The following is a 72,089-nucleotide window of genomic DNA, read 5'->3' as shown; positions in this document are numbered from 1 at the left end:
AATAAACCTTATTCTGCCATAATAGGGAGGGGGGAATGAGTTCAGTTTTAGACAAATTAAATTTAAATGTCTACTGTATCCTGTTCATGTCTGAAAGGCAGAGACTGGAGAAGCAAGATTAGAGGTCAACAAAGAGATTGGGGCAGGGTAAGTAGATTTGAGAATTATCAGCATAGAAATGGTCATTAAATGAGATCACCAAATGAAGTCATAGAGAGGGAGAAAAGCTGAGGGTTGGGGCAGAACCTTGAGGGACACGTATGATTAGTTGGTGTGATCTGGAAGGAAATCTGGAAAATGAGACAGAGGAGGAGCAATCTGATAGGTAGAGGAAAACCAAAGGAGAATGGAGTCCCAAAAACCTAGAGAGAGAGAAGAGGTTCAGCAGAACGTGATCAACATTGTTGAAGGCTGAAGAGAGCTCAAGGATAATGAGGATTAGGAAAAGGCCAACCACAATTACTAAGGACCAGAGCTGGGAATCAAAACACAAAAACATTCATCTCCAATAAATAAGTGAATAATTAATAAGCATTTTTAACTGTTTGCTATTGGCCAGATATTGTGCTAAAAGCTGAGAAATATAAAAAGAGGGGAAAAAAAAACCACAGTTCTTGCCTTCAAAAGTTCACATTCTAATTGGAGAGATGATCTATAAATGACAGATAATGGGATATTATCAAAAGATCAAAGTAGAGGGAAAATGTGACTCTGTCTGGGTCATCTGGCACCCATTTCAGAAAAAAGTGAAGTCAAGTTAAAGGGTGATTTTAATTCATTTAGACAGTTGACAAAAAAAATTAAGTGGCCTGTTCTGGGGAGAAGGGTATGGTGCAATGGAAAGATAAATGAATCCAGAGGAATTGTTTACTAATTGTGTGACCTTGAAAAACTAGCTTTCCCTCTCTGTGCCTCAGTTTCCTCATCTGTAAAATGAGAAATTTAGATTAATTGGCTTTTATGGTCCTTTGTGGCTTTTACTTTTATTTTCTTATCACAACCATTTGTTTCATACCTTACTTGGAGATGAGCATGGCAGGAACATGCTGAATTAGGCTTTGAACAGACTCCTGAGGTATAATTGTTGAATTTTCCCTATGAGAATTTATATCTTGAAAATAGAAAGCCCTATTAGTCAGAGCTTGATTTATTATTTTGCCAGTTTTCTAAATGTAAGAAAATGATGAAGAAAATGTTAATAATGCAGATTAAATTTTTAAAAGTACATTTTTTTTTTTTTTGCCTAAACAATTGGGGTTAAGTGACTTGTCTAAGATCATACAGCTAGGTAGTAGTAAGTATCTGAGACCAGATTTGAACTTAGGTCCTTCTGATTTCAGACCAGTTCTCTATTCATTGTGCTATTTAGCTGCCCCTAAAAAAGTACGTTTTATACGTAAAATATATATTAAAAGTATATTCTTTGGAAGTGAGTTGGTTGTTAAATATTTTCAGTACATTAAGCCTTTTTTTTTTTCAAATAGCAGAAGCATATGAAGGATAAGTTGCACAGCCAATAGGAGAATAAAAGGGGTTGTGAAATTCATTTTCTTGGAAGGGGAAAAAGAAAAGAATTCCATTTTGCTTTTGCTTGTAGGACCTATGGGAGAACAGCTTCCTCAGTTCTTTCTTCATCCACCAAGGGGAGCAGGGGACCCGAGAAAGCCTCTGACTGAGCACAGCATGGGAGAATCAAACCCAGCTAATTCCCACTCTGCCTTTCCACTTTACAGCTCATGCACTTCTCATGCCTTTTCCTCCCTTTTCCTCCCATTGCATGGCTTAAGGCTATTTTATCCTACATGGAAGGAATAGGAGAGGATAAAAGGGAGAGAGGACTTAGGAGGAAGGGGAATAAAACTGAAATAAATCAACATCTTTTCTTTTTAGTAGAGTTAACTCTGATCTTTGATGAAGGATCCTAGATCTCAGGTTGGAAGGGCTATTAGGGGCCATCTGATATAACCCTGCCACTTTTCAAATAAGGAAACTGAGCACTTTGGATGTTAGGTGACAAAGCCTGCCTACTCCAGGTACTAGTCTACCTCTTATTGACTAACTGTGCAACTCAAGAGCAAATCCCTAAAAGTCTGTGAGCCTTAGTTTCCTCACCTGTAAAAATATTATAATACCTCTAGTATTGCTCTTGCACAGGAATGACAGGCCTTGATGGATTGAGATCTTCCTTGCTGGAGGAAACTCCTGAATCAATGAAATCACACATCCGTTTGAGTATTGGCTAATATTTATATATCTCCGTAAGGTTACAAATATTATTTTGATTCCAAAAACAACTCTGGGAGGCAGATACTATTATTATTCTTACTTGTAAGTTGTTCCTCATTCTGCTACCTGACTAGTTCTCATATTTAATCTAGGATTATGCTTGACATTCCTTATGAATTAATTAATCCATATAATTTCAACATTTCTCTCAAACATATAAGGTTATAGCTCCCAGACTATTTATCAAATATTGTTTATTTATTAAACTGGAAGAGTCTCCTTTTCCATGAGTAGTTACTCACTTCTTTATATAATAAAACTTCTAATTTCCTAGATAAAATAATAAAGTTACTTGAAATACACTTTAGAAAAAATGAAATCTCCTGCCAGTTCCAGTGATCTTGTGAGAGAGGACTGTGGGGACTGAGTGTGGATTACAACATAGGATTTTCACTCTTTTTGTTGTTTGCTTGCATTTTATTTTTTCTCATTTTTTTCCTTTTTGATATGATATTTCTTGTGCAGCATGATAATTGTGGAAATATGTAAAGAAGAATTGCACATGTTTAATATATATTGGGTTATTGTGGGAGGGGATGGAGGAAGGGAGGGCAAAAATTTGGAATACAAGGTTTTGACAAAGGTGTATGTTGAATATTATCTATGCATATGTTTTGAAAATAAAAAGCTATATGAAAAAAAGAAATCGAATAAAAAAGATAATTATTTGTTTTGATTGTGAGAAAGATAACAGATTCACCTTAAACTATTACTGAAACTATTGATAATTCCTCTTCTTCATGTCTAGAAACATAGCTCTTTATCATTTAGTTCACTCATGATATCATTAAAAATCATTTTGTAAGAAACTTTTTTTCTTATTCCTAAGATAAAGTTATGAAAGTTTCATAAATAAAGATCCCTCCAAATTCTTTGTCTTTTCCAGTCTATTTCTACCCATGCCAGAAAAATAACCTTTCCAGCTATTTACAAGACCTACTTATCAGTCTCTAGAATCATTCATGGCTTATAAAATTTTCTCTATAAGATTTCTTCATAAAATGATAATTAAGACAATTCTCTCAAGAAAGAAGTTTTTCATCATCCTTATTGTGTTTTCTCCAAAAACTTCAATAAATTCTCATGGATCAAAGGTAAACCCTAGACTCCACAGACATGTTTATCAAACACCTTTGATTCTTAAAGAGATAGTATCAGTTTCTGTAGCCTCTATAAAAGAGTTTTAGAACAGATCTTACATATTTTGCAAATGTAATATGAAATCAAATGCATAGTAGATTGGAAGAAATGTAACTAACTGCATTTGATTAGACAATTGTCATATTTAGAGGCAGTTAAATGATATCGTAGATGGAGTATTAAGCCTGAAGTAAGAAATTATTCAAATACAGCTTGTGAAAACTAGACAGTATACTAGTGCCATGCCAGGAAACTGAATCACTTCCATTTGAATTGTCTGAGGAAGATTCTGAAGATCACCTGGCAGGATAAGGTACCAGGCACTGAGGTCCTTTCTCGAACCAAACTGCCGAGCATTCCAACTCAACTTTGGAGAGCACAACTCCTTTGGGATGGCCACATTGTTCAATTCCAAATGAGCTAAGGATTACACTTAATGAATCTGTCCTTCTCCACCTTTTCCACCATTGAACATATTTAAAAAAAAAAAAACATCAAAAAATTCAGCTCTTGTCACATAGAAGCATAGTCGGGAAAATAATTGCCCACATTAAGCATGTCTGAAGATAAATTCCTCTTTCTGCATTTTAAGTTCATAATTTCTCAACAAGAAATGAATGATATGTTTTACTTCATTTTTTTGGAGTCATAATTTATCAGTGGACTGATACGAGTTCTAAAATTTTCAATTTTTTCCCCCTGTAATGTTATTCTTGTTTAAATTGTTCTATTTCTTCTTATTTCCCTCTGTATTGGTTTAAAGAGTTCTTCTTAGTTTCCTCTGAAATTATCCATTTCATAATTTCTTATGCACAATAATATTTCTTTACATTCATATACCACAATTTGTTTAGCCATGTCCTACTAAGATATCCATGTGATTTTAAATGTTTGACTACCATAGAGTATCCTTTTTTATGATAGTCCCTCACCTCTGTCATTTTCTTCATTTGCCATCCTTGACAATCTGATAGATATGAAGTAGAGCCTTAAAGCTGCTTTAATTTTTTAGTTTTTTTTTAATTTTTAGTTTTTAAAGGGAATTTTATATGATTTTTGATAGCTTGAATTTCTGTGATGATTTTTAATGGGTTAAACTACTTATCTTAAGGCTTTTCTTTTTTTCCTTTTTTTCTATTTCTCAATAGTATTTTCTTTTTCCAATTACATGTAAAGATAATTTTCAAAATTTATTTTTGTAAAACTTTATGTTCCAATTTTTTTCTCCTTCCCTCTCATATCACTCCTCCTCAAGATAGCAAGCAACTTAATAAAAGTTATATATGTACAATTCTTTTAAACATTTTTCCACATTTGTCATATTGTTCAAGAAAAATCAGGTCAAAATGGGGAAAAACCATGAAAAAGAAAAAACAAACAAACAAATAGACAACAATAAAAAAGTGAAAATTTTATGTGTCCACCCACATTAGTTCTCCAAAATTCTCTCTTTGGTTGAAGATGACATTTCCCATTCCAAGCTTTTTGGAACTGAGGCTTTTATTTTCTTAATAATTCTAATAACAATAATAAAATAAATAATTGATAATTACCAATTTGAATTTCTTTCTTTGTACTATCCTTGTACTATTTATCTGTTCTAAGTCAATAGTTCTTAGTCAAATTTGAATTGGAACTGAGACTATTAAAGACCCCATTCCAAAGATTTTTCCCCTTATAGATTCCTATTTCATTTCTAATTTTTACTATGTTAGATATGTTCATGCAAAATACCTTTAAATTTTTTATAATCAAAATTGTGCATTTTATCTTGTGTGATCCTCTATCATTTGCTTATTTATGAACACTTCCCCTTTGTATGGTTCAATTTCTTCATTTGTTTATTCTAATTTGTTTATTATGCATCCTTTAATACCTAGAACAAATAAACAAACAAACAAACAAACAACAACAACAAAAATACCTAGATCATATATCCATTTGGAATTTATCTTGCTGAATGGTATGAGGTGTTGGTCTAAATCTAATTTCTGCTAGATACTTGTCTTCTTTCCTAGCAGTTTTTTAAATGAGTTCTCCTAGAAAGTACAGTCTCTGGGTTTATCAAACATACTGTTTTTGTTTGCTTTTGTATGATGTATATCTGATCTCTTACACTGATCAACTTCTCCCTCCTTTTCTTTTAAACTAATGCCAAACTGTTTTTAATGATCACTGCTTTTAGTATAATTTGAGAAATGGTATTGATTGATTTGTCCCTTCCCAAATTTTTTTTATTATCATCATGTTTCTCCATGTAAGTTTTGTTATTATTTTTTCTAGAGCTATACAATTTTCTTTTGAGAGAATGAGGGACATAGTACTAAATAAGTAAATTCATTTAAGTGATATTGTAATTTTCATTATATTTACTCTACTTATCCAAGTGAAATTAATATTTCTTCTACTTTTAGGTCTTTATTTTATTTTATTTTTCTGCAAAGAATATTTTATAGGTCTGTATAGTCCCTGGTTAGCTCATGGTAGTCACACTCCCCAATATTGAATAACTTCTGTAGTTATTTTGAATGAAATTTTTCTTTCTTACTCTTATTGAGGGACTTTGTTGGAATAAAAATACTGTTATATAGGAATTTTGTTATACAAGAATGCTGATAATTTATGTGAATTTACCTTATACTATACAACTTTATGGTAGTTGTTACTTTAATTAATTTTAATTTTGTCTTTTGTTGTTGTTGTGAGGCAATTATGGCTAAATGACTTGCTTAGGGTCACATAGCCAGGAAGTGTTAAATGTCTGAGACCAGATTTGAACTCAGGTCCTCCTGACTCCAGAGCTGGTCCTTTATCCACTGTGCCATTTAGCTGTTCCTTCAATTAATTTTTAATTGATTTTCTATGATTCTTTAAGCACATTATATCATTTACAAAAATCAGGAATTTTGTTTTCTCTTTGTCTATGCTTATTCCCTCAATTTTTCTCCCTCTTTTCTTGTTCCTTCTTTTTACTATTGCTAGCATTGTTAGAACTATGTCAAATGGTAGGATAATAGGTAGCCTTCCTTTGCTTCTGATTTTGTCAGAAAGATCCCTAACTTTTTCCTATGACATATAATGTTTACTCTCGAATTTAGATAATTACTATTTATTACATTGAAGAAAGGTCCATTTATTTCTGTAATTTCTAAAGGATTTTTAAATGGACATGATTGTTGGACTTTGGCAAAAACCTCTTCAGTACTTATTGACATAACAATGTAGTTTTTGTTATTTACATATTATTCACATGGTTCATCATATTTATAGTTTTTCTTATGGTCAGCTAACTGCATTTCTGGCATAAACCCAATTTATTTTTTGCTGTCATCTAATTATTAACAGCTTATTTAAAAATTTTGCATCAATGTTATATATATTATATCTGTATTTTATATATATTAGTCTGTACTTTTCTTTTTCTGCTTCATCTCTTTCTAGTTTAGGTTTCAAAAGGTTGGAAGGGCACTTTTTTCTCTTTATTGTAAAAAAGTTTATATAGTATTAGAATTAATTGTACATTTAATGTTTTATAGTATTCACTTGTAAATCCATATGCAGAAAAGATTCCTCAAATGTCCACCAATTAATTAAGCAAGATTTTTTTTATTAAGCATCACAGATGTGTATATATACATACACATATATAATGCATGTATGTATAAATGTATATTATACCAAGTACTGTGAAAAGCACTGAAAGATATAATTACAAAGATTGAAAACAATTTCTGCTCTCAAGGATTTTACATTTTTTTAGATTTTGACTTAGAAATTCCACAATCATATACATCCTAGCCTCGTTTTTAGTTTTATATTTCCTCCTTTAATTTATATTCAGACTCTCTACCCTAGAAAGGGGGTTTCCACTCACCAATTTGTCTAATCATTGTAAACAAGCTTTGATTTGGACAAGACACTCAATCTTAAAATTCTTTGAATCTAATGGTATAATAATAATAACAACTACTGGCATTTGCACAGCATTTTAAGGTTTGCAAAATGCTTTACTTAAGTTATCTGATCCTCTGAACAACTCAACAAGATAAATATTATTACCCCATTTTAGAGGTGAAGAAGTTGAGGCAGAGCGAGATTAAATGACTTTTATAATAGCACACAGCTAGTACCTGAAGTAGAACTTAAGACCAGATTTTCCTTACTTGAAGTCTAGTTGTTTATTGACTGCAGCACTTACTTGCCTCCCTTTTAAATATTTATGAAGAACAAAAATGAAATCCAAATCTAAGATGTTTTGTTCAAACACATAATTGCACCAACTGAACACTGCTAATAGAGATAAGATGTTTTGTTCAAAGCCATGGTTGCTCTTCCTTGCGTCAATTAAAAAAAAATGCTGAAAGTATGACTGAGTCACATATGAAGTTCTCCTTAATGAGAACACTAGACAGTGAGCAGGAAGCAGCTGTTATCCTCCAGGATATGTTGATATTGATCCCCAGGTAGTTTCAGATGAGATATCATCTAGTAAGGCTCAGATTAAGAAGCGATAAGTAGCAGTGTTTAGTGACTCCCCAGATAAGGGGTACTAAACATGACTATTTGTCACTGAAAACAATAGAAAGGTATGATGACTTGCTGGGGGTTGATACAGAATGTGTTTGAGGACCTCCCATGGCCCATCAAACCAGATGACTAACCTCCACCTGTGGTATTCATTTAGTCCTAAATGATACTTTTCAAAAGAAATCTAGAAAACATTACTAGAGACTACATAGTCATGGGGAGGAAATTGAAGATATTAGGAGCACAGATGCTTGGATAGAATTTTTTCAGACTATGGAGAGCTTTGACTTCTTCTAAAAGCTGCTTATTTATATCCTTTAACCATTTGACCAGAGAAGAGACAAGAAGTCTGGTAGTAAAGAATGATATTCTAAGATTAGAGAGCTTCACTTCTTTGCTTGTTTACTAGAAATCTCAGTCTACGCAAAACAGAAGAGCCATTTTTTTTCTTTTCTTAATGATAATTTCTTTCTTGCAAAAATGAGGGAACAACTCATGTACTAGATCAGATTTTCAGTGACAAGGAAAAACTCTTGTCTGCAGTGGAAATAATTGGAATCTTGCTGAGGAGGCAAAAGACTTCCATTTTAGAATTTGTGGTAGGCGAGAATAAAGATAGGTTCAAGATGACATGTAAATCTGGGGAAAGTAGATTTATGGGAGTTCAGAGAAAATTAAGAATATCATGGATTAATTTTTAAAATATTGTTTTTTATTATTCTAAATCTGATAGACAACAAACATAAACTTTTTACAAAGAACTAAAAAGATTCTAGATGACATCATGAATAATATGCATAGCTTTTTTTATTTTAAGTTAAATATGTATTAAACTCAACACAATAGTTTCTGTATTACCTTGTCTGAATCCTCTTCTGAACTTCTTTTTGTCCTCTTCATTTTTAAATGTTTTCTTGATAATTATTTTTTTTTACTTTTTTTGATTTCACTATCACAAACTCATTTCTGATTATGATTGATTGATTTTTTATTTTATTTTCTGTTTATTTTTTTAAAAAAGAATAGGAAAAAAAGATGTAAAGGAAAACAAAACAAAACAAAACATTGTCATATGACCAGCAGAACTCCAGGGAAGATTCAAAATATATAACAATAAATTTCCATTTCAAGAAAGGATATATAATAGTAGAAGAAATTATATTAATGAATGTCCATATTTTCTTTGCTTCCTTGTAGGTTATTCTTTTGTTCTCTGTGGTGTACTTTTTTATTTTATTTTATTTTTTTTCTCTCTTTCATCCTCCCACCTCCCCAAAGCAGACTATAGTTAAACACAAAATGAACTCCATTTCTAACCCAGCTCTTCTTCCTCTACCAAAAACATCTTCTTTACCAGTCAAGCAAATATAAAGCAAAATAAACCTACACAATTGCCTTCTCTGAAAATGTGTCTTATTCTGTAACTCAGCTCTATTATCTCTCTGCCAAGAAAGAGGGAAGCATGCTTATCATGAACCTTCTAAATCTTTTATTAGTTACTACATTGATAAGAATTCTTAAGCGTGAATTAAAATTGGTTAGGTAAAATCAAAAGAAGAGATGAAACATCCTCAAGAATTAAATTCTTTTTTAAAAATTAATATTTATTTTTCCAATTACACATAAAAATAATTTAACATTTGTTCTTTCAATTTTTTTAGTTCCAAATTATTTCCTTCCCTTCTTCCCTTATCCCTTCTCTGAGAAGGCAAATAATTTGATATAGGCTATACATGTGTAGGCATGCAAAACATATTTCCATATTAATCACATGACAAAAGAAAGCACGGATCAAAAACAAAAAATCTTCTAACAAAAATAAAGTTTAAAAAGTATATTTTGATTTGCTTTCAGAATCAATCAGTTTTTTTTCTGGAGGTTAATATTAATTTTCTTGATGAATCCTTTGGAATTGACTTTGATCATTGTATTGCTAAGAAGAGCTAAGTCATTCACAGTGGATCATTATATGTTATTTGTGTTACTATGTACAATGTTTTTCTGGTTCTGTTTACATCATTTTGCATCAGGTCATATAAATCTTTCCAGGTTTTCTCAAACCCACTTGCTTGTCATTTCTTATAGCACGATAGTATCCTTTTACAATAACCTACCACAATCTGTTCAACCATTATCATTTGATGAGTATTCCCTCAATTTCCAATTTTTGTCACCACATAAAGTGCTACTAGAAATATTTTCATGCACATAGGTCCTTTTCCTGTTTCTTTGATCTCTTTGGGATACAGTTTTAATAGTGGCATTTCTGGATTAAAGGGTTTACATAGTTTTATATCCCTTTGGGTATAGTTCCAAAATGCTCTCTAGAATGGTTGGATTATTTCACAACTCTACCAACAGTGCATTTGTGCCATAATTTTTCCATATCCCTTCTAACATTTGTCAATTCTCCTTATCCATCATATTAGGCAGGCTGATAGATGTAAGGTGGTAGCTCACAGTTGTGGGTTTTTTTTTTCTTTTTTGTTTGCTTATTTGTTTGTTTGCTGAGGCAATTGGAGTTAAGTGACTTGCCCAGGGTCACACAGCTAGGAAGTGTTAAGTATCTGAGGTTAGATTTGAACTCAGGTCCTCCTGACTTCAGGGCTGGTGCTCTATATATTGCTCCATCTAGGTGTCCCCTCACAGTTGTTTTAATCTGCATTTTTCTAATCCATAGATTTTAAGAATTATTTCATGACTATGGATAGCTTTGACTTCTTCTAAAAGCTGCCTATTTATATCCTTTGACCATTTGTTAGTTAGGGAATGACTCATAAATTTTTAATTCTTAGTTTAAAAAAGAGAGAGAGAAAAACAATTCAGATGATGAGAGAAAAAAGGGGATTATCTAAGATCAGTGTGGATGCACAGGAAACTTAAACTCACTCACTTTAAAAAGGTACCCCTAGAAAATGGAAGTAATGGCAGGTAATGAAGGCTAAATGCAAAAAGATGATTTAAGTCTGGACAAATAGACCATTAAAATCCAGAATGAGCTGACGTTAGTGAACAAATATAAGGGCATTTTGTTGTTGCTGTTGTTATATTAGGGAAAAGATTTGAGTCCAAGAAACAAAAATGATAATGACTAGAGAGGTTCAGATGATGACAGAGAGATAGCAAAGCTGGATCAACTCCTATTTGGATTTTATGTTCTCTCCTGTGGAAAATTCTATTAGTTTTGAAAAATACAAAGCAAAAATGACTAACAGAGAATTGATTCCCAGAATCGATTGGGGAATTGAGAAAGAATGACTAGTAACCCTTGATGAGTTCAGCTCTCCCATTCCAAAATGAACTGTGTCCTCGTCAGTCTTGAGTCCTGAAAGACTAGGTCAATGTAAGTGAGGATCCATGACAAGTGATTTCAGAAAGATGGAGAACCATTTCTGCTTCCACTGATCCCCAGCCAAATAATTTCGACTTTGCTTCCTTACTCTGGTTCCTGGTTTTTCCTTCTGTGAGTAGATCTTTATAGACAGTGTTACTCTTATCCCACACTATTCATCTTTTCACATTTGAATAAACTAAACTATTTGAAGAAATCAGATCAAATTTTTCCTTCTTGTTTAGGATTTTCAGTTCACCTTGTTCATTACTTATACTTTACATATTTGTATGCACACAACACTAAGGAAGGGCAAATGTTGTTTTGATTTTTTTTTTAAAGGAAGGAAACAAAGCCTCAAAACTATAGACCAGGGAGGTTGGATTTTATTTTTGGTTAAATGGTAGAAGGTCTGATAATAGAATAGTTAGTAAAATGAAAGTGTAAAAAACAGACCATGAAGGACAAAACTTACCTTTTCTCAAGATAGCCTTATAAGGCAGGTACAACAGGAGAATGCCATTTATGTTGTTACTTAGATTCTACTAAAGTATTTGAGAAAGTATCTTGTGTTATTATTGTGAAATAGATGGAAAGATATGGGCTAGCTAATAGTACAGTCAACTGCTTAAATGCCTGGACCCAGAGAGATAGTTTGAGGTCACTTTGACAAGAAATCTCTAACTCAATGCCTCAGGGATTTATACAATCTCTGCAAAATTCTACATTTTTATCAATGAGTCAAATAAGGCACAAGACTGATACTTTTCAAACTGGCAGATGATAAAAACTAGAAAAAATGATAAAATTAGGGCAGATAGATTGTAGGTCAGACAACAGAATTAAGATTTCCAAAGATCTTGATAGACTAGAATGCTGGACTGAAAAGAAGGTGAAATTTAATAAGGATAAACGTAAAGCCTTAAATTTTGATTTTTTTTAAAGCTAAAATACTAGATTGTGATCTATATTCAGTCCCCATAGTCCTCTTTATGGATGCAAGTTGTTCTCTTCATCACAAGTCTATTGGAATTGGTCTGAATCACCTCATTATTAAAAGAGCCAGGTGCTGTGGATAGAGCACCAGTCCTGAAGTCAGGAGGACTTGAGTTCAAATTTGATTTCAAATACTTAACACTTCTTAGCTCTGTGACCCTGGGTAGGTAATTTAACCCCAACTGCCTCAGAAAAAAAAAAGAGCCCAGTCTATCACAGTTGATCTCACATCATTTTGTTTCTTCACTTAGCATCAGCTCATGTAAGTCTCTCCAGGCCTTTATGAAATCATCCTGCTGGTCATTTCTGATAGAACAACAATATTCCATTACATTAATATACCATATATTCAGTCATTTCCTAAATTTTAATTTTTAATAAAAAATAAATCAGCTTCATGAGGAGAGGAAAAGTTTAGTTAGACAATTGTTTCTATGAAAAAAAAGTATGTGTTTGATTATACATTTATACCTATATGAAATTGTTCCCATTTTAAGTAAAGGTAAGGAGAAGGAAGAATGGAAAAAAATTTCATTAAAGTAAAAGTTTAAAAATTGTCTTCACAGCTAATTGCAAAAATAAGTTACTTTTAAGACATTTTTAAAAAGTAGAGTCATAAAAAAGAAAAAGAAAAAAGTAAGTGTGTGTGTGTGTGTGTATGTGTGTGTGTGTGTGTGTGTGTGTTTGTATGTGGCCTGAACAATAATGTGTCAACGATTTAATATGGAAACCAGGAAAATTAATGTCAATCAGCCGATGAATATTTATTAAGAGCCTGGGGTATTCTTTGCTTTGTGCTAAGCCATGAAGATAGAAAGAAAGGCAAAAAACAAAAACAAAAAAACCAATCCTTGCCTTCTAAGAGCACACAATGAGTAATATAATATGCAAACAACTTTGTATAAACAATCTGTACAAAGTATAAATTGGAAATAATAAACAGAACGGAGACACTAGAAATAAAAGGGGATTGGGAAAAGTTTCCTATAGAAGATGAGATTTGATTTGAGTCTTAAAGAATTCCAGGAAAATCAGGAGGGAGAGCCCTCCAAGTATTGGGGGGAGGACAGACAGTGAAAATGGGCAGAGTTGGGAGATGGAATGTCTAGTAAATATTCCAGCAAAGGGATCAATATCACTAGCTAGAAAAATACTTGGGAGGGAATGTGAAATAAAAGATGGAATAAGACTAGAAAGATAGAGAGGGGATTTAGAATATAAAAGCCTTTGAATTCCCAACAGGCTTGTTAAGCTTCATTAAGAGAGATGGTGGTCAGGACTTTGGAAAGAATAAATAGTGCCATATTCTACCCTTGCCAGACCCTATTTGGAATATTGCATTGGACAATTGAGTAGTTCAATGGATAGAGCCTAGTCTTGGAATCAGTATGATCTAAATTCAAAATCTATCTCAGACACTCCTTAGCTGTGTGATCCTGGATAAGTTATTTAACTTTGTATTGCCTCAGTTTCCTCTTTTGTTAAAAAACGGGGAAAATAATAGCATCTAATTTTCCAGAGCTTTTGTGAGAATCAAAAGAATTGTTATACATAATTTGTGAATCTTAAAGTGTTACTTACATACTTGCTGTCATCATCCTTAACAATCATTATTGTTATTATTATTATGGATATCATATTTTAGGAAGGACATTGAAAAAAGTTGGAAGAAGACATCCAGGGTAGTAAATAACCTCAAATTACTGATATATTAGAATTTATTGAAGGAATTAGAGATAAATCAGCCTAGAGCACATGATAGTTGTATTTAAAATTTTGAAAGCATTTCTTATGAATGAGTGATGAGAATTGTTCAGGCATTTTTCAATTGTTCTGATTCTTCGTGACTTCATTTTCTAGGCATTCTTTCTCTAGCTCTTTTTACAAATGAGAAACTGAGGTAAATAAGGTTAAGGGACTTGCCCACATTTACATCAGAAAATGTTTAGGGTTAAATTTGATCTCAGAAAGATAAATATTCCTGATTTCAGACTTGGTGCTCTAGTTGCCCTTTGTGTGTGTGTGTGTGTGTGTGTGTGTGAATCTGTGTCAACACAAACATACTCATAACTGAAATAATTCAAATTAATATGGCCTTTTTCATTTTAATAGATTCACAGGATTTTAGAGTTGGACAAAACATTAATGGCAATCCAATTTAACCTATATATGAAAGAAATATCCACTATACTGCCAAATGATTTTCCAGCATCTGCTCAAAGGGGGAATCCAATAAACCATTATGGCAGCCCCTTCCACTTTAATTTAATTGTTAGGAATTATTTCTTAATGCCAAGTCTAAACTGGCTTCCTTAAAACTTTTATCCATCGCTCCTGATTCTTTACCTAGGGCCAAACAAAGGAAATCTAATTCTTTTCTTGTGAAAATATTTGAAATAGTTGAAGACAATCATCATCTTCCTTAGCCCTCCTTTTCTCTGGGATAAAAAAATGCCCAGTTTTTCCCACTGAACCTCCTATGACATGAAATTGTGACTTTTTACCATCTTGGGTGATAAACAGGAGAGGGTGCAGAAGAGGGCAAAATCCTTCTTCACCTTGTGTGTACAGATTTAAATACAGTTTTCCAGATGATAAGGGCAGAGTGGAGTAGAATTATCACCTCTCTACTCCTGGAAGCTATGGCCCTCTTTAAAAAGCCAAAGATTGCATTTGTTTTCTTTGCTGCTATATTGCAATTTTCTGAAATTAAACATTAAACTCACAGTCCATTAAAACTCTCAGATTTTTTTTTTCAAAACTGCCGGCTAACTATAACTTTTCCATTTTATATTTATGAAGATGACCCATATGATAATCCTATGAGGCAGGCAGGACAAGTATTATTTCTGGTTTACAGATGAAGAAATTCAGGCTGAGTCTACAATCACACAGCTAGTAAGTACTGGGGCCAGACTTTGTCCTCTGATTTCAAATTCAAATTTCTTTCCACCGGACAATACTTTGTATCTAGATTTATTTCTGAATTTATGTCAGCATTCATGACCCTATAGCTACTTGATGCCAAGAAACGAGGGGACCGAGATAAATGTAATGCTATTTTAGCTACATTTTTTCCAGGTTTTCCAAAAGACATACAGGCACTAGAGATGGATGCTTGGTGATTTCAGGTAGTAATATCCTAATATACACTTCTTCTGCAATCCTCCTGGGGAGTTTTGCCCTTATGTTGGTACAAGAAAATGACTGACACAGACTTATAAGCTAGCGTCTCCAATTCTTTTAGACTGGTTGAAAGAGAAAGCAAGAGAACTGCAAGAAGTGAGAGCCATAGGGGTACAATCACCATTTAAGTGGCAAAAAAATCCTTCAGCCTTGAAGTTCATCAAACTTTAAATTAAAGGCACTGTGAGCAAATCATGTATTGTCCTCTCCTCTTCTCTCCTTTCCCCTCCTTTCTCCTCTCCTCCCCTTCCCTCTCCTCTCCTCTCCTTCTTCTCTCTTTTTCTCTCTTCTCCTCTCCTTTTTCTCTTCTGTTTTTCTTCTTCTTCTTTCCTTTTGTTCCCTTTGTTTATATAGGGAATCATTTCATTACCTGCTGGTACTCTGCCTAAAGGAATGAACATTTTTATCTCTGAAGCCCTACAAGATATGGTGGGATTTAAGGTCTAACTCCTTGACTTAAATCCAAATCATTTGTTTGAGTCCTAATTATCTCAGAGTGAATATAAATAGCAGTTGTTTCTTTTTTGTCCAGAAACCCAGAGGGTCTTCCCCTCCCAGAAGAAAGAGGTAAAAGAGGTAATTCTTTGACTCATTTCTTACCTAGCCTTTATCAATGATTAGGATTGCTTCAGTCAGAATGAGACAGATTAAAGACCTAAACTACAAAAATCAAAACTCTTTTACTGTATCCAGGGGCCATCTCTAGTCTTCTTGATCTATATTTTGCCAGATAGCTTTAGAGTAAAAAGTGAGGCTGGTGACTTTGCCCAGCCCTCCCTCACTTAAATCCAGTTTACTTGCATGGCATAATATCACCTCCCTGATGTCATGGTTCTCTTTGAGAACGAAGGACAAGGAACAACAATAATAATGCTACTGAAATCTATCCAAGCTATAAATCCAATACAATGATCCTTCATTTCCTTTCTTCTCTTTCTTTACTTCTATTGTGAGAAAAAATGAGACTGATTATCTTCCCCGTGACTCTAGATTATATTGTATTTTAAGAGGTTTTTTTTTTCTTCTTCTGAGTTTAACTATTTTTGCTTTTTCTCTTAAGGTTCTATTGATTAAATCTTAAGGTAAATCTATTGATTTAAAAACAATAACTGTTTGAATTACTTAACTGTATAAATTATGATTTACATGCAGCTTAAAGAGGATGATTATTACTTGGGAGGAGAGAGATTTTAGATTGTTATATTTTATCTGAGAGTGATTTCTGGCTGAAATTCCAAAGCAAAGAAAGAATCATTTATTCCTTTTTATAGCAACCCATGGCAAAAAGAAGATTGTTTAATGGGATTAATCAATAATTGAGTGGACACACACCTGCCATTTGTTATTTTCCCAGACCTGCTTTGAAAGGAATGTACTTATCTTGTACAAAGGGTGAATAGGAAAGAAATAAGAATTTTGTAAGCACCTGTTCAGTTCCAGAAACTTTACAAATTTTATCTCATTTGATCCTCATACCAATCCTCAGAGACAAATGTTATTATTACACCAATTTTATAGTTGAAAAAACTGAAACACAATGCCTTGTCCAGGGTCACATGTTTAAAAGTATCTAAGGCCAAATTGGATCTTTTTGACTCAAGGCCCAGAACTTTATCCATTCTGCACTCAACTGCACATTATAGGATTGACATCTGCCTACTTGCTCATCAACTCAGAGCAGCAATAATTATGGCTACCAGGTAAACCTAAGCACTTAGTCATTCAGATTTCCTGCCAATATAATTCCAACAATTGTTTTAATTGTGGACAGAACCAGCTGAGCAGTCTTCTCTATCTGCAAGAATCCTTCTGCATCTCCCACAATTCTAAATTCAACTTGACTAGGAAATCTTCTGACTGATGGATCTCACCTGACTGAACCTTCTTGCAGCCTACCTATTTAAGCACTGACATACTCCCTTCAAATAGAAATATCTTTGCATGGCACTATGGAAAGAAGGCTGTGGACCTCGGTATGGGTCTCAGCTGTGTGACAGAGAGAAAAATCACATCTTTGTTTCATTTTCCTCATGTGCAAAATGGAAATATTAATACCCACACAAGTGAACTCACATGCTATTTTTACCATAGATTAAGAGATCTCTTTGAAACAATCCAGTCCACCCCACCCCCCTTTATAGATGAGGAAATCTAAGTTCCAAGAAACAGTAAATAGTCCAAACTTGCACAGGTAAGTAATCAGTAGCAAAGCTAAAATTCAAACCTGAGGTCTCCACTTCCAAAGCAGTCCTTTTCCCATGTACCATGCTGCTCCTCAAACAAATATGACAAGGAATGAAAAGGATCTTATGAAAACAGAGCTATTATGTATAAATATGGGTTCTAAAATTATTTCATTTATTTATTATGTGCCATGCAGTGTGCTAGGCAGGAATAAAAGTAAAAACTGCCTCAATTTTTAGGGATGCTTCTATTTGCCATATACATCTCAGAAAATAAACTTCTTCATGTTAAGGAATAGTTTATTTTTGTCTTTGTGCTTGACACATAGTGAGCATTTCATAAATGCTTCTTGATTGATTGTTTAAGCTTTTGGATAATTGTAATTTATGCTTTGTAACAGTATCTTGTGGTTTGAAAATATTACATGAGCGGGAAAATTGGCATGAAAAAGATAACCTGCAGTGGGAAGATATTTGAGATGACTGAGATCACTATAGTTTGGAAATTGTCTACCTTGGTCCCTTCCTGCTATGGGGAATATGGAAAGATCACTGGTCTCTTAGTCAAACAGACCTAGTTTCAAATTCTGGCTCTGTGTCCCAGGGCAGGTAAGACACAGTCTCTCAAGATATAATTTTCTTTTCTATAAAGCAGAGATAATAACATTTACGCTACTAATTCACATATTGTATAACTTGTTTTGTTGTTCAGTTGTTTTTCAGCTGGACCCACCTCTTTGTGACCCAATTTGGGGTTTTCTTGGCAAAGATAGTGGAGTGGTTTGCCATTTCTTTCTCTAGCCCATTTTCCAGATGAAGAAGCTGAGGCATACAGGGTTAAGTGACTTACCCAGTGTCACATAACTAGTAAATATCTGAGACTAGATTAGAACTCAAGAAGATGAGGTTTCTTGACTTTAGGCCCAGCACTCTATTGACTGTAGCTCCTTGTTACAAGGAAATAACTTTTTTAAATCTTAAAGCATTGTAGAAATGTGCACTACTCACTTCTGGATTCAGCTTATTATCCATCTATTGTGTTTATTGAAACTGTCCATGTTGTGTATACATATATTGTATTTAATTTATACTCTAACATATTTAACATGTATTGGTCGACCTGCCATCTAGAGTGGGGGAAGGAGGGGAAAAATTAGAACAAAAGGTTTGGCAATTGTCAATGCTGTAAAATTACCCATGCAAATATCTGGTAAATAAAAACTACTAAAATTTAAAAATTTAAAAAAAGAAAATGCCCATGTTGATGGGAGCTAAGTACACAGTGAATAGAGCACTGAGCCTGGAGTCAGGGATACCCGAATTAAAATCTGGCCTCAGACACTTATTGGTTGTGTAACCTGGGCAAGTCACTTAGTCTCTTTTTGTCTCAGTTTCTTCAATGGTAAAATGGGGATTATAACAGCATCTTTCTTCCAGGATTGTTGTGAAAATCAAATGAGCTACTATTTGTAAAGTGATTAGCACAATGCCTGGCATGAAGAAGGTACTTACTCAATGCTTCTTTCCTTCCTATTAAGATGTTTCTTGACCAGCTATATTTTATAATCTGGCACATATAAAAACTGAATTCTGGTATTACTTTGGGTTTTGTTAAGAGAAGGATTTGATGTACTTATTATGATGTAATCCACTGAAGTCTTATTCCAAAGTTTCATCAGTGAATAGAGGTGATTCATGGTTCTCATAGGCATACCAAATGGAGAATAAGCTATGACAGGTTGTATTAAACCAGAAAGGCCAACCATTATCATTACCAGTCCAGTTAAGTAATTCATACTGACCACTAGACAGTGATTTTATGTTTTTGACAACCCATGAAATAGACAAATATAAAAAAGGGCCTTCAGTCATCTCTGACCCCTTTTTGCTTCCACACTAATAATGAGTGGGGAGAAGGAAGAAAAAGATGTTAAGAATCACAGTAGTTAAACTTAAAATATGAATTTAATTTTTGGTCCTTTCAATTTAGACTCTCTTTCCAATGATCAAGAGATGGACATCGTATTATAAGAATGAATAAATGAACAAAAGTCTTTATTAAGTGCTTGCCAAGCACTATGATAATTGCTGATGATGTAAATGTAAAAGTGAGATAGTCCCTGCCTCAAAAAATTACATTCTAAAGGAGGAGATAACACATATAGGCCGAATGATGGCAGGGAAGGAAGTTTGTATGGGAAGTCATAGAGATTCCAGCTTCTTACACTGTAGTTCACAATTGCAGATGGGATCTTATAAGTGAATGTGGGGGGGTTGTGAAATTATGATTTATTATCAGTAAATAGTTGGTTTTTATACCTATATTATACACTTGAGGTCACATAAAAATTTCTTGGGCAAAAAGGAGTCATGAATGGGAAAAGTTTGAGAAGCCCTGAATAATTGGTGAGTGGGAAAATAGAGCAATTCATTGGTATACCCTTTCCAGAGGCAATGGTATTGTTTATTTAATTCCATTTCTCAGAATAAGAAGTGGAAAAGGCACGTGTGTGGGAGAGAATGTTGCACAGGAGTAGAGGTGAGGAGAAATTGGCCACAGTAAAGATTAGTATCCATGATCCCAGGGAGTTCAGGGTCAAACGGCTAAAGATGTAAAGACCTAATAGAAGGATGCTCGTGTATTTTCTTCACAGAACTTACAATAAAGTTGTGAATAGAGTTGATGTCATACAAAAATAAGTATCCTGGGCCTAGAGAAACCTTTATGAACTGATGCTAAATGAAGTGAGTAGAACCAAAAGAACATCATACACAGAACAAAATTATATGATGATAAATTCTGATGGATGTGGCTCTTTTCAGCAGCAAAGTGACTCAGCCAATTCAATGATCTCATGATAGAAAGAGCCATCTGCACCCAGAGAGAGGACTGAGTATGGATCAGAACATAGCGTTTTCACTCTTTTTGCTGTTTGCTCGAATTTTGTTTCTTTCTCATTTTTTCTCCTTTTGATCTGATTTTTCTTGTGCAGCATGATAAATGTGAAACTATGTATAGAAGAATTTCACATTTTTAACATATATTTGATTATTTACTGTCTAGGGGGCGAGGTGGGGGGGGAAGGGAGGGAGAAAAACAATTGGAAGAAAAGGTTTTGCAAGGGTGAATGTTGAAAATTATCTATGCATATGTTTTGAAAATAAAAAAGCTTTTTAAAAATAAAAAAGAATTCTTTCATGGCATCCTTAATCTTTTTATCTCATAGTGATCAGTATGAGTTTACTCAAATAGATTACCATAGTGATAATTTTAGTTCATACAACAAGAACCATTCAGAGGATGAAGTGGAAAAGTTCAACAAGTCAATATATACTTTGATATTTAGTAATTTCATCTTGAAAGTGAGTAGAGAGGAACAGAGAAAACTATGTTGGAAAATCTGCCTTAGAATCAAGGAATAAAGTAGTCCAAAGACTTATGGAAAGCTCAGAACCCTCACAATTGAAAAATCCCAGGCCCTTTTTTCTTTTTTTAATTAATAGTTTATTTTTCTCTCAATTACATATAAAAACAAAATTTAACATTCTTCTTCCCTTCCCCCTTCATGACATGGTAAACAATCTGATCTAAGTTATACATACGCAATCATGTAAAACATTTCCATATTAGTCATTTTGTGAAAGAAGACTTGAACAAAAAGAAGAAAGATAGCAAAAAACATTATGTTTCAGTATGTATTCAGACAACATCAGTTCTTCCTCTGTAGACAGATAGCATTTTTCATCTTGAGGCTTGGACATTTATTTCAAAAAGATGCTAGATATGGGAAGCTCTAAATAACATCATAAAAATGAATTTGTCTTCATCTTAACATACAGACAGTGACTGGTTATAGGTGTAGTAGTTTCAGAATCATTTATGCTCATTCTATAGTCTAGTTAGACATAATATAAAGCAAAGGTTGGATCAGAAGAAAGGATTTACAAAAGAAGACAATTGTGCAATTATAGATCTAACTAGAATTTTCTAAGTTGTTAATTCTGAAAATTGGAAAAATTTTTCCAAGTAAAATATTAACAAGACAATTTAAGAAATTGAGATATTTCTGTAATAAATAAGATAATAAAAATAAAATAGATATTTTATAGTTGTTTAATTGTTTTAGTCAAGTCTGACTCTTTGTGACTCTACTAATTTCAGAAATTAGATTGTAGTCCAGTGTTATTGAAAGACAAGGTACAAGGAAGAGAATTATGAGAAATAATAAAAAGTTAAGATTAGACCCAAATTATATAGGATATTAAAATCTGAGGAATATTTTATCTTGGAAGCAATAGGGGGTCACTAAAAGTTTTTCAGAATGAGAATGACAAGGTTCCCTAGGAAAAATGGTAGTTAAGTAAGAGATTCTTTGAGCACAAGAATTGCTTCTTTGTATTTCAACAATATAGCATTAAGCCTGGCACATGGTAGGAGCTTAATAAGTGCTTGTTGATTGAAAGAGAAGAGACTAAAAGCAGGGGGAACAATTACTAGCTATTACAATAGGCCATATGGACAGTGTTAAGGATGTGAATTACCTTGGTGACTAGTGAGTAAAGAGAAGTAGATAGATAAAAGAGGTGTTGTGATGATAGAATCAACACGACTTGGCATCTGATTGGGTCTGGCTCGTGAGGGAGAAGGAGAAAACCAGAATGAGTCATCCACAATGGAGACATAAAAAGATAATGAGCAGACTTTTGCAGGTAATTTTGTGCAGACTACATCTTTATGGTCATAGAACTGACTAGAAAGCACAGAAGATTCTGATCTGTTAATTGTTTATTGATTTCAAGAAAGCTTTTGACTTGCTAGAACAAAACACAGCCTTGGAGGCTTTCCACAGACAAAGCAGCTCTCATATATACCTCTAAAAATCACATGAGAATCCATAATGAATGTAATTGTGAAGATAACTTTGATCAACAATCAAGTACAGTGTTGAACTGGGACTCTGGCTCCCAAGACTTTTTATAAGTATTACAGAAAAAAAATGTTCTGCATAAGGTCACTGAATTCATTTGAATTTGATAGTAAAGGCACTCTGCTTCAGACTCCTTCCCTAGCACTGTGCTTCTCCACCTTATGTTTTCCATTGTTCATCCTCCCTTATCATAACTGTATTTCTTCTTCCTCTTGCCTTGAGAACCATAATTAAATCAGCAATAGTGTAGCTTTTGAAAAGAGCTTAATTGTCCTGTAGCTCTATACACTATTCCTGTGAATTCAGAGACTACTTTTGAACATCACTTCCCTCTATGTGTTGTAATTAGAATGTAAGCTCTTTGAGAGAAAGGACTAACTAGATTCTGTATTTGTATCCAGCAATCAGTATAGTGTTTGACACATAGTAAGTGCTTTATAAATGTCTTTTGATTGTTTGTTCGATTCATTCATTCATTCATCCAATTACTGCATTTAAGATTTTCTTGCTTGAATCTAGATATTAAAGATATGACTCTAGCAACTATGTCACTTTAAGTAGATTATGTGTAATATGGGTGATTGGTGGGGGAGACAAAAAGGCCCTAATACAGTCCTGAAAGGTCAGACATGACTGAAATGATTCAATGATAACAATATTCATACATATATGCCTCTTGTCTCCCTGTTGCCATAGCCTCTTAATTAGTCTCCCTGCCTCTAAATTCTTCTTAGTCCAGTCCATTTATTTATAAGCATCAAAATGCTTTTCCTAAAGTACAATACTAGTTAGCATTTATATAGTATTTTAAGATTTGCAAAGCAGTTTGCAAACATCTCATTTTATTCTCACAACAACCCTAAGTCCTCTTATTCTCATTTTGTAGAAAAGAAAACTGAATTTCATAGAGGTGAAATGACTTACTAAGGATCACACAACTAATATCTGAGGCAGGATTCAAACTCAGATCTTCCTGTCTCCAGGCCCAATTTTCTCTTCCTGGTATTTCAGGGATGCTTGTATATAATCCTTATGTTAGAGCCTGTCGTATGACATGAAGTACTCATGAATCCTCTGGGGGATTTCTGTTTTTTCTCGTTCATTACCCAAGTTCCCCAGAAAAAAAAAAAAAAAAAAACTGAGAATTTCCTTATATGACAGTCTGCTTCAGGAGAAGGCTGTAAGACAAATTGTGGAGAAAGAATCAACAAGATTTGGCACTTGGTTGACTGCCAACTGAAGGTGACTTGAAGGTTGGGGATTCCCTCAAAAGAAATAATGATGCTAGGAGAGGGCTACCGGGAGGTTGGAGAGAATGATAACGAGTTCCAATTTGTCCATGTTAGATTTGAGTTTCCTACAGGGCATCAGGCTGAAAATGTCCAATACGCAATTGGTGCTGGGAGAATGGAGAGAAAGTAGGGCTGGATCTATAGAGTTGGGAGAAATTTACATAGAAATGATAATTAAACCTATAGATACCTAACGAGCTCACCAAGAGAGAAAATGCCTAGAGAGATGAAAAGGCCCAACATGGAGCTTTATACAAAAGATAAACCAGCAAAAGAAAGAATAGGGGAGTAGGCAGACAGGTAAAGGGAGAATAAAGGGAGAAAATATAATGAAAATTGAGACAGGAGAGAGGGCTCAGGAGATCAACAGAGTTAAAAGTTGCAAGAGATCATTGATGGTAATTTCAATTCAGCATAATCGCCAAATGCAAGGGGTTAAGAAATGAGTGGGAGAATATAAAGTGGGAGCAACCAGTGTAGACAACTTTTTCTAGAAGGATGGCTATAAAAGGAAGAAATAATATCAGATTATCATTTGATGGAATGGCAGGGTCAAGGGATTTTTTTTTTTAAGAGCTGAACATGTTTATAGGCAGCAGCGAATGTAAGATTTTAGAAGAGGGAGCAATAGGATCAGTCTTTCAGAAAAGACAAAAGTATAGCATAAAAGATATCGGTAGAAGGTGGTGAAGAAATGGGTTATCTCTTGACCAGAGACTTGAGTAAAGGAGGAGAAAGTGGGGATAACATCAAGAAGCTGTGAGGTCAAGAATAGGAGAAAGTGCTTACTGTGCTTGTCTCTGTGATATTTAGTATTTTTATTAATGTCTTGAATAAAGACATCTGTGGAATAATAACAATACACATGATTTTCAGATTGAGTTGAATTAATTGGGTTTAGAATCTTAATGAACAAAAACATAGCCATACTCACTTTTAAACTAACTATGGAATTATCATACAAAGTACAAGTGGAACACTCATTCATGTATGCATACACACTTATACACATACACCGAAATACAAGAAAAATGGCTTTTGTCTCACAACCATCACTGGATCCCAATCTTGGTCAAATTTTGGAAATCAAGTGTCATGTGTAGCCACCACCGAGGCAAACCACGATTTCCAGGCTAAAGGTTATTTTATGTAGGTCAAGGCTGTTAGGGATACTGAGATTTTATAGTGAGTTTTACAAATGCTTATCACATATTGTGAAAATAAAGAGAAGCTTGAGTACTTCTGCTACTTTTTGAATAAGACAATCATAAGTAGATCAAAAAAAGATAACTCTATGTATTCTTATTCCATTTCACCCCAAAGGGTCAAAGAGCATTTTGCCTCATGGACTGCCAATAATATTTACCTAAAACATGATTTTTCCATACTTCTAGAGCTGCCTTAAGTTGTTAGTTTATATATACATTTACTTCTATTTGGGAGCAACATTTTCTCCAACACTGACTCCCCAGTCTCCTTTTCATGTTTTTACCCCAAATTTGCTTATTCTCAGTAGTCCCTGAAGAAAGCCACGAGCATGGCATAGAAACCAATGGAATATCATTGTAGAAATTGTTCAGGAGCCAATGGGAACTGAGGGTGTCACAGATGGGTAAATTAGCAAATTATAGAAATATAAAAGAAATCAAGACAATCCCTCATTTTGGTTCTATTACTGGCTGATTCATAGGCAGGCACAAGAGCAGCAGTCTAAAATTGAGGAAGTCTTCAAACAAGCAGCAGTGTTTTAATTAGTTGAGTATGGAGACTAATTAATATGTAAATGAGGAGCTTACCAATATTAATCATCTGTTTTACTAGGCTGCTTTTACTAAAGAGTTTCTAACGAGTTTGCAAATTAAGTTTCTTTGACATTAAAAATCAGCTAAATGCCTGTCTGAGAATAATCTCTTCTAACACAAGGGCGGGGAGGGAAATTTTTTTTTTGGATGAAAAACAGCAGTGTTTAAAACCAATTCCATTTTTGGCAAGGAGAAAGCAAGAGTTCTGAGGCAATCCTTTCCAGCTCCTAATTGAAAGTATTTCAGCAAGATAGGCACCCTGAAAACCATTGGAACATGAGATGAGAATGAGTTAGGATGATTTAAAGGTTTATGATTTTTAAAAAAAGATATATGACATATATACAAAAATCTGTATTATTAGAACTCAATGGATTTTATAGATTTAGAATATTCCTTTTATGTTTCTTGGTATATTTGCATGGGCTTGTTTTTTCCTGGAAACTTTGAAGATCTAATTGTGTCTAAATGTCAGATATGGTTCAAGGATACCTTTCTTCAGTGCAGGGATATGGATGGACTAGAGGTTTTTATGTGTTCTTTCTAGTATAAGGATTCAATTTCACATGATTTGTGAGACATTATAGGGCTTGGTACCTACAGATTGGTAGGAATAGAGATTGGACCTCAGTTCTCACCTGACTATACTATTCTGGAATATCTCTGACTTTTTTCACTATGTTCCCGGAAGCTCCTTTTGGGGATAGCATCATCATCCTGTAAGATCTTATTAGCATTGGTACTCCATTTCATTACTACTATTTGCCTATCTGGTTGAAGAGCAGGGCCATGAATGCCAACGCTCCATTTGAGGAGAGTCCAGTTCAGACATTTCCTCATTTCATTTTTCCTGGCTGCATTACTTTGCGACTTTCTTGACTAACTCTCCATCATTCCCAGAGTGAGATACCTTTGCCTTCCTCCCATCCATTTCCACCATGCTCTCACCTTCCTTTTGTGTTGTTTTCTCCTATAATATTTTAAGGTTCTTGAGGGCAGGATTTGTCTCCCCCACCCCTCCCATATTTTTATCTCCAGTGCTTAGCTCAGTTCCTGGAGCTTAATAAATGTGTATTGGTGTATTGATTATTGTTGGCTATTTCATTAATTCAATGAATGCAGGCCAGGATCTTTTCTACAATTTGTACTCTTAGAAAATTGCTCAGAGCAGTGAAAACATTAATGACTTGCTCAGGATTTCACATCCAATGCTACCTCTGAACTTGACTGTACCCATAACACTATGCTGATTCTACAACCACACATTCAAACTACAGATTGGGCGGGGGTTAGTGACCTTTGGTTTGGTTTAATTTAAATTTTCTGTTTTTTACCCATTAGTCTCAAATAATTACCTCTGAGCTCCCAACTATTCATTGAGCTATTTTGTAGTTAAGTTGTGTTTCTGTCACATCCAATTCTTCATGACCTCATTTGGAATTTTCTTGGCAAAGATACTGTAGTGTTCTGCCATTTCCTTCTCCAGTCATTTTAAAGATATGGAACTGAAGCAAACAGGTAAAGGAATGGCCCAGGATCACACAGCTAGCAAGTATCTAAAGCTGTATTTGAGCTTGGAAAGATGAGTCTTCCTGACTCCCAACCCAACACTCTGTGCTATATCTACCTATTTAGATACCAAATCTCAATTGGATTATAGTTCTTAAGGGTAGAAACTAGAGTTTATTATATATTATATCCCCAAGTGGACCTTGGACACAAGTATCAAGTTAACATTTATTGAATGATACAGGTAAGACACGCAAAGAGGGCCAAACAAATTCACAGAACATATCTGCTGCACCAACTGAAATAAGAGTATTAATAATATATATATGCCTGTGCCCTTCACCCACAACTTCTTCCATGAATTTTTATTCATGGAAAGTACAACAATTCCGGATAAAACTCTGGAATCTCACTCATTCTCTATTTATCCACTCACCAAATAGTTATTATATCCTTTAATGCTCAAAGATATTTCGCTAAGCAAATGAAATATGGAATGGGTAAGACGCAGTTCTTGGTAATGTTCACCATTTGGTAGGGGAACTGACAGGTACATAAAAAATGAGGAAGGAAATAAGCATTTATCAAACACTTGTATTGCACCAGGTACTATTCTAAGTGCTTTTTTTTTTTTCTTCACATTTGATTATCTCATTTGATCCTTAGAATAATTTGGGGAAGTAGGTGCGATTAGGATTCTTATTTTTACAAATATGAAACTGATGCAAGCAGAGCTTAAATGACTTGCCCAAGATCACACATAATAAGTGTCTGAGGCTGGATTTCAATTCGAGGCTGGATTTCAATTCATGTCTTTGGATTTTAGTACAGGCACTGTATGCACTGTATTAAAATCAGGTTGTAGATGAAGATCATAGAGAGGTACAATTAAAATATATTACAGAAAATTGTATTTTCAAGTAATTTTGAACAATTTATCTTGTTGAAATCAATTTGTAAAGAGTCAGTGCAGGTAAGGAAGAGAGTGCTGAATTTGCCATCAGGAACATATGAGTTCAAATTACATTTTTGACAGTACCAACCGTGCAACTTTATAGTAAGCTATTTAACTTCCTTGGACTTGTTTCTTCATCTATAATCAACAAGGATTGATTAGGGCTCTAAAGGCTCTACTCATGTCAAGCTAAGCATTGGAGATAAAAATACAATGAACAATAGTAGTTAACATTTATATAATTAATGCCTACTATGCGTACATACTATGCCACCACCATTTTGCATATTGATAGTGAAAAAATATACATACACATGTACATGTTACCAATGTATACATACAAAATATATACATATATTAAATATACAGGCATACAGATATATTATTTTTCTATGTGTATATATGTATACATATATAATAAACATCAAGAGAATAAATACAAGGTAGTCTAAGAGGGAGAGACTTGATAATTGAGAGGATCAGGAAAGACTTTAAGTAGAAAGTTGTGCTTACATTATAGACATATTGAAGGAAGACAGGGAGTCTCTGATGCAAAGAGGAGATAGACATCCATTCTAGAGATGAAAGAAAGAATGCAAGTAGATGGAGGCAGAGACAGTATATCAAACATGAGCAAACGAGAGAATGCTGGTTTTGGTGTACAAGAGACAAAGCAGGAGAAAAAAATCCTGTCTGAAGTAGAAAAGAGAAATGGACACAAGTCTGGGAAGGACTTTAAAAGGAAAACTGAAGTTCATATTTGTTTTTAGATGCAAGAGGGCATCTCTGGAGTTCATTGATTAGAGGAGAGATAGGAATAGATCTTCCTTTAAGGAAAATTATTTTTGGAGCAGTGTATAAGATATATTGAAGTGGTGGGAAGGAGACTTGTGGCAGGGAGATTAAGTAGGAGGCTGTTGCCATAATTTAGGTGAGACATGAAGAGAGCATGAACTCAATTCTACTTCTGTAAATACTAAAAGTCAGTCAGAAATGAGAAGTATTATAGAAAAATAAATGGAGAGATTTGGCAGTGGTTTGAATATGAAGCATGAGGGAGAAGTAAGGATACTGACAATGCAATGACCTGAAAGGCTGGAAGAATGGCGATGCCTTTGATAGAAAAAAGGAAAATTGAAGAGAGATGGGCTGGGGAGGGCAGCAAGACCTAATGGTTTCTCTTGAAGCATCCTGAGTTTAAGGTATCTTTGGGACATCCATTTTGAAATGTTTACCAGACAACTATCAATGCAGGCTCAATGCTCCATGGGTAGATTAGAACTATCTATATACATAGATCTATAATTCATCAACATATAGATGATAATTAAAATCATGAGAGTTAAACACATGATTACTACATTTATTTGTTACTATAAATTATGTGTTAACTCTGTTTCATTGATCTACCTTTACATTTCTTAGCCAGTACCAGATAGTTTTGATAATTACTGCCTTATAATATCATTTAAGATCTGATACTTCTCAGCCATCCCCTCACATTTTTTTTCATTATTTCTTTTGATATTCTTGACTTTTTGTTCTTACAAATAAATTTTGTTATTATTTTTCTAATTTAATAAAATAAACTGGTAATTAAGATGGCATTGAAAATATAAATTACTTTAGATAAAATTGTTATTTTTATCATATTGGCTCTGCCTAACCATGAACTATTCTAAATCTTTCTTAACTAGAAAGCACTCCAGTTCTTCCTTTAAGTTGGAGTCCAAGAATCACCATCTACTATGGGGGCAGCTAGGTGGCGAAGTTGATAGAGCACCAGCCTTGAATTGAGGAGGACCAGAGTTCAAATCTGGTCTCAGACACTTAACACTTCTTAGCTGTGTGACCCTGGGCAAGTCACTTAACCCCAGCCTCAGGGGAAAAAAAAAAAAAAAAAGAAATCACCATCTACCACTCCATTTTCTGATTCTCCAATTGGTAATGCTATCCCACTCAAATTTAACTATTACTTATATTTTTGTTTTGTTTATACTCATTTTGCATACTTAAAATACATACATGTATATATTATATCCCCCAGTAGAAAGCAAGGTTTTTGATAGTAAGAATAGTAAGGTTCATTCAATATTTTTGTTTTCCTAGAACCTCACATAGGATGTCATAGAGGAACTTAATAACTATTTACTGATTGAGTGAATAATTATGCTTAGTTCTGCCTCAGTTGCCTTTTTGATAGAGCAGAGAAAGTGCTTTTCATAACAGTTTATTTGTCAAGCTTTTAATGGTTAAAAATTTATATACATTATCTCATTCAACCCTTACCATAAACCCAGGAGTAAAAAGTATTGTGATGTCATCCCATTTTACAGAAGGGCAAACAGAGGCTTAATTAAGTTTAATGACTTACTCAATATCACACAGATAGTCAGTGAAGGATTTGGATCTTGAAAGCTAATTCTTCTGACTGTAAGTTCAATGCTCTTTGTACAAGTCCATAATCAGGACGTTGTGAGTTTAAAGTGACTAAATGGGGACAAATTGTCTGTTTACCCACCTTTCTCTGTCTTCTGTTTCTTTTAGGTGTGTCTTTTCCCTAGAATTCTACCTTCCCCCCACATTAATACCAATGGGATCTACTACAGAGCTCTGTGCACTGTAGACACAAAACAAATGGACTTTGATAATCTCCCCATTTGGTATTGCTTTTTCCTCCAAAACTACTCTATATTGTTTAACATAATTTGTATTTACTTGTCTATGTACATGTTTGTTCCAATAGAATATAAACTTTTTGTCTTTGATTTCCTTGCTCCCTAGCATAGGATAGCACTTAGCAGAAGCTAAATAAATGTTCAATGAAGAAATAAATGAGTGAATAAGTGGTGCATCTGATATCAAGGAGGGAACCTCACCAGTCTCCAAAATTAGGAACTGATGTTGTAGATTGTGTTTTCAAGTTCTTCGGCCTATTAAAATTTTTTTACTTGTCCCAGACTGATTTCTTTTTGAACAGGTCTTACCTCAAGGATAGTTTAAACCATTACTAATTGTACCCTCATTGAAATGCATGACAAAAAGGGGGAAAAAATCCTTAATCAAAAGCACAGGATACATTTGCAATGAGATAACTGCCAGAAAATTAATCCAAAACACTGTTTGATCCAGGCTCCTGAACAAGCCAGACTTGGCGGCAGGTCTAGACTGGAGGTTCTGGGAGTTGCAGAGCTGGAAAATGGAAATAGCTCACCCGCACCTGCCATCACTCTGGAGAAATGGCTTCTTCTCTCCAATGACCATAGACGGTACTTATTTCTTAACTGAACAAGAAGACTTCATGTTCTCCTCTTTCTTGCTGCTCACTCACCCTCAATTTTTCTAGCCTTCTGAAATGATCCTAGAAATGACCTTCACCAAAGGAATGGTCAAAGTCCATGTGTGTATAAATAACTACATCCATATGTATGCATTTACATGTACATTCATGTAAGCAGCATAAATCTCTTTTCTAAAAATAATTGGCTGCTCCCTGTTATGGGGGGTTGTAGACACAATAATGAAAATGTCTCTGCCTCAAGATTCTTACATTCTATATTCATACTAATATCCTATAGTCATAGATTGTGTTTTGAAATATGATCGGTGTTTTTTATTTTAGTTTGAAAGAGATAAATAATAAATGGATTGACTGATAAATGAAAGAGTTAAAATGGCTCTTTCCCCAAGACCACACATAATTCAAAGGCTGTATCTCCACAACTCTCAAATACTCAGGCAAAAATTATCTTGAATATAATAGGATTTAAAACAAAAATTTTTTTGGCATTATCTAGTCCAAATGGGTAAAGAGAAATAGTAAAAATCAGAACCTCCTGCCTCACAAGAAGGTTCTAAAATGTGAGCAAAGTGAGATAAATTATTATTTTCTATTACATTAATAACTCATTATTAAATAGAATCTAGTTTTTTCATTTTCTCATTCAGAAATCATCCCTCATAGGTCAGTAAGCCAATCTCTTAAAGGCAAGGCTGGTAGATGAGCTTGATTTAAAGCTTAGAGTACATGCTTCTTAATCTTTGTCAGGGCCTCATCCAACTAGACCTTATTTCTGTTTGAATTTCAAGTAGAATCTAATCCAGATAAATATTTATATCTCTCCATTAGAGTTTAGGATAACCCAGTTCATGAGGGTTAAACAGTCAAAGTGGTCTGAGTGGAGATGGATTCCTTTATCCAGATTGCTGGGAGAGCATTGGATGGAAATGAAATTAATAATTAGTTTAACTCAAATATTTATTAAACATCAACTTTTTGAGAAGTACTATTTAAGCCTTTTGGGACATACTGTATGGGGTTGTGTAGATAGAATAATGAGTCTGTTTACAAGACTTTTACATTTTATACTCATACCAATATCCTATCCATAGATTCTATTTTGAAATATGATCATTCTCAGCAAGAAGAGCTGAAAATATTTAGCCCATTTCTTTGATTTCTCCTGTAAGGAGCATTCTCTTTCATAGTAAATATTTAAGGCATTCAGTATTTCCATAAGTATTTTTGGTCACTAAAAGGAACCACTGACCAATAGTTTATTAACTTAACTACTGTAATAAATAAGTATATTATTAATTGCCCAGAAATTGTCTTTTGGGTATTTCATTCATCACAAAAGCAAACTGATTTTTTTATTTTAATTTTTTACAAATTCTAAATTTTAATCTGAATCATTTGGAAGGGAAGATAACCCACTTTCAATTCATGATAACAAATAGCTATTATTAAATTAAAGAAGTATAATTTGTGAAGAACAACAGAAAACAGATAACAAAATGCAAAAACCATGCCCATGAGGCTTTGGAGTAGAGTCAAACTAATGAAATAGTTGAATCTGTGGGTCTGAATCATTGAAGTGAATGAAAGTAGTACTGTGCATTAGGAAAGTCCCAAATTGGGGGTTAAGGATCCCAATGATGCCATTAATTAGTCAAGTTGCCATAGATAAATCACTCTACTTTTCTGGGTCTTAATTCTTCATCTGTAGAATAAAAGAGTTAATTAGATGATCTATAAGGGTTCCTTCTATCTCTAACATTCTATTATTATCTGAACAAACAATTTAAATTTAAAAGCTATTCAAAAGGGAGACAGCTCTTTTGATATATAAATAAACGTTCATTATTTTTCACTAACAGGTACTTGTGGATATCTTCACTGACAGATCCCTGTCAACTTGTCCAGAGTCATGTAGTCAATATCTATGAGAGAAAGAGTGGAACCAGGTCTTCCTGACTTCAAGATCAGCTCTCACACCATTACAACCACGTTGCCCCTCAAGTATAAGAATTGCTGAAAAACTTTAATCCATATACAAGTTTGCTGAAGTTGAAAGGGTTTCTTTTCAATGAATGTTTCTGATTCAGAATGGACTGAAAAATGTGATTGGGCTAAGTAAAGCTAAACTATCTAACTTAGATTTTTGGTAGAGATTGGAGACCTGCAGGTTTTCTGCTCAGGCAGCATAGCTATGGCTTCTGACAATCAAGAACAACTGAATTTGTCTGCCATTTGATTTATATATTTTATAAAATAGCATCTTTCCTATATATAAATGTGCTATTTGTCCTCCCTCCCTCTCCTTCCTTCCTTCCTTCCCTCCCTCCCTCCCTCCCTCCCTCCCTCCCTCCCTCCCTCCCTTCCTTCCTTCCTTCCTTCCTTCCTTCCTTCCTTCCTTCCTTCCTTCCTTCCTTCCTTCCTTCCTTCCTTCCTTCCTTCCTTCCTTCCTTCCTTCCTTCCTTCCTTCCTTCCTTCCTTCCTTTCTCTCTGTTTCTCTGTCTCTCTGTCATTGTTTCTGTCTCTCTCTGTCTCTCTCTGTATCTCTCTTCCCTCTCTCCCTCCTCCCATTGACTCTGTGAACTTGAAAGGTTGGAAGATCTAGAGTTCCCATTGATATCTTTGGCACTGAACTGTGTGAGCTATGTCAGATGTCAATTCATTAGGAGGTGAGACACACTGAGGAGAGGCAGTTTCAGGGAATGTGCCCCCCTTGGGTTAGGTCAGGGAGCTGTGTGGGCTATAGACTTTATAAAGTCTATCACCCAGAGACCTATACAGAGAGTTATACCTAAGAGAAATTTCACTAGGGCTTTAGAAAGGATGAAAAAGAACTCCCAGTGACTGGGAGGTATGAGTTACTCATTTGTCACAGACACTCTTTACACATGTGCCTTAATACTTTTAGATTTCAGAATTGATCCCATGGACCTTGTTGTGCAAAGGTAGAGTGAATATTTAATATGGAGAAGAGAAGATTATTCTGGTATCTCTTAGTTATACTTGCTTAGTAAATTGTATCTTTAAAAGTTAATTAGATGTACACAATGATGGGCTTGTAAATATCACATGGGAAAGCTTTAGCCCCTTAAGGCAACCCCTAGAATTCTATCAGTCTGTCAGTATATCACTCAACAAGCATATATTGAGTTTACTATATGCTAAACTCTAGGAATAAAAATACAATTAGAAAGACATTTCCTTTTATTAAGTAGATAACATTCTAATAGGGGAATACAGTATGCAATACATAAAAAGCAAGTGAAAAGTAGGTTTGGGGATGAAGTTGCCTAGCACAGGAATATGGTTGAGGAAGTAATATCAATATAAGACAGCAACATAGCCTGGAGAGGAATGAATACTTGGTATACTTGGGACCTGTTCCTTAAAATGGAGATTCTGGGAGGAATCAGCCAGTTGGAGGAAGAGGCTGCAAGGATAGAATGAAGTGCATAGAGAGCTGGGTCTGGAGTCAGAAAAACTGATCATCATGAGTTCAGATCTGGCCTCAGACACTCATAAGTTGTATTACCCTAGGGAAGTCATTTAACCCTGTTTATCTCAGTTATCTCATCTGTAAAATGAACTGGAGAAGAAATGGCAAACTACTCTAATATCTTTGCCAAGATGACTGAACTTGATTGAACTGAACATGACTGAAATGAATGAACAACAAATGTTATTTGCCTGGTACTGTGCTAAGTATTTAGCATAGAAAGAGAGGCAAAAACAGTTCCTGATCTCAAAGAAAGTACATTCTAATGATAGAGACAACATATAAATAACTAAGTACATTGAAGATATACAGAGAATAATTGGAAAATAATCTGAGAGGAATTCATTGGATGCTGAAAGACCAAGAAAAGTCCTTTCACAGAAGGCAAGATTTAAATTGAGTTTTGAAGAAAGTTATATAAGCAAAGAGACAGTGGTGAAGGATCAGAGCATTCTAGTTCAAAAGCCTGAAATGGGAATGGGAAGGGAGGCAAAGGGAGTAAGTATCTATTAAATGCCTTCTACGTGCTACACACGGAGATAAATACTTTGCAAATGTCAGATGTGATGAGAAAAATGCCATGCTCAAAAAACTCCAAATAGGCCAATGCAGCAAAATCACAGAAAGTAGGAGAGAGAATATTGGTTCTTGATATTAGAGGTCAAACTTTTGGTTTACTTCTAGTCTTTTATTTATGAAAGCTTGAAATCTTTTTATTTCACTAAATGATCATTTTTTTCTCTGATGTATTACACTTAATTTCGCTAAGTAAATGATTATTTGTTATATTCCTAGCTCCACTGCCTTCCAGAATATTATGTTCCATGACTTCCAGTCTTTTATTGAAAGATGTCTCTAGTTGGATGAGTTACAGTAATGTTCCCCAAACTGGTTGATTCCCATTGTTGAGGGTTGAACTAGTTTGGGAGAGGTCTCTAGTTCAAGATAGATTATGAAAGGAAGCTGGCATACTTGTTCAGAATTTTTTCCCCCTTTATTTTCCTTAATCTAGCTTTCCACTGCCCTTTGTTGGATTTAATTTGTATTGCATTATTATTCAAAAAGAATACACTTAATATTTCTGTCTTTTTACATTCGATTTTGAGGTTTTTATGCTCTATCATATGGCCTATTTTGTGTGGGCGCTACATGCTGCTGAGAAAAAGGTATGTTTCATTTTCTCCCATTTAGTTTTTTCCAAAAGTCTGTCATATCTAACTTTTCTAATATTCTATTTACCTCTCAAATTTCTTTTGTGTTCATTTTTTGGTTTGATTTATCAAGTTTTGATAAAATAGTTGAGGTCCCCCTACCAGATTAGTTTTGCTATTTGTTTCTTCCTATAACCTACTTATCTTCTCCTTTGAGAATTTGAATACTATACCACTTGGTGCACATATTTACTACTGATATTACTTTATTGTCTGGACTGCCTTTTAACAAGATGTAGTTTTCTTTCTTATTTCTTTTAATTGGGTCTATTTTTTGCTTTTACTTTGTCTGAGATTAGGATTGCTGCTACTACTATTACTACTACTATTTCATCTTCCTCCTCCTCCTCTTCCTCCTCCTCCTCCTCCTCCTCTTGTTCTTCTCCTTTTCTTCTTCTTCTTCTTCTTCTTCTTCTTCTTCTTCTTCTTCTTCTTCTTCTTCTTCTTCTTCTTCTTCTTCTTCTTCTTCTTCTTCTTCTTCTTCTTCTTCTTCTTCTTCTTCTTCTTCTTCTTCTTCTTCTTCTTCTTCTTCTTCTTCTTCTTCTTCTTCTTCTTCTTCTTCCAGCTGAAGCATAAAAAATTCTGTCCCCAATCCTTTACCTTTCTTTTGTGTATGTGTCTCTGCTTCAAGTATGATTCTTGTGAACAACATATTGTAGGATTCTGCATTTTGATCCACTGTGCTATCCACTTCCATTTTATGGAAGAGTTTATCCCATTCACATTCATAGTTATAATTGTTTGCTGTGTATTTCCCTCCATCCTATTCTTTCTCCTCTTTGTTCTCTCTCTACTTTCTTCCTTATAGTTTCCTCCTTGTGTTTTGCTTTGAATAACACTTCCCCTGATCTGCCATTTCTTCTAACAGTTCCCTCCCCCTTTACTTAATTTGCTCCTTTCTTATTTCCCTGTTTGATAAGATAGATTTCTTTTTTTTTTTTTTTTTAATTTAGTTATTTTTTTTAAATGGACATGAGGAGCCCTTGTAGTGACTCCCCACGGGTATGTAATTTTGAGATTGGGTACCATTCCCTAGAGCACAATCAGTCTCAGAACTCTGAATGCTTTGGATGCCAATTGGCAGTTAGTCCTTAGGCCCTGGAGACACGCCCTGGCTTCATGTTACATTTAGGGGACTTCATCTTCTGCAATTCATTTTTTTTCCTTCCCTTGGAATGCAACTGGTATGAACTTGTGGTATCTGGACAATCAACCCTGGCAAAACAGAGACTGGGCAGCAGCAATGTTGCTTGCAACACTTTTTCAGTGGTAATATGCTTTTTCTGTTTCTCTTCAGTCTTGTGGATGTAGATCAAATTTTTTGTTTAAGTCTGGTTTTTTTCTTATAAACATATAGAATTCCTCTGTTTCATTGAATGACCATCTTCTTCCATGGAAAAAGATGCTAAACTTAGCTGGGTAGTTCATTCGTGGTTGCAGTCCTTGATCTTTTGCCTTACGGAATATCAGGTTCCAGGCCCTTCTATCTTTTAATGTGGAGGCAGCCAGATCTTGGGTGACCCTTATTGTGGCACCTTGGTATTTAAATTGTTTTTTTCTAGCTGCTTGCAGGATTTTCTCCTTTGTGTGGTAATTCTGCAGCTTAGCCACAATATTCCGTGGTGTTCTTTTTTTAGGGTCTATTTCAGAAGGAATTCGATGAATTCTTTCCACTTCTACTTTCCCTTCTGTTTCTATTATCTCTGGACAGTTCTCTTTGATAATTTCCTGTAAAATAGAATCTAGGCTCTTTTTTTGGTCATAGTTTTCTGGAAGTCCAATAATCCGCAGATTATCTCTCCTAGATCTATTTTCCAGGTCTATAGATTTTCCCAGTAAGTATTTGACGTTGTTTTCCAGCTTCTCATTTTTTTTGTTTTGTATGACTGATTCTTGGGTTCTCTGTGAATCATTCATTTCTATTTGTTCCATCCTGACTTTTAAGGAGTTATTTTCTTCTTTCACAGTTTTTAGTTCTTTTTGTAAATGCCCAATTTCGTTTTTAAATGAATTATTTTGCTCTATTGAATTTTTTTCCATTTCCCTAATTTTTTTTTTTGAGAATTATTTTCTTTTTCCAATTCAGAAATTCTATTTTCTTGAGACTTTTTTATCTTTTCCAATTCAGAAATCCTACTTTCCTGTGTTTTTTTAACCTTTTCTAATTCATAAATTTTGTTTCCCTGCATCTCCTGTGAATTCTTTATTTTTTCCAACTCCAATTTCAGGACGTTGTTATTCTCTATCATAGCTTCCCTTTCCTTTCCCCATTTTTCTTCAAACTCCCTTACTTTTTTAAGAGTTTCTTCTAGGAGAGAGTTATGTGATGGGGGGCAGGAATCGTTTCCCTTTAGGTTGTTATCTGCTGTCTCTCTGCTGTTAACTTCCTCGGGGTTGGATACCCGCTCTTTCTCTGTGTAGAAGGAATCTATAGTTTTTCTGGGCTTCTTGCTCATACTTGAAAAATCTTTTGGGGTCTGTCCCTGGGGTAGGAAATTATTTATTTACTTCTTTACCAGCTTCCTCCCAGACCGGATGGATGCAGCGGCCCCTGCTCCTGAGCTAAGATAGAGCTCTGGGAGAGAGTTCCCCACCCCCTCCCTGGAAGTGCCTCAGAGGTGATTAGCATTGCTGTGCCCCAAGGGCGCTGTGTTTTAGAGGCTTCCCTGAGATTTGAGACTGAACAGTAAAGGCAGCACAAAGCCCAGCCTATGTGTCTGGGTGGGGAGTGGATGTCTGCAGCAGGTGACGTGAAAAGCCCCTGTGCTTAAACTGGAAGTGTCTGCCAGAAACCGGTCCCTAGTTCAAAGGTTCCTCTTCTCTGGGACTTCCTGGAGCTGAGTTCCACTCCCTCCAGCTAAGCTAGGCAGGGTGTGTTGCCTTGGGCCGTATCCACCCACTTGTCAATCTCTTAACTATTCTCAGGTGGTAGCTGAGGTCACGCCCCCTGGTGCCGAGATCTGCTGAGTCACCTCCAGGGTCCGGGGAAAATCTAATCTGAGTTTTAAAATATTTTGGCTTTCTCTTCTGAACTGCTAAACAATTAGCAGAGAAGAGCTAACAGCCTGTGCCAGATTCCTTTACCTCAGTGGCTTCTCTGATCCCAGAGCCCTTCCCAGCGCAATGGGCGCAGTGTGCCACTACCCCACCGTCTGTGCTGGTCTCTCTTCTTCCTCCTCTGGGAACTGACCTTCTCTGTTGAAACTCCAGATTCTCTTCAGCTGGTAAGTCGTGCTTCCAGTCCTTGTGGTATCTGTCAGTCCTGGGCTTATTTTGAGACTTAATTTATCTAATTGGTTGCGAGGGAGTGAGGACGTTCACTGAGTCGTGTGTTTCTTCTCCGCCATCTTGGCTCCGCCCCCCAAGATAGATTTCTATATTCAATTTGTTTGCATATATTATTCCATCTTTGAACCAATAATAATGAGCTTAAGATTCAAGCAATGCTTATTACCCATCCTCTCATCTTCTCCTCCACAGTAATAGGTCTTTTGTACCTCTTCATTTGAAATAATTTACATCATTCTATTTCTTTCTTTCTTTTGTAACTAATGTACTTTTCTTCTTCATTCTTTAATTTTTTGTTTCATTTTCTCAAATTCACCTTATATCCACATCTTCTATGTATATATTTTCCTTCTATATATACTATTAGTGATAAAATTTTTAAGAATTACAAGTGTCATCTTCCCAGGTAAGAATTTAAACAGTTTAGATCTATTGAATTCCTTATGTTTTCTTTTCCTTTTAACCTGCTGTACTTCTATTGATTCTTAATATTAGAGGTCAAACTTGTGGTTTACTTCTGGTCTTTTTCTATAAAGCTTGAAATCCTTTTATTTCACTGAATGACTATTTAACTCAGTGTATTGTACTAAATTTTGCTGAGTAAATGATTCTTGGTTATATTCCTCCTAGCTCCTCTGCCTTCTAGAACATCATGTTCCATGACTTCTAATATTTTTTTAATTAAAACTCTTTATTTTCAAAGCATATGCATAGATATTTTTCAGCATTCATCCTTGAAAAACGTGTGTTCCAAATACGTTTCCTCCCTTCCCCATTCCCATTCCCTCCCATAATTGGCAAGTAATCCAATATATATTAAACATGTGCAATTCTTCTGTACATATTTCTATAATTACCATGCTGCACAAGAAAAATCAGATCAAAAAGGGGAAAAAAAGGAGTAAGAAAGTAAAATGCAAGCAAACAATAAAAGAAAGTGAAAGTATGATGTTGTGATCCTCACAGTCCTCTTTCTGGGTATAGATGTCTCTCTTCATCACAAGTCCATTGGAACTGGCCTGAATCACCTCACTATTGAAAAGAGCCATGTCCATCAGAATTGACCATCATGTAATCATGCTGTTGCTGTGTACAATCACAGTAGATTCTTTTGATGCCAATTTTGACCTCTGATTCCAGTACAACAGAGCAGTTTTCCTTGAAATTTCTTGAAAAATTCTGTTCACATCTTTCTTTTGCTTATGTCTTTCAGGTAGTCCAGGGATTCAGATATTATCTCTCCTGGATCTATATTCAAGGTGAGTTGTTTTTCCCATGAGGAATTTCAAATTTTCTTCCTTTTTTCATTATTTTTGAATTTATTTGATTATTTCTTGATGTCTCATAGAGTCAATAGCTTTCATTTGCCCAATTCTAACTTTTAAAGTGCTGTTTTCCTCAATTAGTTTTTGTACTTTCTTTTCCATTTGGTCAATTCTACTTCTTAAGCAGTTTTCCAAGATGTTAACTCTTTTTTTTTTTTTTCAAAATCTTCTTGCATTACACTCATTTCTTTCCCCAATTTTTCTTCTACCTCTCTTCTGTGATTTTATTTTTATTTATTTTTATTTTTTTATTATTTTTATTTTTTTCCTTTCTAAGGCTGGGGTTAAGTGACTTGCCCAGGGTCACACAGCTAGGAAGTGTTAAGTGTCTGAGATCATATTTGAACTCGGGTCCTCCTGAATTCAAGGATGGTGCTCTATTCACTACGCCAACTAGCTGCCCCCTCTTCTGTTATTTTAAAGTTTTATCTTTATCTCTTATGAATTGTTTCTGTATTTGAGATCACTTTCCATTTTTCTTCAGAGTTTTCATATTTTTGTCCTTTTCTAAGTTTGTGTCTTGTTCTTCCCTGTCATTATAATAACTTTATTTGGCCAAATTCTTTTTTTTTTTTTGTTATTGTTATTATGTTTTTTTTGTATTGTTTTGCTAATTTGGGATATCTTTTCCCTTTTTAAAAAATTTGAGTTCTGCTCTCAGGGTTGAAGGAGTACTTTCTCAAGCTTCTTGAGCCAGTGGCTGTAGGCCTTGGCTGTTTATCTGTTGCTGTGCTGATGTTTTTCTATATCACAAAGCATTCTCCTGTCAGGCACTATACTGATGGTATAGGATGAGGGGTGTTTGGCATCCTGGTGAGGTGTTTCTGGACCTGTATTGTAGCACTATTTTATAGTTGTCCAAAGGTGAACATGGGAGAGTTACAATGATTCACTGCTTACTTTACCATTTTGGTTCCTGGAGGTCTCTATTTTCCTTTATTTTTCCTGCAAAAGGATCTTGGCAGTATAGGTGCAGCTAAATCCAGGAGGAGGATTTTTTCTATTAATGTCTGTTTTTAGACAGAGAACTATGAGCCTGTCCATGTTATCCAAAAAGAGAGTTTTTGAGCAATGTCATGATAATGTGACAAAACATGACAACTATCAAGACCTGAATTTCTTAGTCTCCCAAATCCCTAAGTTTGAGTTCCAAAATTCCAATCTAGAGTGAGAAGGGGAATTTCCTAGGTCATGCATGTTGTTAGGAGAATAGGATTATGCATATGAAGGAATATTGATAAGAGACTATAGCCATAATATGGAGAAATCAGGAACCTATCCTTTGCATGAGTTATTTGAATATTGAAGATCTGATGGGAAAGGAAGTTGTGGCTCTAGAAACTTATGCTTCTGTTCTTCAAGACTAAACCTTCAGAAAGTTTTTGGTGGGAGTAAAAGTGAGGCTTATGGAAATGTTAAGAGTTGCCCATCTAGAAGTCCCTATTTTATTTGTCTTTGGAGAGGAATGTAAATAATAAGATTATATCCTGTATATGGAGGATTTGAGGCCTCTGTGAAATGTGGGACCCAGTGGACTGAGGGAGAATTGTATTTATAATTTATAGACTAAGGTGAATCCTTTATGAGCTTTGTGGCATTCTTATGGGGTATTGAGAATCCTTTTTTATGTGTTTTTGATTTTGTGATGTGAATTAAAGACTATCTTATCTACTGTTGTCTTGAGTGCTTCTCTGGGATCACCTTTTACCTATATCCATGAAGATAAACATGGACTATATTCAGAAACTTTTCACTATAAACTTAGGGATAGGACAGAATGAACAAAGGAGAAAGCAGAAGGTGACGTGTACATCCTGCTACAGAACTGAGACTGTGTAAAACCAGAGCTCAGGACATAACCATGCTCCCTCCTTGCTTTCCTGATGCTAGACCCATAAGGACTGGCGTGTTTACCTTTGTATTTCTCCTAGCATCTGGGATAGTCATGTATTACAAACAACAGGCTTTTAATAAATGTTTATTGAATTGAATTGGTGAATATTATTGATAGGGGTCAGCAGAGCACCTGCTTATGATTATCCTTTGTAGCAGCTCTTACTGATTTGCACTGATCCATCAACATTTTATTGTCTTGTCTTGTGATCCCTGGCATTTATAGAGTGAATGACTAGAGTCAAGGGATGCAGATTGTAGTGAACCATAGAGGGCTCAAGTCCATTAACCATGTTCTCAATAACTAGGAGCACTAAACAACTACCCTAACCATCCTCAGAGGGAGGAATTGTGTTCCATCTCAACTCTATTATTGAACTTGAAATCCTGAAGATGGCAGTGAGGAGAAATAAATGGTTCCTTCTGGTTAGCTCAGGAAAAAACCCAACAGCAAAAAACCCAATGGCAATCCAGTGGCAAAATATAACTCTAACTTTATCATTTGCCTTCAAAAACTAAAATGACTAACAGAGATAATGAGCATTTTATTCTTTCTCATAAGAGCTGTAGGATTGATCGGTTTCAAACTGTTAACAGATATTCTTACAGTTAATGAGGCAATATTGAAAAATGCTGGGATTTTTTTCCTGCAGAAGCTTACATCCTCTCAAGAAAGTCAAGAGAAACAAAAAGACCTGAGATAAACTTTCTCATGCTAACTCTTCTAAGAAGGATTAATTTTGTTCCTTAAAAAGTTCTTATTTATATAATAGTTTATTTGCAACGGGCAGACAATAAACAGATAATTTTTGTCAAAATGTTTATTGGGGTTTCATGTATGTGTTTGAATCTTGGGGGGAGGTGGTGATGGAGAAGGAAGCTTCTGCCATTTTAATTCCTTTGTTAATGTCTTTATGAATGCAATTAACACTTCATTCACGCTTCTTTGTTTCTAGATCCCATTAGGATGTGGTTTATGCCAGTTCTCTCTCCCAGGAGACAGGCAGCCTCACACAACATTTCACTCAGCTGTGTGGCTGAGCACTGACAAACTCAATTTGCGGGAGGCAAGAGTGAGTTGACACCATGCTGTGCCAGTTGCCCTGATGGGAACAAATGACTCATTTCATTCCAAGCAAGAACTCACCTATCTTTGGGAAGTGTGTTTGCACACAAGTGTACTAGAGACACAAAGAAGGAAGGAGAAAGCCTCAGTTGGCATTCATAATTGTTTACATTTCTATCTGCTTTGTGCTTAACAAAGCACTTTCTTTACAAACCACTCTTTGAAGTAGGTAGCACCAAGGATAGCACCTGGGAGTTTAGGTTTTTCTTTAAATAAAACAATTCCTTATAACCTGAGTTAATGCTGGCTTTATGTGTTCATAATTAAAGAAATTCCTAGAATTCCACTATAATTTGACTCGCAATGGTACAAAAGTTATAATTTTATGTTTATCTCATGAATAAGAAAGCTTCTTATAGACCTTAAAGAGTCATATAAAGGTCATTGTCATCCGTAGAGTCAACATCCTCTGTTGACCTTTAGTACAGATTATCACCATGATCTTCATAATGATTGTGACCTCTTATCATAATTATCCAACATTTATTGAGCATCTACTTCAGGTAGATCACTGTGATACTCCACAGATAGAAAGGAATATAAAATATGCTTCCTTGTTTCAAAGGAACTTTACTCTAACTGAAAATACAGGAAAACATGTGAAATGAAAAGTAATAATGCCAATGTATATGCTGTATGTACTTGTATATACCAGAGCCATATGTGAAGGATACCCATGAGGTCCTTGTTAGGCAAAATCCAGCCATTTTGTTGCTGGCATATCAGATAATAAAGTTAGGAAGGCTTGCTGGCTTGACCTAGTTCTTTTTTTCTCCTACCTAGGTTTATTTGCATGCCAAACAGAGCAGTATGGGATGTGAGAGGGGCCTTACCACTCTAGTTTTCACATACCTTGTTGTATGGAGTCTCTAAGATGAGTTTGGGGATGCAGATTGATCATCATGAGCTTAAAAAGAATTAAAAGAGGATTGATTTGAGACATAAGTCAAGTCGACACCAGGAAAAAAACAACCAAAAGAATAACCTCTGATTCTTATGGTTTTCATAGTTGATTGAATAAATATAGCACTTCCTAGTCCTTGATTAAAACTAAAAGTTTTAGATTTCTTTTGTTAGGGAGAAATTTACTACAGTACACGTATCAGGTAACATTGGAGAAGCTGAGGATAGGTAAGAGTAGCTCAGTGATGTGAGACCAGCAGAGAAGCCCAGTGGAGAGGAAAGACATCCAAGAGGTGATGAAGAGTCAAGACATAATACCAAAAAAAACAGAGATGTCCCAATAGACAATAACATCCCGACCTCACTAGAGGTCACTGGTGGCTCTATAACATCAGAGATGTGAGATGACCAGACCCCAGTTATGTATTATATATTTGCCCTCTACAGTGTATTTTGACCATATGTGTTTCTGACTTGTACATTCCCCTGGTTGCTCATGCTTCACATTTGCACTCCATGCATGTTCCCTAGTCATGTACTTTTATTATGTGTGTATAAACTTCATTATTAATGCAATAACATGTGAGAAAATGTAGCTCATGTGTGCATGAGAAAAGGTCTCTTCTTGTTTAATGTTACCTTGTTCAATTAAATATCTTTTGCTTTGAATCAACATGTCTTTTAATTAATTGGTAAAATTTAACATATGGGTGTGGCTCATGACATGATTTCACATAAGTGCTGGGCCATAGAGTGGAGTGACTTTCTGGTGCACATATGTGAAGAAGGTCTTGAATGATGCACGTTTTAGAGACAATAGTGTTTCTAGAATTTACAACTACTCAATGGGAGCTGGAACCAGGGAGAAATCTTCTTGAAGGAGTTGGAATTTAAGCTGGATTCAAGCTCTTTCTAAAATTAGCAATGATTCTTAGTCACCAGATCCAATTGACTTTTCTAAATTTCCATTCTTTGACTTCTCTGTAACCTTTGACATTATTCATCATTCTTTCCTCCTTGATACTCTCTTCTCTGAGTTTTCAAGCCCTCAGTCCCTCTTAAATTTTCTCCTGTTCAATCACTCCTTGGTGTTTTGGGATTCTCTTCCAGATCTTACTCTCTAACTTCATTTGGTAATCTTATTATCAATCTTGGGTTTAATTACCTTCGCTGTGCTGATGATTCTCAAACTGACCTATCCTGCCCTATTCTCTTTATTAGCCTCCAACCTTACATTTCCAGCTGCCTTTCAGACACCTTAAATTCAATGTGCAGCAGATATCTTAAACTAAAATGTTTAAAATGAAGCTCAGTTTTCCCCTAAATACTCCCATTCTCCTATCTTCCCTATTACTGTGCATAGCAACATCATCCTGCCAGTCACTAAAAACCATTCTCTATTTCTTATTATCTTTCAAGCACTGCTCCCTCCTACATCTAATCTGTTACCAAAGCCTATTGAGTTTACTCTTGCAAAATCTCTCTAATCTACCCATCTGTCTTTTGACACTACTACCCCTTTCATGTAGGTTCCTACCCCTCATACTGCCTTAAGTGTCCCTCCATGCCAATCCATACACTTTTCATCCACCAAAGTACTAAAGTACTGGCCCAACCATGTTACTGTCCCATCTCTGCCCCCACTTAAAGCAAATGAACAAACAAACAAAAAAACACAAAGAAACAAATCTCCATAGACTAATCATGGCCACCTGGATCAAATATAAAAATTTCATTTGGCCTTCAAAGCTCTTTATAACCAATCCCTCTCCTATCTTTCCATTTTTCTTATCCTTTACTCTTCCCACATGGACTCCTTGACCCAGCCACACTGACCTTCTTGCAACTGTTCCTTAAACAGGACATTCCATCTTTCAGTTCTGGACATTTTCTCTGCCTGTCCTTCATGTCTGGAATGTTCAGTTCTACTTATTGACTTCTTTGGAATCCTTTAATTCCCTACTAAAATCCCATCTTTTATAAGAAGACTTTTTCAGCTCTTCTAATTGTAATGCTTGCCTTCTGTTAATAATTTTTATTTATCCCATATTTATCTGTTTTAATATATGTGCATATATATTTGTTTATTGTCTCCCACATTCACGTTGGGAACTCTTTGAGGGCAGGGATGGGCTTTTGTGTGTTTTTGTATCCCCAGTTACCATATCTGGCACAAAATAGGGGCTTAATAAATATTGATCAACTAATAACAAGTAATGAGGAACAGGAAGATCATGGTGAGGTTGGAGAGCAAATGTGAGCAAAGGGACAGAGCCAAGAGGAAAAACAAAGGTGCAATGTAAATGACCACTTGCTTTTTCTTTCTATTAAAGGCTCATCATGACTTGATGGCTTTATTTCTATTTTAAATATCAGTGTATTCATGCAACAGGAAAGACTCTGTGGATGGATACATCTGACCCTACAAAGTTATTGTAAAGAAGGAGATGAAGGCTGTATAGGGGGCAAAGACAAAGAGAAGGATAGGAGATGTATTGCCTATTTACTTTCTGTAATGTGAAGATTTTCTTTAAGTGATACTAAATATTATTAATTGAATTAATGCTGGCTTGTATGTATCACAATTTAAACTTTGGCTTCCGGTGATGGAGGAGAAAAAGGTAGATGTTCCACTAGAATACCCTCTCTGTCTGTCTGTCTTGCTCTGTGTCTGTCTCTCTGTCTGTCTCTCTCTCTCACACACACAAACACACTCACACAGTCACAAGCAAATGAGGGAAAATAGCCTTATTACCTTAAGGCATTTGTGTCTCATATTAAATTTGTTTGAATAGAGAAGTGTATAGGGTTTATATTTTTAATACTGTTAAATACTGTGATTCCATGGCTACATTTAATGTTTTGCTGTGGATCTCCAAATATCCATGACCTCTTTTTCATTAATTATACATCCTCATTATGAAGGTCTTTCTAGTGCCCCTTGCAACTACATCTTGGCTGTCAACTCCATTATATTCCATTATAATATGGCATGACTGAATGCTCAGTTCAGATTGGTCAAGCACTCCATGTTAATATACTACAGAGTAAACACTCACGCACCAGCACTTTTTTTGCATTAAAAAGGGTCATTTTGTTTACATTTCTAGCTATATGATGACTTCTTATTATAAAGAATTCCATTTTCTGTATGGAAAATTATTCCAAGTCTAAGAACTATAATTAACATTACAGTTTAAATGAATTAGAATACATTATAGGTAAAAAAAAAAACTATTTTCCCCCGTGAAGCAAATACTTGCCTCTAATTACTTTTAGAACTATTTCTATGATTGTTCAGGAATAGAAATAGTCATTAGAGTTATTAAGTTATTGTTAGTCAAACAATAAAAGGAAGAAAAGGAGATTCTGCAATTTCTTTTAAACACACACACACACACACTTACAACATCTTTACCTTTGTCCTTGTGAATTTTGTGTGTAAAAAAAAGTCAATTTGTATTTCCTGGCCCCAAGCTAGTAGGTAACTGTGTCAAACATGCCCGTGGTCCATGTTTTGCTGCATTTGAGAGATGTAAATGTGTAAATATCAGGGAGGAGATTTTATTTTTTTCTTCTCTCAGGAATGGTCTGACAGCCCCAGGCTAGAGAATGTGTCTCTCCAAACTACTCTGTCACCCTGGTAACCATGGAGACCATGACGATCGATTAGATGCCATCTGATCTCAACCTCATAAAAAAAAAAAAAAAAAAAAAAAAAACAGGCAGCAGATGGCAACCAGGCCACTAGACCTGTCTCAAGAGAGAATAAGAGGAAGAGCAAGAAACAAGGAAGAAAGGGAGGGAGGGAAGAGAGGACAGAAGGAGGAACAGGAGAGGAAAGAAGTAGCTCAGGAGAGAAGAAAAAAAGAAAGGAGAGAATAGAGTGGAAGGGAAAGGAATCATTTATCACACAAAGAGACACAAACATAAACACAACCAGAGATTAGGGAACAGAGAAATAAGGATTACGGACTGAAAGGGAGTCAGTGAAATAAATGAAACCTAAGGTGAATGTGAAAGAGATCTCTAGAGTGAAAATTGTGGTGGCAAGAAGGAAGCCTAGCACAGCAAAGGAAGGCAAGATGTTCCTGTCTCACTGCCCAGTTGTGCAGAAGGATATCATGCTTTTCTTGAAGAAGTGGGCATGAGGCAGGCTGTATATCTGTGAATCCAGATGCTTTCACAATCATGAGATATCTGGAAAATAGTTGGGAGACCTGGTTCCAAGTAACCTCATTTTTTTGGGGGGGGAAGGGTGCAGATTGGGAGTCTAGATAAGATTTTCCTTACATATAAATGTATATATATATATATAAATCTGTCACTACAACTCCAGGAGTATCCCAGTCAGTGCTTTCAAGGTAAGAGAATGTTGACTAACAGCTTTCAAGCATGTAAGTAAGGGAGTAGAATGGAGGAGTGGGGAAATAGATGGGTAGGGAGAGAAACAATAGTGATGGAGACAATTCCTATTAAGTCTGTAAAAGCCAAAGCCATCGCTAAGATAGTTATGGGAATAATGTATTATTGGAAGTGACACCTTTTCAGGTAATGAATGATGAAATGTAATCTGCATCAGTAGAGAGAGTTTCTATATTGAAAATTCCTGAAACTGATGAAACCATAAACTCCACCCTTCTTCCTGAAACTGACAAAAACCATCTTTTTCTAATTAAGTGCTTAACTCAGTTGTTACAACTCAGCTGAAGTTGTTTGATGCTCTGGGCAAGGCCTTAGTTGCCCCATACTTGTTTTGTCAGTCACAGATAGGTGGTAGCCTGGAAAGACAAGGTAAATAGTAGAGATTCAGATACAATATGATAGAGATATGAGAAAAGTTAACATATATAACTAATTATAAAACAAATTAGAATATAATAACTGAATAGGAGTGTAAAGCTATGGCATATATTATTTTATCATTCCTTTTAGAAATTGTTTACCTTATAATTCTTTACCTTTCAAGTCAGTCCAAACACCTGAGGATTTTTTCCCTATTAGGAACACTTAGGACCCTCATATATACAGACTGATTGGAAGCAGGAACAAGTCAGATGTGGTAAAGCTCCACCTATGCAAATGCCAGACTTTTTCTATTTCAACCATCCCTAATCCACCTATATGCCCAGAAGAAAATGAAAATGGAGAAAAAGAAAAAGAAAATGAAACAACTCATGACCTAAAGATGAGGAATGAGAAATAAAGTCAATAGCAGGAAGGAAAAAAAACAGAAGCATAAAACCCAGAAGAAACAATATGAAAATCACAGTAGTCTGGGGTTACTTAGTATAAAGGCTGGTAGCCCTACGTGTTTGAATAAATATCATTGTATTGTACTATAGTTTTAAAATAATTTTTATAAATATGGTCCTGAATCCCCAAGAAAAGTCCAAACTATGCTTCATAGCAGCCTAAGAAAGAAGAGATTTGTATAATATGTTATAGAAAATTTTCTATCTAAATTGGTTAAAATAAGAAATTATAAGATATAAATTCAGTTATCTATGTCCTCTAGGTGGAGCTATTGAGACTATGAACTATCTAATGTTCTAACATCTGTCCTCTTCAGTAGAGTTTCTCCCACCCATCATTACCCTCTATGCTTAGCAAATTCCCACCACCTGTTACTCTCCCAGTCCTTATAATGCTTAATTACTAACTGCCTAAGAGTGAATCATCACTCTCCTCAATTTCCACTTGCCATTATCTTATTTCTCTCTTCCTCAAACTTCCCCATGTTCTGCTCCTATTCTGTCTGCCCCTTCTATTTTGCCTGTTGGAATTCCCACTCCAGAGTTAACAAATCTCCCTTCATTTTAGACCTCTTTCTTTCATTATTCTCCCATTTTATGTCACTCACAGAGACCTGTGTTACCTAAAAAAGCACTGGATCCTTGGCCATTTCCTTCAGCATTGACTATACCTTCTTTCCTTCCTTCATAGCATTACTCCTATGGAGGGTCTTTCTCTCTCTGATTAAATTATTTAGTAGGTAAAAGAGGCCATTGACTGCCTCATTTCTTACCTAGTTTTAATGGGGGGGAGAGGAAACATAGATCAAACTTAGACCTGTTAAAGACCTTTAAAGGCCAAGGTCTCTCTTCCACTGCATCCAGGGCCATCCTAATCTATATCTTGTCATGGGACCCAGATGGTTCTGAAGCAGAAAGTAAGTTTAGTGACTATACAGCCCTTCCTCAACTAAATACAATTCACTTGCTTGTCATAGCATCACCTCCCTGAAGTCATGGTGAACAAAGGACAAACAACAACTTCTAGAGAGGGAGTAGAAATATTTCTTGCCTTTTCCAGACCCTCCCATTACTGACAACATTCATCAAACTCTCTACCTTTAAAATTCTTATCAAAATCCATTAATAAATAGAACATGGTAGCTGTTTTCTAATGGTCCCAGGACATTCTCCCTCCTTTTTTAGGAAACTCAAAGTTTGGATACTGTCTTTTCCTCCTTCTTATCCCTATGGGATATTCATGTTGATGCTCCCTTATAGACTTTACCTTCCAGTTTCTCAGGCTCCACAAATCCCACGACTCTCCATTCTCCATTCTACCTTAGCATGCACAATCATATTCCAGAACTGGTCTTTACTCAGAGACATCATTCTATGACTGAATTTTATATTTCTTGATCTAATCAGAACCTCATATTATTGTATTATTTCTTCATCATTTATCCCTTCTAAATTTATATTTAATTCTCACCATGACCTCCAATCCCTCCATATCTCAGTCTCATACTCAGACTATTATCTTTATTTTGACTTCATTTTACTCTTTTCCTTAACCTATAGTTAAATTATGCAAATCTACTTTGCCATTCTTAGGCCCCTTGACCACTTATTATGTTGCTGTTTATTTAACTACAACCTTGGATTACTCATACCATATACTTTTTTCATTACTCTTCACTGGCTGTTGAATAGAACTGTAGAACGTTTGAAATGACTGAATACAAATATATGTTATCTAACCTAGACTGGGTTTTCACTGAAGTAAGGTAAAATAAATCCTTATGCTAATCCTCATAGAGGATATTTCAAAGATACTCTTTTCTCCTCAAATCTCTCACTCCTTTTAGTCCTCCCATCTTTTAAAGTGAGACTCTAACTTTCTATGTTCCTAAGAATATAGAGGCCATTCCCCAGGGGTCCCCTTTTTCCCCTTTTCCTTATCTCAAAACTCTTTGACATTTTATCCCACACTTTTCTCTTTGTCAGCATTCTCTAATAGTAAGATGGCTACTTCCACACTCTCTCTTTTTCTCCATCATATCGTCTCCCCATATCATATCTCTCTCCCTGTTCCTTCCTTCCTTCCTTCCTTCCTTCCTTCCTTCCTTCCTTCCTTCCTTCCTTCCTTCCTTCCTTCCTTCCTTCCTTCCTTCCCTCCTTCCCTCCTTCCCTCCCTCCTTCCCTCCTTCCCTCCTTCCTTCCTTCCTTCCTTCCTTCCTTCCTTCCTTCCTTCCTTCCTTCCCTCCTTCCCTCCTTCCTTCCTTCCTTCCTTCCTTCCTTCCTTCCTTCCTTCCTTCCTTCCTTCCTTCCTTCCCTCCTTCCCTCCTTCCCTCCTTCCCTCCTTCCTTCCTTCCTTCCTTCCTTCCTTCCTTCCTTCCTTCCTTCCTTCCTTCCTTCCCTCCTTCCCTCCTTCCTTCCCTCCTTCCTTCCCTCCTTCCTTCCCTCCCTCCTTCCCTCCCTCCTTCCCTCCCTCCCTTCCTTCCTTCCTTCCTTCCTTCCTTCCTTCCTTCCTTCCTTCCTTCCTTCCTTCCTTCCTTCCTTCCTTCCTTCCTTGCTTCCTTGCTTCCTTCCTTCCTTGCTTCCTTCCTTCCTTCCTTCCTCTTCCTTCCTTCCCTCTCTCCCCACCTTTCTCTCTCTGTCTCTTTCTCTCTCTTCTCTTCTTTTTAATTTTTGTGCAGTATCACTTCTGATATAATCAGTTAACTGAAACCGCTTTCTTCAAAATTATCAATGACTTCAATTGCCAAATTTAATAAGTCTATTCCAAGTCTTAATTTTTTTGACTTCTCTGGAGTTTTTGAACCACGGATAACTTTTTCCCTCTTGATTGCTCTCTCTTCTCTGGATTTCATGACACTATTCTCTCTTCTTTTTCCTCTAACCTCTCTGATTACTTCTTCTCCATTTTCTTTGTTGACTTACTATCTTCAACAATCCCCCAACCAAGAATTGGTCCAGAGATCTTCTTTCTTGATATATTCTCTCAAGTGGCAACTTCATTAGTTCCCATTATCTTTATGTAGATGATTCACAGATCTATATATTCATCCCATGTGATCCATTCATTATACATTCCAAACTGATCATCCCACAAAAATTTCAAACTCAACATATCTAAAACAGAATTCCTTTTCTTTCCTTAGAACTTTAATTCTCTTATGAAATTCCTCTTTTGTTTGGTCAAGGTGCCATGATTTTTTCATCCTTCCAAGTTTCACGTCCTTGATGTTATCATCTACTTCCCACACATTCAACTAGTTGCCTAATTTCTTCAATTCCACCTTCACAATATCTTTCCCATATATCTCCTTCTTACTATTCACAGTTTCCACCTTACTTCTGATCCTAATCACCTCCTGCCTGGACTATTGAAATATCTTAAGAATTACAATAATCTCTCTGCATCAAGTTCAATCTTTTTCCTTTCTAAACTGATTTTCTTTAAGTTCAAATCTGACTTTGACTCATTAAATTCCAGTGGCTCCCTATTGCCTCTAGAATAAAATATACATTCTTCTGTTTTATTTTTAAAACCCCTCACAAGATAACCCTTTAACTTGTTTTTTTTTTTTTTTTTTTACTAATTATACATTATTTTCCTTTTCCTTGCTATGAGTTCCAACCTAACTGACTTTGTTCCTACTCCTCACATATGGCTTGCCACTTTCAGTGTCTTAAATGCATTCCTTGCTCACCTCCTTGTCTCAAAATTCCTCACTTTCTTCAAGATTCATCTCAAGCATCACCTTCTCTATGAAGTCTTTCCTGATCCATCTCCCCCAACTGTTTCTATTTTCCTCCTGTGAACTACCTTGTATTCATTTTATATTTATTCTGTTTACAGATACACATGTATTTACATAAAATCATAAATCTTGTCTCTTCCAATAAAGAGTAAACTCCTTGAGAACAATGACTCCTTCCTTTTTGTCCTTCTGCCCCCACTGCCTAGCCTAGTGTCTGGCACATAATAGGTTCATGGCAAATGTTTGTAATTGAATGAACTACTTGCTGTAGATTAGATCTAGTTAGTCCTAAACATTTCTCCCAGTTAAGTCACATAGTTTCTTTAGAACAGAAGCTATTGTATTAGTTTAGAAACAATGTCTAAACTCAAACACAAGCTTAAGTACTGATGTGATACCATGACCTTGGAAGTAGCATGTGTTTTAACAAATGCTTATTTATTAATTGATATATAGATAATTCTACCAATGTTTTTGGATAACACCTAATTTTCAGGATAGTTGAAAGGCACTAAAGAGCTTATATGGGGGAGTGTTACTCTATATTATTCTAAATTGACTTGAGTTAATTTTACATGTTTCCTTTTTAGAGTAAAGCCTCAGGTGGTTCCTAGCAATCAGCTTTGCTGTTCTTGTTTCTTCACTATCTTCATATACCAAGAAAAGGCTTAGAGCAGAGTAAAGCTAACAAAGTAATTTAATTCTATGCAAATGCCTCACTTCTACCTTTCTCCCCAGGGCATAGTGAAAGCCTAGTGTTCTAAAAAACATTTTTACAAAACCCTCCCTAGAGAAAAAGAAAAATAGTGCTATTAACACATAAGAGATTCTGTTAAAATATCTGGTGGAGATGAGAAGAGAGTGGTAGAGAATCATGGAAGTAGTCATTTTAAAGATTTTTTCCCTATATATTTTTGAGGATCATAAGTGAGAAACATGGAAAATTTTTGAAACTTTTATTCCACCAAAACAATGCCCTTCAACAGTCAATCAATTAAGATTACATCTACATTTATTTATTTAAGCTTTAGACTTCACTTAAAAATGAACTTGGAAAACGTTTAAATTCTAGTTGTTTTCCATTACCCTAGGATCAAAGTGACCAGTAGAATTTATCTTTACAAATTATTTTGTGCATATTTTAAACATTTTCTACAAAATAACTTCTAAAACAAATTAATAAGGTCAGGAGGAAAATGCCAGCAGACATAATTTGCTAATTCTTGAGGACCTCAAAGACAATTTCTCTATCCCTAATTCCTGATACTTAGGTGCTTTATAAATAGTTGATAATTAACCAGCTATATTGTTGTTGTTCAGTCATTTCAATCTTGTCCTACTTTTGGTGACCCCATTTGGGATATTCTTGGCAGAGATGCTGGAGTAGTTTGCCATTTCCTTCTCCAGATCATTTTACAAATAAGGGAAACTGAGGCAAACAAAGTTGAGCAGAATTACACTGCTAATTTCTGAGCTAGATTGAATTTAATTCTTCCTATTTCAAATGCAGAGCTCTCTTCATTGGGCTACCTACCTGCCCCTAGGAAGACAATAAACACAAAAATATGTAAATCATAACTGGAAACAGAAAAGCACTAGAATTAAGAGGGGCTGGAAAAGGGTTTTTTAAATAAGAGATGAGATTTTAGTTGGGAGTTAAAAGAAGCTGGGAAATCTGTGAGCAGAGATGAGGAGGGAGAATACTGCAGGATTAGGGGACAGACAGAGAAAATGCTATTTTGAGTATCTTTGTACCCCTAGTCCTTAGCTCAGCAACCCTACACATGAGAAAAACTGAATGAATATTTTTAAGTTTGTAGGGATTTCAGAAGTCACCTATTTCAAATCATGCTTATACCACAATCTTCTCCATATCTCCTTCCTCACTCATATTTGGACAGCTCCAAGTTTTCCCTGATGCAGCTAGGTCCCAATTAGTACAATAATGAATCCACATTATTTGAATTTGCACTACATATTTCCATTGGGCTTCAATCAATTAATATGTTTTACATAATTATAACATCAAATACCAGGAATTTGAATACTCATGCTACAGAATTCATTATTTACAGGATTCATTATTTGTACTAATCAGAACCTAGCTGTATGTATTACATGAAGTGTTTTGATCCTCTTTTCTTAATTATATTGCCCTGTATTCTTCAATAAGTAGGTCTCAGTTTATTCTTCCTCAGGTGAGATTCTGTAGGTAAGGCTCATCATAGACCTTCAACTTTGCAGTGACCCATCAACCTGTGAACACCCCAAATTCCTGAAAATACACAGTATTGAGACTATAACATGACTCTCCTTATTCTCCAGTAAACAGAGACCAACCCTGTTCTAGCTCAGTAACCAAAATCTCTGATTCTGGGCCAGGTCCAGTGGCCTCATGTTGGAGAAAATTCTCCAAATCCGGTGCTTCTAAAGACAATACATTGTAGAGCAGTCTCCATCTAGGTTCAATTCTGTACACTAATTGAGGGGACCAAATGATTAGAAAGAGTCAAATACCATTGAACAGTAGCAGCAGCATTGTCTCCCTCATTAAATTATAAACTTCTTTAAGGCAGAGATTGTCTTTTGTCTTCTTGTATCCCTAATACTTAGCCCAGTACCTGCCTGACACACAGTAGGAGCTTCATGAATGTTTAGTCACTAATTGACTAGACCGAGTTATATCTGAACTCCACAACAGATCTCCAAGTGATCACCTAGCCTTTCTTTGATACTTCATTTGGGGGAAATTACTTCCTGAGGCAACCTAATCTCTTTTGGAGACGTTTATTTTACTTTAGAAACTTCTAATCCCTTCTATAAATCTTCAACAATATTGACTTTACTCGAATTCCCCCCCCATGGAAAGAAATTTACTGTATAAAGCAGTCCACTCCATTACTATCCAGCTCTAATTATTAGAAAGTTCTTCCTTAGACTGATTCAAAATCTACTTCTGTTTACCTCATACAGTTCACGGATTAAGTAAATTTAATCCCCATTCTGCATGACTGTTCTTCAAATTTTCCAGGATAAATAACATGTTCCCTCCAAGTTGTTCTCTTCTTTAAGCTAATCAGGCCCAATTCTTTTTCCATAAAATTTAAAAACTTCTGAACTTGGCAAATACCAAAATAAAAGGAGAATTTCTATATACAGAAAAAGGGAATTGTCCATGAAATTGCAAAGTGAAGTCAAATTAAAAGTGCCTATGATAAGCATAGGAGATACAGAGAAAGGCAAAAAACATTTCATGATCTCAAAGAGCTCATAGTCTAACGGAAAAGGTAGAATACAATGACTGTTATGTACAAATGAGGTAAACAGATGAATTGGAGACAATCAGGAGAAGGAGGGGTGTGGAAAATGCTCTTGTGAAATGTGGGAATTAGAGTGTATTATGTACAAGTAAGTCCATGCTGCCCATATGTGTATAGCCATGTGAGTTGTCTAAACAGAGAGAAGGTTTGAAGGAAAGCATGTTTTGTATTATTATGTACACCTTTTTACTCTTTTTAAATAGGTAATATTACTAACCCATAAGAAATTGTGGAGGAGAAGGTTTCAGAGAAAACAGGGAAAACTGAACTGAAGGCATGAACTGAATTACTCATGGTGGAATGAGTAGAACTAGGAGAATAATTTATACAATAACAATACTAGGGAGAATTTTGAAGGGTTTAAGAATTCTGTTCTTTTCAATGACTAAACTCAATTTTAGATGACTATAATGAAGTATGTTACCTCCCAGAAGAAGAGAATGGACTCAAGATGCAAAATAAAACATACATTTTCTGACTCAGCTATTGTGAAAATTTACTTTGATTATATATGTGTTATAAGAATTTTGCTTTTCTTTTTCTAGTATTCCATTATATTCATAATATCTTCATTTGTTTAGCCATTCCCCAAATGATGGAGTTACTTTAATTTCCAATTCTTTGCTATTAGCTATTATATTTTTGTTCCTTTTTTTTTCTTTAGAAAGCTTGGTTCTATTAAGTGTTCCTCACAGGATTTGATTTTGAGCCATTCAACATTATAACTCTCCTCTTTTCATTTTACTCCAGTTTTCCAATATCACTTTTAAAATGTGATATTTATAATGAGACAGCACCTGAATAATAACTGATGTTTTGAAGTTTGAAAAGTGATTTATGTACGTGATCTTATTTGAGATTCACAAACTTATAAAAGTATTGCCATACACTTTTTGCAGACAAGAAAGCTAGCTCCAAGATAAGACAATAGGTCTACGGTGAACTACAACCACTTTTCATTTATATCAAGTGCATTGTGATGTGACACTGACGACTTTTGGCCAAGGTTGCTCCTGAATGGAGATAAGTAGACCAGCTCTCAAATATCTAATCTAGTAAAAATACCCAAATAGCACCCAACCAAATAATGATCAAGAAATTCAATGAAAAACTATGATAATTTTACTATTTCTACTCCAAAACTTTATTTAAAAATCAGCCAGAATCCAAAGCCCATCAGAAAAGTCAGTGCCAGTCCAGGCAAATAAGAATGGTGTCTCTCAGCATGGCATTAGACAGATTAGAGTTACCTGTAGGTTATTGTGGGCTCTAAAGCTAAGGGCTTCTATCAGAAAGTATCAGGATGGTCAGATGTCCAAAATATAGACTTTAGAATAACTGGGAACAGACAGTTGTAACAGAGCTACTCCCAAACCAGGAAATCTGTCCTGGGAAATCATTGAGGGTCCTAAAGCTTTAAAGCTCAGTGATTCCCTACAAGCACTCAGTATAGAAAACACTGTGAGGTGATGGGCAGGGCAGGATATAGGTGACCCAGGGAGAAACAAAGCATGGCTGACTATCTTATCCAAAACTGCAATAGTCAATAGAATCAGGCTCTGACATAAACCCCCAGTTCAGAAACTAAGGCTGATTATTTATATATATATATATATATATATATATATATATATATATATATATATATATATATATATATATAAACAGAATAAGATATGGACCATATTAAGAATCATTCTGAATTTTGAGATGCCCCACCTCAAATAAATAAATCTAATCTAGAAGATGAGATGAGAATAACTCTGCATCAAGTGTAAACAGAAATTAAAAGGAAAAAAATTTGACTTTCTACAGGCTTAGAGAAATATGTAGAAGGAACGAAATAAGAGCTAAAAGAAAAGAAACAAACTCTAGAAGAAAGAAATGGAAAAAGAATAAGTAGATTAGAATGGAAAATTAAAAAAAATTACCAAAATATTGGACTCTCTGAAAATTAGAATATAATAAACATAAATCAGTTACTCCACAAGATAACAAGAAATATCTGAGGTTTGGGGAGAGTATATAAAAACATGGAAAGGAGGACACAGGTTTCATATGGACTTCACTTAACTGAATTGTAAAGGATAGATGAGCACACACATACACAAAGAGCTTAATATACAAATATATCAAATTTAACAGAGAGAGGCAGAATTGAAAGGAAGGGCAAAGCCAGAGAGAATAACATGTCATGGAGGAAATAGTTGCAATAAAAATAAACTTCCTGATTCTAAGGTGCAATTAAAAGAAAAAAAGAAAAGAAAAGAACAGAAAATCATAGAGTAGCTCTAAATTGAGGAATAACTGAAGAAATCGGGATATCTGAATAATATTGTTGTTATATTTATTGAAGCTTAATATTATTTTTCTGTAAGAAAATGACAAAAATAAATTATTTGAGAGAACTTTGTGAAGACTTTCATGAACCTATGTATAATGAAGTGATTAGAAGCAGGAGAACAATGTCTACAATTAACTATTATAAAGAAAAAAAAAACTTTGAATAGTTTAAAATTTTGCTTCAAAGGATCCATTAAATTGAAGTATGTTACCCACCTCCTAACAGAGAGATGATAGACTCAAGGTATTAAAAAGAACCATGTATTTGAGGGCCACTCTGTATTTGTTTTGTTTGACTGTACTTACTTTTAGTGGAATTTTTAAATTTGAGGGTATTTGGGGGGTGGAGTTCACAATAGTGATGCCAAAAAAAGGTAAAAAGAAAGAGGGCCAGTGGAAATTTTAATACACAAAAGAAAACAGAAGGCAATTCAGAAGCAAGCATAAATAAACAAGGACAGATTTGAAAATATGTTGAATTTATTATGTATTTTCTATATAAAGTCATATATATTAAAATCAATAATTTACATGTAATTCTTTATATTTTAATTTTATATAGAAATGATAATGATCATGGAAGAGTTTATGAAGTTCAGAGTAAGTAAAATTTATTTAATTTTTTTTTTTTTAAAGAAAGAGTTCTAATGAGAAAAATTCAGGTGAACTACAAACTCTCTAGATTCCTATTCCATCATCATGAAAAGAATGATTTGTGCTCACAACATTGACTCGCATCCACATACACACTCACACACAGAGAAACCATTGTTCTTCCTTGAATATTTTTTCTTGTCATCCATCCTATCTTTGCATCCTTCTCTGTGTATTCGGGCATAATTATTATTGCTTTGCTAGCTAGACTCTGCAGCTCTCTGGAGTGGAGCAGATGTCAGCAGCTCTGAAAGATCCCATTCCATTACATGGCAGAACAAATGAGGATGTCAAAAAAGACTCTTCAACCTAACAAGGAAACAGAGTAAAGAGACAAAAAGAATAAAGCCTTTGGAGACCAGCAGACTCGCTCTGATTAGATCTTATGCTAACATGATGCCCACTCTGCGTGCTAACAGTGATTTAATATGTTTAAACGGTACAGGGGAAATAAGTCATGGGGAAGACAAGGGAAAAAAGAAAGAAATTTCTTCCTTAGCAGGAATGATTAAGATGATCTGGGCTCTTGTAGAAAATGTATTGACTGCAGCAGCAGATTATAAATGTGGTCCCAAACATATTTCCCTAATTTGCCTGCTTTGATACTACCTACCTCACAGAACGCTTATCAGAAAATCGCTTTGCAAACTACAAAGTGCTATATAACTGAAAGCTGTTACATTAGCTAGTGACTGCATCCTTGGCAGCTCCATGACTGATGGGGCCTGTACAAATGGATTAGCTGCCGAGGAGAAAGTGATACTACCATTATATTGGAATGTCAGCTTCCCTCTGGGTGGGTGGGTGGCTGCTGGCTAAGGATAGACTATCAGTGTTTCCTTGTTTTGGTTAAGAAGTGGGACTATAATATAAAAGTACTTCTCTTGTCTAGGGATCACTGATATGGCAACTTCAATTATCTGGAACGCATCCCAATCTAGGGATCATTGATTTGGCAACTTCAAATTATCTGGAACACAGCCAAATCTAGGGGGTTATTGATCTGGCAATTTCAATTATCTGGAACATAACCTCAAACCTAGGATAAGGAAATAACCTCAAACCTAGGACTAAGGAATGATGGGAAAACTTCTGAATATTTAAAATAATATTCTGAAGTCCATGCACTGAAACTTGTGAACTTTTTACTCTTCAAAGAATTATAAGTCTCTCACTCAATCCTTTGTTCTTATTTCAAATACAATTTAAAGTGTTGCCAATTTTTTTTTCCCAACCCACAGCACATTAGAAATAGATAATTGGAAGAGAACAGGTGGGCAGGATGCTAGAGGTTGGAAAATATTGGAGGACTCGAGAAATTGAAGGAAAAAAGACAAAAGATAATGACTAAATTATTATTGATTAGAGAAATGCAAATGAAAACAACTTGGAGATATTATTTGATACCTATCAGATGGGCTAAAATGATTAAATGGAAAAGTGACAAACATTGGAGGGGATATGGAAAAATTGGAGCACTAATTCACTGTTGATAGAACTGTGAAATGATGTAACCATTTTAGATTTTCTTGTTTTGTTTTTTAAACAATAATAGCTTTTTATTTTTCAAAATACATGCAAAAATAATTTTCAACATTCACCCTTGCATAACCTTGTGTTCCAAATTTTCCCCCCTTCCTTCCCTCTCCCCTCAAGAGAACAAGCAATCCAATATAGTTAAACACAAGCAGTTCTTCTAAACATATTTCTACATTTATTATGCTGAGTGAGAAAAATCTGATTAAAAGAAAAAGAGATGAGAAAGGAAAAAAAAATAAGCAAGCAAACAACAACAATAAAAAAGTTGAAAATACTGTGTTGTGATCCATATTCATTCCTCTTAGCCTCTTTAAATATTGATGACTCTCTTCTACACAAGATCATTGGAAATGGCCCGAATCACCTCATTGTTGAAAAAACAAACACACAAACAAACAAACAAACAACAACAACCAAAAAAAAACAAGTCCATCACAATTAATGATCACATAATCTTGTTGTTGCTGTGTACAATGATCTCCTGGTTCTGCTCATTTCACTCAGCATCAGTTCATGTAAGTCTCTCCAGGCCTTTCTGAAATCATCCTGCTGGTCATTTCTTATAAAACAGCAATATTCCATCCATTCACATACCATAATTTATTCAACCATTCCTAGATTTGATGAGCAGCTACTCAGTTTCCAGTTCCTTGCTACTACAAAAAAAAGCTGCTATAACCATTTTTGCACATGTGGGTCCTTTTCCCTCCTTTAAGATCTCTTTGGGATACAGACCCAGCAGAGACATTGCTGGATCAAAGGGTATGCAGTTTGATAGCCCTTTGGGCATAGTTCCTAATTGCTCTCCAGAATGATTGTATCAATTCACAACTCCAGCAACAATGAATATAATGTCCCGATTTCCCCACATTCCCTCCATTATTTATTATTATTTTTCCTTCATCTTAGCCAATCTGAGAGATATGAAATGGTACCTCAATTTTTTCAAGAAATTTACATTTCTTGAGTCAGTAGTGATTTAGAGCATTTTTATATGACTAAAATAGCTTTGACTTCTACATCTGAAAATCATCCATGTCCTTTGACTATCTGATACAACCATTTTGGAGAACAATCTGGAACTATGCCCAAAGAATTGTTAAATTGTTTATACTCTTTGACTCAGCAGTACAACTACTACTTATATTTTCAAACATGATTAGAAGAAAAGGAAAAGAATCTATATAATCTAATATATTTATTGCCACTCTCTTTGTGGTGATGAAAAACTGAAAATTGCAAGGGATGATCATTAATTGAGGAATGGCTAAACAAACTGTAGTGTAAAATCATGATGAAATAATTCTTTATTCTTTTCCTGTGTTCTTTTACAAAACCATCATTCTAGTCACAATTAGTCCATCCAGAACATAAACAACATTGTCTTAATTCTACCTACAAAGTGGGTCAGGGAATTTCTTGTACCTCATCCAGGATTTGTTTTTTTTAGTTTAGTTGTTTGCTTAATTTTTTAACAAAATAATCCTTTTTTTCTTTAAATAGATCATTAAGGCATCAAAAGGCATAAAACATCACAGGTATGGAATACTATTTTACTATAAGAAATAATGAGCTCATTGACTGTAGAAAAACATAAATAGACTTGCATGAAATAATGAAGAGCAAAATGAATAGAATCAAGAGAAAATTGTTATAAATCCATATCTTTTTTTTTTTTTTTTTTTTTTTTTTTTTTTTTTGAGGCTGGGGTTAAGTGACTTGCCCAGGGTCACACAGCTAGGAAGTGTTTAGTGTCTGAGACCAGATTTGAACTCGGGTCCTCCTGAATTCAGGGCTGGTGCTCTATCCACTGCGCCACCTAGCTGCCCCAATCCATTTCTTTTGGCTTTTGAAATTTTATATTTCAAGATTTCTATTCCTTTATATTGGTACTTGCTAAATAGTGTGTGATGCTGACTGTGGCCTCTCATTAAATGATTTTTTTGGTTGCTTGCATATTTTTTTTTTGACAAGAATTCTCTGAATTTTGGTTCTGATGATCTTGACAATTTTCATTTAAGGACTTTCTGGAATTGAATGGTAGATTCTTTGTATTCACTTTACCATCTTATTCTAATATGTCAATGGTTTTCTCTTATGAGTTTTTTGAAATATGATGTGGGAAGTGGAGATGGCTTGCAAGGAATACAAATAATTTGTAAATATTCTTGATTTTTTTTCCAGGTCAGTTTTTTATATTAAATACTTTATCTCTTATTTTGTTAATAAAATTTTTGATTTGGTTTTAATATTTCTTGTTTTCTCATGGAGTTTTAAACTTCTTTTTTATCTATTTTAATTTTCAAGCAATCTCTTACGTTGGGAGACTTTTATATCATTGTGTTAAACTATTAATTTTTCCCCACATTTTCTTCCATTACTCACATTTCTTTTTCAATTCTTTCCTCTATACCTCTCATTTCTTTAAGATAACATGTGAAGACTTTTTAAAAAATGCTCTTGTTTCATTTCTTCTGGGAGTCCTACTTGATTTTGTGGCTAAGCTGCAATTTTTTGAGTTTTGACTTGTAAATGTTTTGGAGACATTTTTCCCTTACCTCCCTCTCTTTCCTAGATTGGGACTTTGTGTAGAGGCTGGGCTCTATGCACTTCTGATGGAACAGTTATTTTGAACGCGTGGTTCCATCATATCTAAGCTGGATTCCTACCACAACATTCTCTGGGTATTAAGTACTGCATTCTTTAAAGATGGCTTCAAGGTGGCTCAGGGAAAGGAGCTGCAAACTTTAAACAGACTTAATGTGGGGCATGGTCTGATCACTAACCTTTTGGGCTTTCCTAGCTCCAGATTTATGTTTGAATCTAAAAAAGAGCTGTGGGCTCGCAATAGATATTTGCTGGCCCCAGTCAATCAATCAGTATTTATTAAGTTTCTACTATACAGCCATGCTAAGCATTGGAGCTAAGCACAAAAAGAGACAGAAGAAAACCACTGCCCTCAAAGACTATAATTTAATGGAGGAGACAACATACAAACACAAATATAGAAAGCAAACTATTTGCAGCATAAATAGAAAATAATTAACAGAGGGAAGATACTTAAATTAAGAGGAGCTTGGGAAGACTTCCTGTAGAAGGGAGGGTTTTAATTAGGGCTTAAAGGAAGCTAGTAATGCTAGTAGATGGAGATGAGGGAAGAAAGTATTCTAGGTATGGGGATAGTCAGTGAAATGCTCCAAGCTGAAAGATGGAGTATCTTGTTCCTGGAACAGGCAGGAAGCCTTGTCACAGGATCAGAGTAGATGTCAGGGAGTAAAATATAAGACTGGAAAGGTAGGAGTAGAGTAGGTAATGTAGGGCTTAGAGTGCTAACCAGAGTATTTTGCATTTGTTCCTGGAGGCAACAGAGAAATTCTTGGGTTTATTGAGTAAGGAGATGACATGATTGAATCTGCATTTTAGGAAAATCACTTTAGTAGCTGAATGGAGAAAGAACTTTAAGGCAGGCAGACCCACCAGCAGGCAATTGCATTAATGCAAATGGCGGTGATGAGAACCTGCAATAGAGTGGTGGCAGTGACAGAAAGAGAGAAGGGGGCATATCGGAGGGATGTTGTAAAGGCAAAAATCAACAGTCCTTGGCATAAACTTGGATATGGAGGGATGAGAGAGAATAAGGACTCCAGGATGACTCCTACCTCGTGAGCCTGCAGGACTGGAAAGATGCTGTTGCACGTCCATAATACTTGTCACTTACTATGCCTTCCTCAAATCAAGATCAAACATTCTCTTTAATAAAAACATCCAACAACCTCCAGGTAAAAGGCAATTCACAAGGTGGTCAAAAATCAGCCCAGGAAAGTAAAAGCAGATAAAATCTGACAGCAAGGAAGCTAAATGCAGTTAGCAAATATTTCCCTGGAGCCTCAGGAGCTCTTTAGCAATACCCTAAAATTGTTTTTATATTTTCCCTGCCTACAAAACCACCACTGGATCCCAAATCAATCCATCTGGAGCTCAAATTAACCCAAACCATCCCAGATTTGTTCCATAAAGTTTTGCCTTATATCAGACATTGTCTCTCTATAGGATTGAGGGAGTTAACTCAATTGTGGGTCATTAATTTGCTGGCCCACAATACCAAGAGAGTGAACAGAAGTTCTAGCACTTCTTTATTCCTGAATGTTCCTTTGCTCTACATGGCCCAAGATTACACTAACTTTTTTTTTTTTACTTCTAATATCATTCTATTTTGAATTTTTCAGTCCACTAAAATATATATATATATATATTTTGTCTAACTATATTTCTACCATCTACATTTGTGAAGTTGATTTTTTGGAACCCTGAAAGTAAATTCATCCCTAATGAATTTCATCTTAATATATTAAGTAAATTTGGAATCTTGATTCTTTCGTTCCATGTTTTAGCGGTCATTTCTAACTTTCTGTCATCTGCAAACCTGATAAGTAAACTATTTATGTCTTTACCCAAGTTATTGCCAACTATGTTAAATGGTACTAGATGAGGGAAAAGTCTCAGGGATCCTTCATTGGAGACCTTTTGCCAACCCAAACTAGATATTACATAATTAATGTGTTTATTAAGAAGTTGTTAATGACTTCTTGAATCTGCCCACTCCCTCAGTTCTGAAATTATCTTGCCCACATCTCTCCATCATTTCCACAGGAATAATAAGAAGTACATTATCAAATACTTTACTAAAATAAGGGTAAATCATGCTTACAGAATTCCTCTGATCTAGTAGTATAGCAAATCTGTCAAAAAAGCTCTTGGTCTGGTGTGACTTGTTCTTGATGAAGTCCTGATGGCTCTTTATAGTCATTGCTTCATTCTCCAGATCTTTATTGACTTTTTAATAGTCCATTCTAGAATTCCTCCGGGAATCAAAGTAAATTTGACTGGCGTGTGATTTTCATCTCTGTTGGGAATATCAACTTTGCTAGAGTGAAGAGGAGGAATTAAAGGGGAGATCTGGGAAGTAGGGCAATCAATTATGATGCTATTCGAATAGTCCACATTAGAAGTGATAAGGGTTAAAAGAGTGAGGCTGAGGCTGTGGCTAAGGTCAATTCATCTCTTCCCTCCATAAACACTCCCTTCTCACAGAATTGACTCTTCTCTCTACTGTTAAATATTCAAAGACCTAGGATCCAAAATGGCTTGCCATTTATAGACAGCCCACAAGGCATGACCAGCCAATCCAAAAGATACTTTCTGTGCAACACTCTTGAGTTCACCGATAATTTTCAAAGACATCTAAATTGATTAAAATTTTTTCTATACTTAATTCAAAGCCCATGGTTTTACCTTTATTTTTATTTTTTACTTTTAAACCAGCTTGTCTAAATGCTATAATCATTTTATTTCTTTTTTCTCTTTTTAAATTAAAGCTTTTTATTTACAAAACATATGCATGGGTAATTTTTCAACATTGACCTTTGCAAAGCCTTCTATTCCAAATTATCCCCTCCTTCCTCTCCTAGAGGGCATTGGACCTCTTCATATGAATATATATTCTCCTTTTCTTTTAAAAAAAATCTACTTTTTTCTTTTGAAAAAAGTAAGGTCATCTGAATTGATATCCCAGTCATAGACTTCTTACTACCAAGTTTCACTGATACCTATGGAATCCTTCCTTGAATTAGGATGCCTAGTTCTTCTTGCTTTTTACCAAATTTAAAGAATTTGTGTATTCGGCTTTAATTTAGGACATTTGTATTTTTTATATTTTTTTCCACTGAATTCTTTGTGTCTCAAATTCAATTCTTCTAATTCAGTTATGGCTAATTTCTGTGATATCTAGCTTGCCTGGGTGGTTACTTATTTCTCTCACCTTCTTAATTTTAATGCTTTTAAAATTAGGTTTGCAAGACATCAAACAAATATGAAGTGGCTCTTATATGCTTGGAAACTTGTCAAATTCAGTATTTGATGTATTTCAACAAGAAAAAAATGCTTCAGCACTTGACTCTTGCTTGTTACTCATCACACTTGGTCATTGTTTTGGTTGAGCAGTAGGTTTGTGAGGTTGACCAAGCCATGGAAAGCTCCTCCTCACCCATGGTGTCAGTGCACAGGACTGTTAGGCTGGAACCCAAGATGCCAAGTGAAGTAAAAGGGGAAGTTCCTGCAGGCAGGACCATTTGCACACATCCAAGGCCCTTCTCTTCCCACCTTCACCCCCATAAGGAAGCTTGGACAATGTGAAGTGGGGGGGAAAGTAAAGGTCATGGTTTTTCTCAAAAAATGAGTTGGGTTAAGAAGGGAGGAGCTCAGCTGGTCTAGTCTAGTCTGGTCTGATTTGTTTCTCCATAACTGGAAGCCCCACTTGCCCCTTTGGGGAATTGGTTGGGGAGGGCTGATTAGACTGTGGACTGGAGATATATTCCTTATGGGAAATATTTAATAGTTGTGCTTTTTGCTGCTCATGTGCATTCTGGAACCAATTAACAATGAGTACTGAGGTACCACTATATTCTTATGGGCTTTTAAAAAAATTCATTCCAACACTGATCAAAAGGCTGTAGTTCCTATATTTTTAGACATAATTTGGCAATACAGTTCCTTTAAATTTAATTTCCAAGTCTATAATCCAAATAGGTATTATTTTTTTGGAGAAAGGAAAACCTAGGTTCAAACCTCATTTCCTATACTGTGGAGGTAATGAATTTAGCAAGTCGTTTTATTTCTCATAATCTCAATTTTCTCATCTATTAACTAGGAATAAAAATATCTGTGGGGTCTATCTCATAGGCTTGTTGTCAGCCTTCAGTAATATGTGTCTAAAGTGATTTTAAAAACTTAAATTGCTGTATCAATTGTAGTTTATTATCATGATTGTATGATATGGCAAAATTCTCAATGTTTTGACAGGATTTGTCTACTCAAGTCTGATATCTGTAGCCTGCTTTAAAAGAACAAAACAAAACAAAACTTAAAAAATGCAGGTTCCCATGTTCGGTGACACTGTAGAATAAGTCTCTGTACTTGCCATGGCTGTTGGGCACACACAAAAATATAGAATGAGAAATATTAGGGGAACAACTTTAATCTACAGGATATTGAATGACAGAAAGACATTATATAATTGTGTACCAAAAAAGTTGCATGCCACCAATATTTTTGTAAATCAAACCTATTTTCTAGTGATAAAATATTTATGAGATCATAATGTCAAATGACTTTCATTTATCTTCAATTAGTGGTACTTAACACTTTAACTTCCTTTCCCTGACCTTTTCATTCATAGTCCAACCAAGCTATTTAAACTCCCTTAGTAGAATAAAGGTAGTTTAATGGATAGACTGCTGAACCTAGAGTTAGGAAGATTCATCTTCCTGAGTTCAAATCTGCCTTTAGACACTTACTAACTGGGTGACACTGGGCAAGTCAATCTACCTTGTTTGCCTCAGTTTCCTCATCTGTAAAACAAGTTAGAGAAGGAAATGGCAAAACCTCCCAGTATCTATGCCAAGAAAACCCTAAATGAAGTCATGATGAATCAGACATTACTGAAATAACTGAACAATAATTTCATTTTAAAGATGAGGAAACAAGTCTAGAGAGAGGAGTTGTTTTGCTCAGGATCACATGACTAATTAGTGCTAAAGCTAATGATGAACTCATTGAATCCCACCTGTGTGATCTTGGACAAATCATTTCACAAGTTTCCTTGTCTGTAATATGAGAGGGGAATGAACTAGGTAATCCCTAAGTTTCTTTTCAGATCCAAATACTAAGATGTTATGACATTTTGAAAGCTTAGGCCCATTTGGTTCTACTATAAAAAATATACATGCACATGTGTGTGTGTGTGCATATATATATATACATATTTATATATGTGTATATATATAGACACCTCTGTGTACATGTGTATATACACTATATATGCATATAAGAAAGCCTATTATATAAAAATCTGAATTTACCAAAAAGAAAAATTCACAGAAAAATATTCATTTTCTTGCCAAGGATTCACTTTTGAGCTACTAGGCTTCATATTCCATTCAGGCAACCCCAAAGAAACCAGGAACTAGTTGAATATCTTGCTATCTGCCCTTTTTTATCCCTACCTAGAACAGTATCCTCTGTGGATCTTCAGAGATCATTCATCCCTCTCTGGAAGAGCTGATAAAACACTCTTTTGCAACTCCAGTTGAAGGTTGAATGAGTCCACTTGGGTATAGTCTTAAAAGAGTTTTGAAGTGGTGAATGATAGGAGAGGAGACTCACCCCAAAAAGGAGCAACTAGACATAATTTCTGTCTTGATTTCAAATCTAGACTCAAAATTTATTAGCTGGGCAATATTTGGTATGCCAATTGACCCTTTTCTTCCACAGTTTCCTCATCCATAAAATGGGGATTTTACCACCTCCTGTTCAAAGTTGTTGTAAAGATAAAATAAAATAATATTTGGAAAGCCTTTTGCAAATCTTAAAGTTATATATAAATGCTAACTATCCTTATTATGATAGTTGAGGAGGCAAGGAAGAGCCTGTGAAGATGTTTCAGCAGTAATACAAAGCAACTTTATCTCCATTGCCTCAAATTTTGTTTTCATTTTTTTTTTTTTACTAAGATGTGAATCTGCTGGAGAAAATAGATTTCTATTGATTTAGGAGAGAGTTAAAACACTTTTTGTTACTTAGATTTTCCTATTAACTATGTTTTATTATTGCAATTCAAATAAAAACTTTTATTATTAGATTTCTGGCAACTTGCCTATTCTGTGACTAAACTCTGCTCTGAATGGGGACTCTATCTAAGAATTTGCATGCTGAAAGTAAGTGAAGTATGAGGAGTTCTGGGATGGTGTAAGAAATCCTCATTCTATGTCCTCTACCCAATACTGTTCATTGCTCATAAGTATATTGCTATAATTATGTCATCCTGCTATTCAAAAACTTTTGGCGGCCTACCAATGACAAACTCCCGATTCTGGCATTCAGAGTACCTCTGTCTCTAAACTATGTGCAACCTATTGACACAGGATTATTGTATACCTCTCAGCTGCAATTAATGTAAAGAGAAGATGCTCTATTCCTTGATACCTTTATCAAGCTCCTTTTATTACAAGTTACAAAATCAATCAAATATCAACTATGTTCCAGTATTTCTTAGACACTCAAACTATGTTTTGAGTCAGTCAAATTATATTTGAAGAGTGAATTAATTTGAAGTGTTAGATGGAATTAGGATTGGTTGAAAGAATTAGACATATCTCTACATATCAAAGAAGACTATTCTAGCTAGATTTTTTCCATGAATCATGAATCAAACTTCCTTAGTACTTTGAAAAAGTGCCTGGAGACAGCAAAATGGAAGAGGGAAAGACACTCTTTCCCATCCCCATCCCACTAAAGTTCTTTGGATTTAAAATAAGTAAGCAAGAAATTGGGATCTGAAAAAGGATAAATTAGAAATACTAACAAAAGACAATTTCAGAACTCTGCAGATATAGTTCCCATCAGAGTTATATACACTAGAGGAAAATGTTATGAGAAATTCTTGGTGGCTTATCTTCAAACAATCAACATGTCCCCATTAACATCTCCCATGTGCCAGTCACTGTGCTAGGGGTTCAGGATAGAAAGATAAAAGTAAAACTATCCCCATTCTCAAGGAGTTTATAATTTAAATCAGGGCATCTTAAACTTTTTCCATTCATACTCCATTTTCACCTGAGAAATTTGTATGTGACCCTAGGTATATAAGATAGCTATACAAACCAAACATTTACTAGTAATAAATCATAAAGAAATTTATTTTAAAACAATTCTTTGGTATCATACATTTTTTACCATTTATTAAAGACAAAATCAAATTCACATGCTAATGAGACGAATATCATGTTTATTTTTACATTAAAAATTACATCTTGGGGGAATATTTGATATCTTTTACTTTTGCCAGGTTTTTCATAACCCCACATTCAGTTATGTGACCCTATGTGGGGTTGTGACCTCCAGTTTAAAAAGCTTTAATGTAGATTATAATTTTTAAAAATCTAAACCCAATTCAAATGCTATTTCTTCCATGAAGCTGAGGAGCCTCGTGTAACTCTCATGTTTGTCCCTCTTTTATACACTTAAGCTACTCTTTACACAGTTACTTTACACGGTTATAAATGTTGTATGCCCCCAATAGGATCCCAGGAATTACCAAGGTCATCTACCTCACCATTCATTGAACATGCAAGTCTCATCCTAGCCTAAAATGAATGCCTTTTTTTGGTCTGTTTACTATTTAACCACAGAATGAGTGAAAGGTGGGCTCCACATTTACTACCTGTCTAGCAAATCGACATAAAAATAAACTAAGCAGAACAATCCACTCAGAAAATAAATTCTGAGCTACATTATCCTTCCCTTTTCTACCTTCTCCCCACCCCCATCTCTCTTCTGGTCCTCCTTGATCTGGAGGTCTCAAGTCTCAGTGTAGCATTTTCCATCCATAAAGTCCACTGCATGGAGGAAATATTTTATTTGAAAAATATTATTCAATAGATGAAGAAATTGAGGTAAAAATAGGTTATGTGACCTGTCCATAGTCATTAAGATAGTAAGGAT

The 72,089-nt window shown here is 35.1% G+C and overlaps 1 long non-coding RNA gene across 1 annotated transcript; it reads left to right on the top strand.

Annotated features, from left to right (window-relative positions):
* Positions 1–39,141: 39,141 nt before the first annotated feature.
* On the top strand, positions 39,142–45,344 carry LOC141541425 (uncharacterized). Its single transcript, XR_012481794.1, has 3 exons — positions 39,142–39,368; positions 40,646–40,687; positions 43,603–45,344. It is a non-coding gene; the product is annotated as an uncharacterized LOC141541425 (long non-coding RNA).
* The last annotated feature ends 26,745 nt before the right edge of the window (positions 45,345–72,089 follow it).

This window comes from Sminthopsis crassicaudata, chromosome 4 (genome assembly GCF_048593235.1).
Source record: "Sminthopsis crassicaudata isolate SCR6 chromosome 4, ASM4859323v1, whole genome shotgun sequence".
Lineage (NCBI taxonomy): Eukaryota > Metazoa > Chordata > Mammalia > Dasyuromorphia > Dasyuridae > Sminthopsis > Sminthopsis crassicaudata.
This window is presented reverse-complemented; position numbering and strand designations above follow the sequence as displayed.